The 72089-nt window shown below is 38.2% G+C and overlaps 2 protein-coding genes, 2 long non-coding RNA genes, 1 other non-coding gene and 1 pseudogene across 8 annotated transcripts in view; 3 read left to right on the top strand and 3 right to left on the bottom strand.

Moving 5' to 3' along the window:
- Nucleotides 1-1611: 1611 nt before the first annotated feature.
- On the bottom strand, nt 1612-2960 carry LOC108674608. The gene is made up of 3 exons (XR_001931051.2): nt 2608-2960; nt 2227-2350; nt 1612-1932 (listed from the first exon to the last, which is right to left on the bottom strand). It is a non-coding gene; the product is annotated as an uncharacterized LOC108674608 (long non-coding RNA).
- A 119-nt stretch (nt 2961-3079) lies between these two features.
- On the bottom strand, nt 3080-4531 carry LOC125177918. The gene is made up of 3 exons (XR_007156717.1): nt 4444-4531; nt 4073-4195; nt 3080-3279 (listed from the first exon to the last, which is right to left on the bottom strand). It is a non-coding gene; the product is annotated as an uncharacterized LOC125177918 (long non-coding RNA).
- Nucleotides 4532-7529: 2998 nt separating this feature from the next.
- On the top strand, nt 7530-16424 carry LOC108674610 (annotated as a pseudogene).
- Nucleotides 16425-21033: 4609 nt separating this feature from the next.
- On the top strand, nt 21034-68812 carry LOC108674604. 4 transcript variants are annotated; one of them, XM_018162568.2, is made up of 7 exons: nt 21034-21311; nt 58881-59032; nt 59576-59704; nt 60650-60731; nt 61402-61628; nt 64558-67242; nt 67502-68812. In XM_018162568.2, the coding sequence occupies exons 2-7, from the start codon at nt 58886-58888 to the stop codon at nt 67697-67699; spliced, it is 3468 nt and encodes a 1155-aa protein (XP_018018057.1). In that variant the 5' UTR covers nt 21034-21311; nt 58881-58885; the 3' UTR covers nt 67700-68812. The 4 variants fall into 4 exon arrangements, with proteins under 4 accessions (XP_018018057.1, XP_047736514.1, XP_047736525.1 ...); XM_047880558.1 differs by having other exon boundaries at nt 61402-61730; XM_047880569.1 differs by lacking the exons at nt 21034-21311; nt 58881-59032; nt 59576-59704 and adding an exon at nt 59780-59802 and having other exon boundaries at nt 61402-61730.
- Nucleotides 58070-58176, top strand: LOC125177920. The gene has a single exon (XR_007156719.1). It is a non-coding gene; the product is annotated as a U6 spliceosomal RNA (small nuclear RNA).
- Nucleotides 68813-72021: 3209 nt separating the features above from the next.
- LOC108674603 (serine-rich adhesin for platelets) overlaps nt 72022-72089 on the bottom strand; it is a 29857-nt gene continuing 29789 nt past the window's right edge. The window contains exon 11 of the mRNA XM_047880552.1: nt 72022-72089. This exon is cut by the window's right edge and continues 190 nt beyond it. The gene's annotated coding sequence lies outside the window, so the exon portion shown is untranslated.

Below are 72089 nucleotides of genomic sequence, written 5' to 3'. Positions count from 1 at the left end.
TCCGTTTCCCAAATGTAGCGTTCATCGGCGCCTGGGTAGCGATCTATGAGCCCAAATCCAGCGGCACAATACATAAATCGCCCATCATAACTACCAAAACGTCACTCGTGCCAATCGATGTCTCGCCTGACACTACCAACATAAGGCTCAGTACTGTGCTGGACGCAGTGACTCCCGCCGAGCCGGTCAAAACCTTCCTGATGGAGGTGCGCGCGGAAGACGTGCTGCTCAATGGCGTCGGTTTACCAACGGCATGCACAGCAATCATGTGCGATTCTCTCCACAAAACCACGACCGACAACAGGTGCCCTGCAATCTCCGGAGGCCGCAGCAGCAGACGCTGCTTAGTGTGCAGCGTGTCAATAAGGGGTTATCCAGTGTCTCAATGCGAGTACAGCAGCAAGAAGTTGGCACAATTGCTCATCTCGAAGGCTGTATTGCAGGTAAATAAGATATGTGAGCAGCAATATGTAAGAAACGATGCCTAACTACACTCAAAACGATTGTAACGATTTCAAAAGGAAGGGTTACATTAATATTTGAGCTGCATAATGTAGGACACGATGCCTTTCTACACTAAAAACGATTATAATGATTGGCAGAGTTCCGACTATGCACTCATGTTTCAAATAAGATAACGTTTAATTAATGAGTTGCATGTAATATTGACTTGAAATGTCTTCCAGGCCGAAGAGGTTGATATCGACGAACTAAGAGAAAAGGTTCGGGCGCTGTGGGGTACACTGGCAAACAATAATGTGAGTATCATTTGCGGTGGGTGGTATAAGCTTTCGGTTGTTCCTTCGGATGTGCCAGGGGATGCACCCAGCCACCACAGGAATATTCACCTCACTCTTCTTCGCCCCAAAACGTTCCCACCAGCGCTTGGGTTGATATCACTAAAAGAGAACCAAGATTCCCTGCGTCGCACGGAGCCTCCGAAAGCCACATTAAGCTCGGACATATTCCAAAGAAATATGCCGAGTTTCATGACAGCAACCAATGTCGAGGAGCTTCCAATTCCAAGCGATGATGAAGCGCGACCAGGAGCCAGCGGCTCACACCCACCAAAGAAAGCCCGAAGAGATGCCGCAAAACGAAGCATTCTGTTAGCTGAGTTCAAGGGACGTCGTAACGAAAACGTGGACTATGTGGGTGAAAGCGATAACAACTCGCATGAAGATCCAGAGACAAGCGGCGACGAGGGTGCAGAACGGGATTTGCCTGGGTTATAATTATCATGCCTTGATTTAATTGATTCCATAACCATACCTTTGTCTAGTTATTTTTGCGCGTTCAACTCACATACGTATTATTGCTTGTTATTTACCAACCTTATGATATTTTGGGGACCTTTTTTCAATGCCAATTTATTTGGTGCTATCATCCTCAACTATCTCGCCAATGATTTGCTTTCATGAAATTTGATACTTAATTCTGGAATACATAAACGTTTTGAATTAGCAACGAGGATATATGATTTGATTATTGATTCTGCAATACTTAAACGGTTTAAACTAAAATATCAAACGATAAAAATTCAAAGGAAATAAAGTAAGAGTTCGTGCATAGTCGTACTTTACTTAACCTTCTTTATACATTTATATACTTGGCTTCGTCTCATAAGTATTTCCGAGATTAACAATATGTTCACGCTATTCGAGAAATTCGTGAAGCAGCGAAAGCATTCTTATCCTACAGAGTATCAATAAAATTAAAAATTGCTACATAAAGTTACACTATTCTGTCCAAGAGCAGGCCTCAAGCAATGGTTCAAGATAATTCGGTTAATCGCACAAAAAGAATGTCTCCATTTATAGAAAGAGACTTGGTTGTTTGTGTTAATGCTGCTGCTACGGTTCGTGCGGTCCCTGTTCTTCTTTCCTCATCAATGCCGCGACGGATCCAGCTATGCCCACAGCCAAGGTAACCCTGAAATAGCGTTAGCTTTTAATGATGAGCACAGTAACGTGACGAAGAATAAATTCAGTTCCATATAAATGACACAGTAATGACTTATGATGTCACAGTAGCTGAATTCTGAAATAAACTCCGCAACTTGTTGGCATATTTCATCTGATCAGAAATGAAAATTTAAGCAAGCGAAATTTTAGTTTAGTGTGTCATTCGAGTTCAGAGGTCGAAAGCTGAAATAGAGCAAGCTTTTGCTGTAACAGCAGCTGGTTGGAACGCGGTGAATATAGCCTAAAGGTATTAAGTACTCACAGAAAGTCGCGAATCTTCTCCCGCAAGCTTCCATGCCTCCAACGTAGAAAATATTTCCTGAGCAGACCGCGGGTGTTCGGCAGACGATGCGAGAGGGCCCATTATGGCGCAAATACTTCGAAATCTGCAAACAAAAAGGGTCTTGCTTAAGTGTGCCAGAAGTAAATTGAATCGAAAAGATGGTTTAAAGTTTGAACCCGAAAAAAGATAAGATGAATATGAGGCAAGGTGCATATAACAATTGTAAAACCTTAGGATATAAATGCATTGATTCAAGCTAGCACTGAATATACATGTACGCCGCCGAATGGAACGCAATAAATAAAACTGAGATTGTGATTATTAAAACAGGAATAGCAATAATATGAAATAATGACTTACTTCGATTACATTCAAATATCATTGACGGCGAGCAACTTCTGACACAGCCTCGTGACGCAGCGTGACCACTAGGCGAGAGGCCGGCATCGTAGCAACGACGTCGCACAGGATCCTCTCACGCACGACAGGCTTTCAGACCACGGCCAAGCAAGCCTCACGCCATCTTCGGTTCGGCAGACGATGGGAGAGGGCCCATTATGGCGCAAATAACTCGAAATCTGCAAATGAAAAGGGTCTTGCTTAAGTGTGCCAGAAATAAATTGAATCGAAAATATGGTTCAAAGTTTGAAGCCGCAAAAAGATAAGGTGAAGATGAGACAAGGTGCAAATAACAATTGTAAACCTCAACATATAAATACATATGATTCAAGTTAGCACTGAATATAGCTGTACGCAGCCGAATGGAACGCAATAAATAAAACTGAGATCGTGATTATTGAAACAGGAATAGCAATAATATGAAATGATGACGTACCTCGATTAGATTTAAGTATCATTGACGGCGAGCAACTTCTGACACGGCCTCGTGACGCAGCGTATCCACTAGGCGAGAGGACGGCAGCGTAGCAACGAGGTGGCATAAGATACTCCCACGACAGGCTTTCAGACCACGGCCAAGAAAACCTCCAAATTGGAGTTGTCCACGGTCTCCACGGCCAAGTTGGGGTGACACTTTGGAAATGAAAACTTAAACTCTCAACAAATAAATAAACAGAAAGACACCAATTACGATTATTTGAGAAATAACTCACAGCAAACTGCACGCGTGTGCAGCAAGAGCTTCATAAACGATCAAACAAAAAAAAAAGAAACAGGGTGAACCTATAAAAATTACATAAATGATAGGAAACAAAAATGTTATTCTACAGTGTTAAAAACGAATTAAAGTATTTATAAAACTATAAAAGAGTACCTGATGTTCAAAATATAGGAATCAGAGTTCAAGTAAAGACTCATGACACGCCATAACTAAGGTGAAAAAAATCGCAGCGCAGCAGTGACGATAATGAACACGCACCTGCACAGGTAGATGAGACTGTGACGATAGTTGAGCAAATAATATGTCACGATTGATATCATTTGGTGAAACTCAATTCAGGTGAAATAAAAAATAACAAACTATAACAACACACCACGATAGCTAAACAGGACTAAATATTGAAGAGTACTATGGTTGTCTGAATGTGGTATCGAATAAGATCGTACATGAAAACTCTACCGTAAATTTTACGTTCGCAAATCGTTCAACGAACCCTTCACCAAAAAGTGAACAAAAACATGAAAAGGCGAGTCCTGTCAATAAAGAATTACTACGTCACATTATAAGAAAACGGCCATCTTAATTTCATGCACATGTTCTTCAAGTTAAAAAACAGGGGAAACGACTGGCTTAAAAAGTGATGCTGATGCTGTGCGACCACGAGGCCAGTGAAAAAAGCAGCTGTTAGATTAAATAAGCACTTACTGCGAGCTACGCTCATAAGATCTTCTGACGACAAGCCTGCAGACAACGGCGAATGAAACCTCACGCATCCTTCGTTGAATTTCAGACCGGGTGTTCGTCCGAGAATTCGAGAAACGCCAACAACTCCACACATGAAAAGATTATCTTGTTGAAATGTTTGGGTATTGAATTCAGTTTCAACAGACTATAGCCGATATAAAATAACCAAGGAACCTATGAACATCAAGAAATCTTAAAACGAAAGTTAGAAACGCTTATCCTAAACAACAATGATAGATGTAGTAATTGCAATAAAAAGAAATACTCACTGCTTAGAGGAATTGGAATTGAATAAAAAAGGAATTGGACAAAAAATATGTACCAAAACTTACATCGTAAAATATAGGAATGGAACTGACGGTAAGCACCACGACAGGTCTTAAGTGAGCAGCAAGCAATGCACAGCAACGACAGTGCCCGCACCTGTACAACAAACCGAATTTTTACGATGCTTGAGATACAAATATATGAAGAGAATAAAGATAGAGAGACCCTGAAACAGCGTGGGCATGCATTGAAGAAAGAGGAAGTTTCAGTAATAATATCTAAGAAGNCTCACTGCTTAAAGTACACGATACACCATCCTACAAAATGGGAGAATAATAATGACCAAGACTTACTTCGTAAAATAAAGGAATGGGAGCTGACGCTAGGTACCACGACACCTCAAAACTCAGCAGCAAAAAATGCGCAGCAACGATGGTGACAGCAATGTCCGCACCTGGAGAAAAAGATAAAAATTTGGCAAATCTGAAGCTGCAGATATGTGGCAAGAAGATACCTCGGCAAAGAAGTAATCACTTTGGTTTTGAAAATATTGCATATCCGACACATAATTAATCATTGCAAATTAAACAGAAAACATGGAATAGGAGCGTGAGACGCATAAAACGATAAAAAATCATAATGGAATGTACTTACTCTTTGAAATCATGATGAAGTACTCAGACGCCAAGACTTCCACTAAAGTGAAGAAGTCTGCTCCCCGAAGGACAGGCATTCTTGAAATTTCAACGAAACTTCAGTGAGTTTTTTTTTTCCCGAAAGACTGCACGCCCAACTTCGAGTGCTTCACGAGACGTTGATTGCAAACCTTGGCGGGCTCTCCACGATTCGACAAAATCAAGCTTGGCAGTGTTGTCACGGTTTTACTAAAAATATATATATATATATTATGAAGTAGTTTCGTAATGCTGGGAAGTAGAAGAGCCGGCTGATTTTCACGTTCCCAAAAAACGGTCAACCGATCTGCACGTAGCTCAAGTTCGGAGCTTCCGACCCATACACGAATCAGCTCTAAGTTATATCCGCCTGTCGCCGACGCCCGCCCGCGGCACGACGGTCTGATGTTCTGCCCAGTGTTGCCAGGTTTTTTTTCTGCGAGAATGCCAGATTGCCTAGCTCAAAACACCAGAAAAATACCATAAATTCTATTTTTCAACAGCAGACTATTACCTCAAAATTTAGTGAAATTATTCGTCAGAAACGTTGGTAACAAAGGCGAAAAATTCTTTCTTATGTACTGTGCATTTATCGGGCTTGACGATAATTAGCCAAATTGAGCACGTTTTATTTTTTCTCTCTGTTTAGAGGGAAAGACAGGACGTCTCGGACAAATTTACTGCCGGACCCGCGGCCGGTCTCGCGGCCGCCGGACTCCAAACATAGAAAAAACTTAGCCATTCAACGAAAACCTCGCAGGTTAGGTCCAGTTAGGAACAAGTTCCATTAAAAACTGAAAAAACCTAGAAAAACCCATAAAAACACCAAGAAAACCTTCCGGCCGCGAGACCGGCCGCGAGACCGGCCGCGGGTCCGGCCGTGAACTTGTCCGAGACCTCGTGCAGTCTTACACAGTATCGCACTTCTTCCGCTTCGCTCAACATAAGCAAGCCACGGGGAAACAGGTCATCCTCCTTTTGCTTATTTTCGTACATGCTTGCATAATGCATTTATCTAACATTCTGTTTCATAACTTGTGGATGAGCAGATAGCTTTTGGTCCGAATAACGGACTCCAGTACCTTAGTTGAAATTTTATTTCGTTGCTTTTTTCACATATAGGCGACTTGCGAAAACACTTGCACCACGAAATGACGAATGCATTAGAGACAGGTCAAAGTAGACAAGTGATACAGTAGGCAGCCAGTTCCATGNGAATACGCTTGGTACAGCATTCTATAAATTCCCTGCGCTTTCGCCCGCGCAGCAGCCAGGAACACATCACGTCGCAAGCTGTTGAATGCATTCGCCATGTCAACCTTGAAAAACACTCTCCGGTCCGAGGCACGCCCGAGGTACGCACGGGCTGCATGAGCCGCAGCCTCGCACCCACCCCTGGTGGAGAACCCCAATTGGACCGGCTGAAGTGCTTCTCCTATTAACGGAGACAATGGCCATGCTCCAACCTTGGTAGAACGAAGAAACGTTGGTAACAAAGGCGAAAAATTCTTTCTTATGTACTGTGCATTTATCGGGCTTGACGATAATTAGCCAAATTGAACACGTTTTATTTTTTCCCTCTGTGTAGAGGGAAAGACAGGGCAGTCGTACACTGTATCGCACTTCTTCCGCTTCGCTCAACATGAGCAAGCCACGGGGAAACAGGTCATCTTCCTTCTGCTTATTTTCGTACATGCTTGCATAATGAATTTATCTAACATTCCGTTTGATCACTTGTTGTGGCTGAGCAGATAGCTTTTGGTCCGAATAACGGACTCCAGTACCTTAGTTGAAATTTTATTTCGTTGCTTTTTTCACATATAGGCGACTTGCGAAAACACTTGCACCACGAAATGACGAATGCATTAGAGACAGGTCAAAGTAGACAAGTGATACAGTAGGCAGCCAGTTCCATGAATGGATGATGATTTTCAAGATCAGTGAAATATTGAATGGCGCCCCATAATTCAAGTGGCACTCTTGACTCTAGAATTCAAAACCACCAAACAAAAATGGTGGAGCTTGCGTGGCAGAGCGTTCGACAACCTCACTCGTCCTAGGCCATATCATCACTGATCAGTAATCAATCAAGGATCATTACTCTCGTGCGTATATTGTACTAAGCACGTTTGTTAAATGTTAACAATTAGATTGGGGTTATTTCATCAAGCGGTAAACTTCGGGTCCAAAAATGGCGAGAAAGCTCCAGTTGCGCCGTTCTGAAGGTAATCTATATAATCCACACCTACGCTGGAGGAAGTTCAAACTTCAGAGGTGGAACTTAATGCAGTAAATTTGCAGTAAGCCAAAAAATACCAGATTTAGGCAAATATACCACATCTAAAATATTCATACCAGACACATTCTGAAAATACCAGATTTGTGAAATTTGGTATGGAAATATACCATCTGGCAACGCTGACTTCTGCAGGTCTGCGTGTTCCGCAGTTTCCAACTTTTCATTCACATAATTCAGAGTAAAACTAAAACATTTCGACGGCCGGTGCCGGATAGTTTAGGTACTTGCCTTGTTCGGTTTTGGTTCTTCAAAATTTTCAACTATTTATACATCGTATTGAAAGATATCGTTAATATTGTTTTGAAATAGAGTACTGTTTTTTTAAACGATATTTCTTCCTGCCATGGCAACATACGGTATTCACGTACAGTCAATAACAAAGTTGTATTTACAAGTGTCTGCTGGAATACTTCGAAGTGATGTCTTCCCAAATTACGTTGGTAAGATCGTAACTCAAAATAAAGTCTAATACAAATCTGAAGTTCAAATATGTAATCTGAATTGCAATTTTTATTTTTAAGGGTGAAGTTTCATCAAAGATTGCTTTATTTATTTGCTTCTACTTGTTTTTTTTATCAATACTGACTACCGAGTTATACCAACCGACTTGTGTTCTCACTGTTTTGTAGGTACCGTATATCAAAATTCAAAATAGGCTAGCACGCTAGCTACCTAGGTATTAGCCTATATACCGGTACCTATAATCTTTCATTCTTTGTAATGGTATTGTTTAGTGCCTGTTGATGGCCATTGGCCAAGATTGTGAATGTAAAACTTTGTAATCTAATTTAAGTAATTTTGCAGCTCAATCAAGCAGTTTTATTAAAATAAGAATGGCAGCCTATTGAACTTGGTAGCTCCAATGAAAGTGGTGCAGGTGCTGGTGGAATTGTGATTTGTGAGAACTGGGATAGGCCTAGCTGGTTTAGAAGGTAGATATTTCTATACCTGCTATTTAAATATTTATTTGGTAGGTACATAGTGACAAACCACAGAATTTTTAGAATCAGTTCATTTTTAATTTCCTCATTTACTCATGATTTAAACCAGTTTCATATGTAGGATAATGCAGCCTGCAGGTATCCAGGATACTTTACTGGTCTACATATAGGACTCAAAAATGAACTTGAGGGAGAGTCTAAAAAACTCTCTGCTTTGCCACTATGGGTAGGTAATACTTTAGAGTTTAGAATTTAGATTGAGTGCATTCAAAAAAGGGGTGTTTTTTTAATTATATGTTTTTTGTGGTGTAGATAAAGAATCTAAAATCTGTTTTTGGCGGTCAGCATCAGAAAACCAATTTTTTTCCCCAAGGCTCTAATTTGTAAAAAAAATCAGGCAAAAATCAGCAAAATGGGCAAAAAAACCTAACCAACCTAACTGTGGTTGGAATGTTGTGGTTGCCTGCAATGTTGTGGTTGCCTGCAATGTTGTGGTTGTCTGCAATGTTATTTATTATAGATGTATGTGTCACCCCTTACCCGCAATAATTATGATGCATGTACATCTGTGCCATTCATCATGCTGACAGTGTGGAATTCTAGAGGGATAATAAATTAACCAGTACACATAGCATATTGGAAAGCAGGACCTGAAAGCTTGGAAAGGCCAGGAACTTTACACTTTCAGTCAATTATTTACATATGCTATCCATTTCCAGAATTCCATTTGTGATTGGTTTGTTATTTTAGCCACTTTCAGCTTTGATTGGATAATGGAATTGTAATATTATCTGCTTTCTAGCTGTGATTGGTTGATGGAAATGCTTTCAAGCTGTGATTGGCTGATGGGGATGCTTTCAAGCTGTGATTGGTTGTGCTTATAAGCCCCGCCCCCAAGTATGGTATATGTACTACAGTACTGGTTAACTAAATACTTAACTGAAACTTGATCATCGCAAACACTAGATATCCAAATAATTCTATTACAAACCTAATGTACTCCAGGACTCCTAGTATCCTACTCCAAACCTAATGTATTTATAGTCAGTCTCCTGGCAGGCTGGCAGAGCACTGTATCCAAGGAAAGCTTTTCACCTTGGGTGGAAAGCTTTTTTATAAGTGAACTTCCATTCTTAGAATTCCAGCCTGATCATGCATCAACCAACATAGGCTACATCATTAGTATAGCCACCTGAACCCTGCATTGAATGATTAGAGAATTTGGAGCATATACCCAATCCTATCAAGGCCAAACCAATTCAACCCAACCCAACTAAACCTCACCAAATTCATCCCAACAGGCAACAGAATGAACCCAACTGAATTCAATCCCACCCAACTTGAATCAATCCAACCTGATTCAACCCAACTCAATCCAAACCAATCTCAAGGTTGGATTAGGTTGGGCATTAGCCATTAGAACAACTCAGAATGCTCTAGTTTGTATCAGAATGCATGAGATTGCATTGAATTTGAAATGCATCAGGTTGCACTAAATCGCATTAGGTGGCATTCCAATGCATTATGTTGCATTAGAATACATTAAATTGCATTGCAATGCATTGGATTGCATAAGAATTCACTAGATTGCATTAGAGCACATTAGATTGCATTAGAATACAATAGATTGTGTTAGAATATAATAGATTGCATTAGAACTCACTAGATTGCCTTTGAACACAATAAATTTTATTAGAACACATTAGCATGCCATAAATTGCATTAAAATGCAGTAGGTCGCATCAAATCACAATAGATCATATTAGAATGCATAAGATTGTATTAGAACACATGAGATTGCATTAGAACACATTAGATTGCATTAGAACATATTAGATTGCATTAGAACATATTAGATTGCATTAGAATGCAGTAGCTAGAACCTAATAGAGCAATCATCTACGTTTGACAGATTATGCTTGGCACTTGGCACTGAGATAAGTTTTTCAGTATTAGTAATGGGCATGCCAGATGTAGGGGTTTTTACAACCGAGTGATACAACCAATCAAACACGCTGAATACACAGACAGTGACTGCAGTGTTGATTGATCAGTACATAGTATATGGATGCTAATTTCTGGTCAAGATGGCTAATGGAGAGCTGGGAAAGAAGGCAATATCTTGAGCTAAAAGGCTTTACTTTACAGCCTAGTAATCAACATTGCCATCAACATGTGTATCTTTAGATTGTGTCAATTGCTTCCATTTGACAATTGCAGCAATTGTATGTGCTGTATCAAACATAGCACATTGGCCATATTGACCATTATGAGCATGTGTCCATGGCGCTCATCATGCACTGCCAATATCAATTGAAATGCGCATATGCCCGTGCCAATCATCGCACATCAGCCATATTTAATGTAATGTGTGCATGTTATGTCTATCATTGTGCATTGATCAAATTGACTTTGAATCACAATCTATGGAGAAGCATAATTGGCAAATGCTGTCTGCTTAGATTGTACCTTGATGTCTTTAAGTCAATTCAAATGGCATCCTCAACCTATGTTGGGCCATGCTTTACAGCCTGGTTTATAAGTAGATCACTTGTGAGATTTCATTTTTGTTTGGAGTCTGTGGTGTCTAATTTATATTTGATATTGTAGTAGCCCAATATTTATTTGTGAATTCTAAATTTTTTAGTGCAGCTTGTTTTCATAGCTTGTTTACTGCCAGTAGCTCTTATTTCCAGTCAAACTTGATTTTCATAATGGCAAAATTTCAATGTTTTAAAGAACAATAATAAATTCAATGGTCAACTTATGGGAAGCTTGAAGATTTGAGTCAAATAAAGAAAATAATTAGTGTTAATCAGTTTTGTATCCTTGATGACTAATTATTATATCAAGATCTTTTGGAATCAAATCAACACAGAAGAGTTTTAACTTGTTGTAAACACTGGAATTGTGAGCTGAGGTTGGGTAGATCCTGCATAGCAATTCAAGATTCAACACCACTAAACAATCATGAAAACTATCACTAAACATACCTGCATTATCATACATTAGATCTTGGTTTGATTTTTGAGTAGATTAGTAAATTAAAAATAAACTGATTCTAAAAAATTTTTGTTTTGTCACCATTTTGTCTAAATTGGTCACAATGTGCACAATTATTGCTTATTACATATATTGATTGTAATGTCCTATGTCTGTGCCATGTGTCAGCATATCAATTGTAATGCACATACCTCTCTGCCAATCATGCTCATTGGCCATATTGATAGTAATACCATCAAATGGTGTAATAAGGGATGGATGGGGCAATAAGGGACAATCTTCCAACATTTTGTAGAAATCTTGTAGCAGCTAAACTAATTGAAATATTGCAAAACTAAAAATCTTGGCCTTAATTTCGACATTTTTCCTATCTATTTAGCATAAAGCAAGTTAAGAAATCATACCTACATTTACTACCTCTAAAAAATCCCTGAAAAAGTGGGAAAAGTGAGATTTTGGAAAAATACCTCTGCTAAGGTCTGAAGCAAAAATTTTTTGCTGTATTGAAAAATTTTACGTGCATAAAAGTAGCACAATTTGTTGGCTTAAAAACGTGATTGATGGAATTTGCGTAGCTCATTCCCCCCAAAAATGGCGACCATTTCCACATGACAGGGCAATAAGGGACACCCCTTATTACTCAGTCTTGAGGAAATGGCTGCCATTGATGGTAAGCATATAACCCAGTTGCCGTCAATGCCACTTATGTTGCCACATCACATATGTTGCCAGCCTTCCATAGGAACAATATTTTTTCAAATAATAGGTACTGTTTTGTGTACAATTACCAATCAAAAAGACTTCTTGGATATTATGTGGTAATTGAACAATACAAATCACAATTCTGACTGGTATAATAGTTTTTATGAGCAAGTGGCAAGTTAAGTGTAGTTGCAACCGAGTGACAATCTGTCATTGACAGTAGTTTAGATAAGTTGCAGAATATAGAAATACAGACTGTCAATTACTCTGTGCACTCTAAAATAGCTTGTTGCTTACTGTGAATTTGCAAATGCTGCAGTTGACTTGCCAGTTGTCACAGCCATGTAATACCAGAATTTCTACTTTCTGAGCCATACTTAGAGCTTTCCAGCCATCATGTTACTTTTTGCATCCTGCTACACACTATTAAAACTGACATTATATATTACTACACCTATGTATATAACATATGTATTATTGTTTATGTTTGACTTTTTTTCAGATGTATTTTATTTTATTATCAAGTGGATGGTTGAAAAATGGCTTGATGTACAATTAATTTAATATTTTGAATTAAATCTTTTTTCCTATAGCTAAATGATAATTACTGGTCCTAACTTCATGGCATGCATCACATATGGAGAAATGCCTGTTAGTGTGCTTCACATGCTTCCCTTGTTCTCTCAGTTTTCTGACAAATTAATTGCGGATGCCTTCAATGTTCCCAAAGTTCCTAGTAAAAATAAATGTCATCAAAACCATCAACTTCAAGATCTTTTGAAGGTGTTAGGCTAGTTCTGAAAGTGTCGAGTTGATACATATGTTCCAAGCTACCATTTTGGAAAATTGCAGCCTGAAAAATTCTTTTGTTGTTTAAGCAACTTTTATGAACAGAATAAGCATTACCACTTTTATTCTATGTAATTTATTTTATGTTACATTTTCATTGTACATTATTGCCTTTTTCAGGAGTTAGAAGTTGCCATGTTCTGGCCTTTCATCATGTGAGGAAGAAACTTCCTGAAAAAGATGAAAACTACCAAAAAATTATAACCAAAAAAAGGGATGAAACACCACCAATATATCCTTGTCTTGAAGAGAGGTTACAAGGTTTGTTCCTTTGTCTATGCTATTTTTCTATCTTACAATTTGCAGGCTTTCTTATTGAGCAATTTGAAATTTATTACATGAAATAAAAAACTGGAAAGATAAGTGCAATAAAATTCATTATTATCAGTAGTTGACATGGTATGTTCTTTACAGAATTAAATTCAGAATTACGAGACCCAGAACTTTACAAAAAAATTAACATTGGGTTCAGTCGTCTTGAGAAAGAAACTGCCAAAGAAAAGAAAAAAAGGCAGCTGGCTGTGCTGTCTGCACTCAAGCACAACAAGGAACTTATTGCTCTTGCTTTTGATAAAAAGTGTGAGTATTTCAGATTTTTATTTATTTTTCATTGGGTATGACTTGAAAAATTAGCAGGAGTTTCTCTCCTTGCAAAAAAAAATTCTATTTTCCATAGGTATGTACAATTAAGCAAGTGTCAAATTTATGATATCCATCAAAATAATCAAAAGGATCCAATGTTGCTCATTCCCGTGTCTATGTAGTTGTCGATTACAATAATTTATACCTACTGTTTTAAATTCATTGCTAAAAAAATTTCATTATATTGGTATGGTTGGTCAAAGTTACATATATTACCTGAAAAGAGTGACTATGAATCTATCCATAACTTTGCTTCTAATCAGTCATGTGCAAAGCATGATTTGTTTGCTCAATTATCACAAGGTTTTTGTGAGTCTGATGAAAGGTTGGGTGTTTAAATCTTGAACTATTTATATTAACAATCTTGTCAAGTATGGAATAATTGATGAGCAATGAATGTTGTGCGATAATTATATCGTTATTTTCAAGTGGAAATTGACATTGGGGCTGTGCAACGTGAATGGCTTCATGATGAAGGTCCTCAGCACATCAGACATCTGGCCATCAATGCCGGCATATTCCGTGATCTCTTTGGACCGTATGCATTCTTTGATGCTCTTGTGCCATTGTCTATCACCTACAACTATGATGAGGACACCGTGACTCCTGTGTACCGCGGGAACATAATCAAACCTAATGAGGTCCACCTAAAAATATGCATTTTGTTTAAATATTTGACATTTCTTTCTGATATCAGGGTAAATGTATCATTTCTATGACATTTACTATGAGATCAGAATTAGGATGCTTAAATTTGGTTTTAAATATTTCCTGTGAAAACTTTTTTGCTGTACATGTATAAGATATAAAATAATTTTATATACTTACTGTAAAAGTCGCAAATAAAATATTTTTCAAGCACTAAATGAATTTGTCAACAAATTTATTCACGTCCTAGGCTCGGACTGTTCCAAATGTAAGCTATACAAGCCCTCCTGATGCTCTCTGGACGCTCCAGCTTACCAACCCTGACGGCGACCTCTACAAGCCTGACTCAGAGTGCCTACACTGGCTTGTGTAAGTCTGGGTTTCTGATTTTTTCTATACCTAGTCATGGATTTTCAATTTGCTTCAGCCTGGAATGAGGGATAAACAGAGACCTCTTCGTGTGGCCTCAACATACATGCATAATTTCTTGATGAACTATGACTTTTTAGCTACACCAAAATAATAGCACTATCGAATCTTCCACCATCTACCTCTTTGTTATAACCTGAATCTATTTAGATGGGCTCTAAGAAACTTTATGATAATATATGTGGATGCTTTCTCTTCTCATCCACAGAACCAATATATGAAAATATATATACGCGGACGTTTTCTCATCCACAGAACCTATATATGAAAATATATATACGTGTACGTTTTTTTATCCACAGAACCAATAAATGAAAATATATATACGGTATGTGTGTATGCTTTCTCTTCTCCTCCACAGAACCAATATTCATGGGAACGACTTGAGCAGTGGGACTGAGGTGGTACCTTACTTACCACCCGTCCCACCTCACGGAGCCTTGGTACCGACAGTTTGAGGAGACACTCACTCCTGCCAGCGTATGTTGGTACAACACCGACTGGGACCTCTCACTCGACCACTACTATCAGAACATTCTTGGTGAGCCTCTATAACTGGATTTCTCTTTGGAATTTTCTTTTTATACTGTGTGAAATCATAGTGTGATTATTACAAGTGTATGAAAGGGAACGAAATGAACTAAAGTTGTGATTGAACATGTATTAACGATGGTTTTAGTTCAAGCTTTATTTTTGAGATCTGATGCTACTTTCGTTTGATATGGATCGTAGGAAAACTAGATCTAAATAGGAGAAAAATTAAAATTAAAGCTTAATCTCTTCTTTTTGACATCTCGTAAAACATGAATTATTGGTACCGTTATATCGCGGTTTTTGTATGCATCATAATCTTTCTGCCAACGAGAGTACGCCACAGTCAAACGCTATAATTGCATTTTTGGTCTTTTCCTAATCTGAGCATCGTCTTTGAATATTTTGTTACATCAATAGGGATTATTATACTGACCGAGACAGAAATCGAGATGATTGGCTTATGGTTCTCATTTTGAATTTTTTCAGGAATGAAGATTCCTGTTTATGAATATGAATTTCCAGCTCCGTTCGTCAAAGAAGAAGTCACTCATCCTGACGATAAGAATTTCATGATGTAAGTATTGAATTTACAGTCCTCAGAACGTCTTGAAATCATACTCCTACATGAACAACTATTCGCTCTTTCCGTTAAACCTAAGGTTTGGCCTCGTCTTCATTTATCGTACTACTGTATGAAAAAATATTTATTGCATAGTCTTCTTGAAATAATATGCGGTCACTTGCATTTGTTAAGTATAAACTTGTTTCAAGAACCGTTTTTCCATGATCAGCTGCCATGCATCTTTTGCTGAAATTTGAACACCTTAATTTTTTCTCAACAGATACATGGACATTCGTCGTGATCCCAAAGAGCGATCAGAACAACTCCTGCTCAAACGGCTGAAATCTCTACATCCATTCAAGAAAGAGACCCCGCGCCTGCCATTCCCGAGCGCTCATCCCATTCGACTAGACATTCCTTCATGGCGCCGGCAAGAAATAAAGAAGGAGCGCGATGCGTGGGGCGAATACCGTGAACTTTACCGCAACGACTACAAAGTCGACGCTGGTGAAGACATGGACTTGCTCGAGGAGGCAGCGGCTGTCGAGACTGAAAGGAATCACGCGCTGAGGCTTGGTTCTCAGTGGCAAAAACTTAACGTGGGCAAAAGGAAGATGAAGTTGATGGCTGAAAAAGCTGCCGCTGCGGAGCAGGAGGAAGGGGAGGAGAAAACTGCCGCAGGCGAAGTGTAGCTAAGATGTAATTGAGAACTAAGCAGAATTTTTTGTGTCGATGGATATGTAATTAAATGGAGTGAATTTCGTCTCCAATTTCTATTATCCTCAATTGATGTTTCAGGTAAATCTGAGAAATGGCTAATAACGACTTGAGCGACGTGAATTTTTGCCATCTTAAGTAAAGTAGTTTTTATATTAAAATAGAAATGCGCAACTTTTACCATTGGAAACGGATGAAAAGATTTTTCATTCTAATTAAATATGCCTTTAAAAATTACCTTAAAAAAACTTCTAAAGAGGCCGGTATCTCCGATTTTACACATGTACAATGAATTTCTTATTTCAGTTTTGAATAATAAAAAAATATATTTAAATTATTTTTTTCTGTCAATTAATATGCATTGTCTCCGACTTTGCGTAAGTGTGCGAAATTTCAGATCGATTGGACAGGTAGAAGTGTGTTTAATTTCGATTATAAGATTTGTATCAGACTGAAAAACAACAAGAAGTGAAGTTGAAAAGAAGTGTGGTAAAAAAAAGACTCATTTTTTCTACATGTCGGGCAATGTTTCATTCCAACACCGAGTCTACGTAAAACTATTAGTTTGTCAAGTCTCAATGAAGAACTAATAATTAAGTTATAGACAAAAGTTTTGATCTGCCCATAACAATTTCTATTCAAGCTTTTGCGTAATTAAATGCTCAGGATTACTCATTCACACTGATTCATTTATATAAATGAAAGCAGTGACTAGTGACTTCATCATTAGTGAACAGTTAGCCACAACTGACACCTGTGCAGCGTTCACGTGGTGAGCTTCAGAGGTCGATGGCTAGTGTCATGTGTCGAAGACTTCAATATTTCACGCCAAGGCATATCCTGTCCGTGCACGAGCCGAGCCACGGCTTCAACCGCGTGTTGCTGATGCTCTAAAAAATGCTTTAGTGCAACCTGAAAGTGGATGTTGAAATTTTGTTGATAATAAATGTTTGCGAGAAAGCAATAATAGTTTGAACATCAATGTTTGTCTGAGGAATTGTTCTTCGTTAAGAATGTTTTGTATCTCACTTAGCGTTTCAAGTAGCCCAAGTTAATCGTCAAGTACGAACTCTCTAACGCAGTAGATGTCAATGACCTTGGTTAATGACCTTGTTTTTTGATTTGATGACGTCATAATATTAATAAAAAAAATAATATTTTTGTGAGCTAGAAAAAAGTATGAATGTTGTCGACGCACACTACCCCATGGTTGAACTATTACTATTAGATACATATATAGTTCAACCATGCACTACCCTAGATTGAATGTTAAAGATTTGCAATCCTTAATAAATGAATGCTTTTAACAAAAGATATCACACGATTTTTGGCAATAACTTATAATTTCTTAGCATAGCATGGAGATAATTTAATGGCATTAATTAATGTTTTCATCCAACAACAAAGTGAAATGCGTAGATTAGTGCCTATTAGGTTTTGAAATATTGCAACGCTGCTTAAAATACACTGCTTTATATTTATGAAAATTTCATCACTAGAAATTTCATTAAGGTAAACAAAAGCTTCCAATGCAATTTAAAAAAAAGATCCCGTTTTTTCCTCAGTTCTGGCCAGCCAGTAACTGCTCCCTGCAGTTCAGCTGGCACAAGTCACATGGCCGAACCGCGGCCAGAATATATTAGCTGCGGGGGCCAACAGCCCACAACTCAATATCTGCTGAACGTTGTACGACTCACCGTACACTCGTAAAAATAAGTGACTTATTGTCCAAAAAGCGATGCACTTTTTCTGTCCTTGTCTGGGTCATCCTGGCCCGACGAAAGGGCGTATCAGTACTACGACCGCCCTATGTTCGCGCAGTGGGTAAAAAAATATAACTCAGTACTCATTGCAGTGAGTGACAGAGAGCACATTTTCTCGTCGACGAAAACTTGAGGTCACGGACGGACGGACGGACAGACAGACGGACATGGTGAGCACAATATTGCATTTTTTCAAGAAATGAGAAAATGCGCTAAAAAGGGTCATTATTTGGACAATATGATCCATTCATTTTCCTAAGTGTAGCAAAAAAAAATGTCTTTACCTAAATAACTTCTTCACTAGTTAAGTCAAGTTGCGGTCTCCACCTAAGCCATAATTATGCAAAAACGCGAGCTTCGATTTCATAGACAAATACCAACTTGACCTCGAGAAAGACTTGTGTTTGCCGCATGAAATGTTTTTCGTGAGTAATGTGTATTTCACGTAGCGTTTCTAGTAGCCCCAAGTCAAACGTTAATTACGAACTGATTTCTAACGCTTTCGATGTCAATGCCCTCGCTGGATCCTTCAAAGAATGTATAGTGTGAGTAGCCTGTTCATAGTTGTAACATAAAACTGCCACTTAAATCAGTAAACAGCAATTTTTCCACATTTCATTCAATGAATTTATATTATAATGGATTCATTCAATGCCGGAAGGATTAATATCATATTAAACAATGTTTTATTGGTTAATTATAGCCGGTCACAAAAGCGTAATTTTGTTATAGTTTGTGAAATATAGCTGTTGTCAATTATATGAATAAATAAAATTCAACTATATTGTTCGTCGATACATCTTGCTGAGTAAATGAATACAATTGTTCCATCACTATCTTCTATTTTCTTACTATAAAAATCTAACTCAACAGAAAACAACAACAAAGAAATAAAACTCAACGGAAATCACTATCAGTCCGACATCCATTGCACAAACTGATGAGCATGGGCATTGAACGGATGCCACATGACGTCCTACCGCGGCAAAAAAATTCCTCGATTGTGGAGGCATAAGATTTAATTTAGAGAAAATATTATCGTTAAGATGTTGCTTAAATATTTGAGGTGAATTGTCACCTGTTTCGCAGAATCGAAATTCGCGGCAATTAGATTCTACACTGCACCAGCCCGACGCAACTAGTAACAGAGACAAGTCTCAATAATTTTAGAATATACCAAATAGATGACGACAATTTTGTATGACAATTTATTTTATTATAACTATATTATAGACTCATTTCCTGAAGGCAGATACCGGCTAAAATGGCCGGTAAATCAGTAATCGATTTACTCTAAATGACTCTCAGCAAATAACTAATATTTGGATGCTAAAAATTAGCAAAGAGAAGCAAATTTTTACCCAAATACTCGTACAAATTCTCAGCGTCTCTAATACAGAAATAAGTATTGATCCATCGCTACCCAGAGAGAATATATCCCAGATGATGATGGAGACCCTATCTATGGGGATTTATAAGAGGTTTAATTTTTCATGCAAATCAAGATGCTGACGTTGAACAGCATTGCTATAATTATTCTTGATTCAATTTGTTTTCATTAAACAAGTGAGAATATTATGCAAGGTGGAGGTTTGGAACATGGTTGAACCATGGTCTGGAAAGTCAACGTTCACTATTCATGTTATATTTCGCTCCGTAGGCAAACATACAGGAAGGTAAAGTTATTTGTTTATGCGATTCATTGGTTTATTGTATATTGGATTTTAACTAGAATGTGACCAGGTGAACATGGCAAAATCAACCAAATCAATGACATTAGCAGGAACAGTTTGGAGCAAGGTAAAAATAGGAAGTGTTTTGCAAATTTTTTGCAGCTTTCGGAATTGTTTTTTAAATGTGTTGTTTTTGCAACAGATGTTAGCAGTGAAACGAATACAGTTTATCAAAAATAATGTGATTGCAACGAAAACGTATTGTTTCAAACATTCATTCATTCTTTACTAAAAACAGTTTTCATTTTAATCAAATAGGTTTAAATGAATTTTATTCAGTTTATTACTTAATTATAACTGATGAAAATGTAACCCATTGAAAAAAGAAGGTAAGAAGTCTGCTGATATCTTTCTACCAAGTGCACAAATGCACAAATGAGCTCCTAACATAAGTCTCTATATTGTTATATCAATATTTTTCACATTTGCAAGCGACGAGTCCCTGCAAAAAAATCTGTTGCAGAACATGACGTGCAATGACGGTAAATACTCGAAATTCCGTACAAAGTACATGCACGTAATTCTGAATTTACATTATTCTGCAAAACCGTCATAATATTATTCTGCGAGTTGTTTCGAGGAGAGGAAATATCAAACTTACCGAAATATCTTCACTTTGGTACAATCAAGTTAAAGGTAAGTAAATTAATTTTAAATGAAAATTTCCTTTATAGTTTCTATGTAGCGGCAGAAACTATTTATCAGAAAACAAGCAGCCTAGTCTTTTTATTGACGAAGTTTTTCGTAACGCTATGCTCAAGTTGTTACCCGCTCGAGCTCAGACGGTGGCGGACTGTTGATCAAGCCGGTTGTGTGTGCACCAGCTCTTTGATGTGCTGACATGACTGTTCTACAGTACCACCCATGGCAAAGTGTAACAGCCGGAAGATTTGTTTTAGTTGTGTTAAATTGTAGGTTGTGCACGGTAGCCTATGTAATTGATGCGCATTTGTCGTAAAAATTTTCTGACTTTAAATGGTATCCCCTTCAAGTTTAGTATAAACCATCACCACCCTTTTGCACTGTGAATGATCCTATAATTTTTGGGTATCGGAGCCTTTGGATTTTGGAATAAGAACGTTTCTATTTACTTTTAGGTACTTGAATTGCGGGTATGTAAATCTGGCATTCATTTATTGAGAATTTTCTCTTGTTACAGAGTGTGGAACTATCATTAGCTAGGTAGTTAATATTTATTAGGGTTTTATGTAAATTCGTTAAATTCCATACGTACTGCATTATTTTCCCACCTATCTTTAGCCTTTAAAAATCTGACATGAAAAATTAGTAAATATCCTGATTGCGGAGCAAATTATGGTAAACTGAAAAGTGACCTCTACCACGTGCTGCACTACGGTAGTGCACTTTCAGTTTGCTTCCAAACAATCATGTTTCGAGAGTCACCGATCCCCGCAGAGAAGCACGGCACAGCTTAAGGTGAGAACTGAGAACTACTCTAATTATCATTGTATGTTAAACTATCATTGGGTTTCGTTTCTTGTAAAAATCGTGTATATATTCATACTTTTGTTTTTGTACTGTTCAGTTGAAAGAGAATTACGGCACAACTTTTCTTGCAATCGCATCACCCGTTTACTTACTTCGTAAAATTATTGTCTTCTTTTTGTCGTCGTACCGAGACTAAATTTAAACGTGTTACCTACTCGAGCGTTTTTTAGCAACTCGTATCCTAACTTTTACGCCCCTTCTCCCTATCTCCATATACCTGGAAAATAAAAGGAGCTTTAGATCGCTTTCTAAGAGTCTCGAGACAAATGAAGCGTGAGAAATTGTTGAACTTGGCTATGTTGAATATAAATAAATTGTCGAATTGTGCAGACCAAGAATTGAATGCAGACTGCACGTTCCAGCCATTCCTCGGCTATGTAGATCTGGTCATCACAAATGGAAATGATTTCTGAACGCCTGAAAAAGTTGTCAATCCCCTGAAGAGATTGAATTTCGAGCTTTATTGTTGCATGCGGTGCAATGAAGAAAATCGTTTATATTCACGCTTGTGGACGAAATTATCAATGCATGAAGTTTCGTTAGGATTGCGGTCGCTGAATAGCGACCGATAAGGATGGCGATCTTCCCAGAATTGATGGTACAATTACGGGATAGGAAAGATGTTTCAATGGCTGCTCAGCAAATGGACGATATAAAGTTAGAGGACAGAATTGCAATCGATTAGTTTACAAGTAGTCTTAAGAGTTCCTGTTAGCACAAAATTCCAAATATGGAATCGAAATTCCAAAATTTACGTGGAATCCAAATTTCGGATTCCATATATGAAAACCAAGACAGCCATCAACGCAGACGATGCTAAAAGAAGATATCATTCGCTTGATTAAGCACATTGATTCCAAGATTAGATGCAGATTAGGCTAACTGCAATTTCAACGCCTAAGCATTCAAATAATATTTCGGTAAAAATACATCTACATGTTTTTTCAATACATTACAAAAGTAAGTTATTGATCGGCCAAGAAATGACAGTATCATGTAGAATTTTTTTCCTATACTATCGATGCGCTGCGTGCATAGTGTGGAAAAATTTAAAAAAGTTCCAGGTCGGCATTAGCGTACTGGAAGTAGGCAACCTAGTACAGAAACTTTCAAAACAATGATTGATTATGTGAAGAAGATTTCTTGACAAGCACAGAGACCCGGTCTCCGAAGTCGTGCTCGCCTAGTCTCCTGTGGCGCAACACCTGTTATAATTAGACTGCGACTGGACACCTAACTCGCCGAGGCTTCCCACTGATGTCCAATAACCTGCTTTCTTATTCAATTAGGTTGAGGGACGCGAAGAATGTCACCTCAGGGGCTCAAGTTTCTCTAAGTTAGTGTTTGAGGATGCATGCTAAATAACTGCTTTTTTACTAGTTAGTATTATTCCATGATGACTAATAATTACCAACGAACCACTTTGGGCTTGAAGATGATTTCGTGCGTTTGGATGTTGTTTTTAGGTGCTGTGCAGAATACGGGCCAGCTCATTGCGTAGCTGATGGAATTCCCCGTCATTTTTGTTATGATTTATTTCTGTGTTTGATTTAATTAATTCGGCTTATGAAAAGTTCGTTCCCGCGGCCACGGCCGCAGGTTGCGGATCCATGATCTACAGGAGTACGTGATGTTCATGGTGAAGTATCCTCTCCTGTTCCGTTACGCTTACCGTGACCACGCACGCACTGGCGGTCGTCGAGCATCCGCTGTCCTATAACAAAAACTGCATGAAAATATTAAAGAAAGTAAAAACTGCGAACCTGAATGAAATGGGGCACAAAAAGTCCCTTGAAAATATATTGCGGCAATGAAATTGGGACGGTTGATGCAGTGGTTTGATAATCGCAGATTTTGCTCTGAGACGTATTGGGAATTCTGACCGAGCGTAGGTTTCTTGCAACATTTTTACTTTCTTTGATCGTAGGTGATATGGCCTATGAGGTTAGTAAGCCGTGTTCGTGATTTAGTATATTTATGATACAAAGACTGCAAAACATGATAATCAGAAGCTAATAAAAACGATAGAAAAAAAATCGTGGATAGTATTTTAGGATGCTTCAGCCAAGTCGTGAATTCTGGTGTTTGAAACTTGTCACCTAAAATGATTTGTTTCCGACTTATTTGAAGGGTTTAAGAAGAATTTGCTAAATTTTACATAATCGATGCGTTTTCCACTATATCAAATTTATTCAACGATCATCGTTAAATGGCTTTCGATTACCAAACAGCTTGGTGCGGGAAATATAACATCCAAACAACAGTCCGTGTTTCCGTTACAGTATAAGGCACCAACGGACGAACGATCGTCTTCTGTTCTCAAATAAAATCTACCATGTGAATATCGGTAGTTACGGTAGATTATTATTCACGCGTGCCTTTGAAGCAAGAATCGAGTCTCATACTTAGTCATGGACGGAGGACTCGCATTTAAACATAACTTATTTATATATCTGGGATCCGATAGTTCTAATAAGTGCGACGTGCCGACGTCCGAATTTTCGAATCTTTATATTTTCTGCACAAGTCAATTTTGACGAGCTTACAGAGTGACTCGACTTTTTTACGTGCGTATTTGACGTTAATATGGGTAACTCATTTTGCGACTGAATCATTTTGCTTTCAGTGCTGTATAATTTTTAGGTATCAACCTGATGATGACGGAACTTCTGTAACAACTTCCTGCCCATCTTAGTATTTTGTTTCTTGTTTAAATTAATTGAATTAAAGTTATCGACGTAAAAATTCTGTTCAAGATCCAACCTTCTGCTCATATTGGAATTTTTTTACTTGCGTTTATTAATTCAAAGCAAGCTTAGAAAAATTCTGTCCACTTTCCAACTTACTGCCAATCTTGGCCTTTCTTCATTTCTCACGTATCTTGATGACATACTGTAATACTTGAGAAATGTTAATAATAATATAAGTTCCGGATGGAAGCTACCGGACGATCATCGTTTGACCAACCGTACTTCGGTCCGTCAAGTCATCACACAAGAGAAGGTGTGAGGAAGGATGCAGCGATCTGAAGCTGTGCTCCGTAACGAGACTTACGGTCTGAAGTGACCGCGTGTCAGTCACGCCTGCCTCACAATATGCTCAAGCACTGCATCAGAATTACGTGTTTTCTCGGATCCAAGAGAGTTCATGATGTGATTTGGGTCAAAATTAAACATTTTTAACGAATATAGACAGGGATCAAGCAGTCCTGGCTTCTTAGCGAAATTTCACATTTATGGAAAAATGCCCTATTGTGCTCCTCATGCCTGTCCGTCTGTCTGTCCGTCCGTGACTTCACGTTTTCGTCGACAAGAAAATGCGCTCTCTGTCACTCATTGCAGTGAGTACCGAGTTATATTTTTTTTTCTAATGAACTTTTCGAACACTTTGTTATTTAATTTAAAATAGAGTTCCTGTTATGAATGAGATAATTGAATGTGTTTCTCAATTTTAACTTATTGGGAAATTTTAGTTGCAAAAATACATATTATGCAAACTAGAAGTCTTGGGAAGCTACGTAACCGAGAAGTCAACCCCCGCAAGCGGAAGCAGCTCAGGCCCGGCAACTGCCGCGCGGCCGCATTTTCTCAGGGCGCTGAGCTATCCGGCCGGCGGGTTCTCATGCACTCCAGCCATCCAGCGCTGAAGCTTCCTTTGCTCCGACGCGTAATAACTAATAACATAACATAGTGATGTCGGCGCTGAAGTGTAGGCCTGATGTGGCCTGTCGCCGATTCTTTTCCTTTTCGTGCCTTGTTCACAGAAGATCTAAAAAGCGTGTCATTTGACCGGATCTTTTCATGACTGACGATAGTTTGAAATAGCGCTACTAGACTTCCACCGGGTTCGATATTTCAACTATCGAACCCGATATCTAACCTTTCAAATCTGAACATATATTTTTCCATAGCTGCGCGGCGTTTGCGACGTTATAATCTGTGCTCGTTGCAACATATTACAAGGCGTTCGTTTTTTAGACGTTGTCTTTCAAATATATTTATATCCTGAGGACATTGCTGAAATAAAAAAAATGTGAATACCTTTATGCATACATAATAACCTTGAAGTATAAATTCGGAAATTTGTCGATACCACCAGTTCGTGGCTCACATTCATGTAGAATTCGTAGATAATTTGAAATAAATGTAGCTACAATGGACATAAAACCTCTATATTTTCTGTTTTTAATTTTGATCTTGTCAGCTACTGCGCGCTTATGTATGAAGTTTGCTAATAATCTAGACTGAAATTAACATGCAAGTATGAGAATTTCTCAAATCAGAGCAAGAGAAAGCGACTTTCATCGAAATGAATTATTACGTGAGTTTTGTGCGAACTGTAGAACCTGCGTACAGGCGAAAGGAATTAATGAACATCTTGTTGTGTTCTCAAAGGCACGCGTGGCTGAAATTCATCGTCTCACGATCACGTCTCAGGCCCACGCATCGTTTTGCTTTTATTGCATCTCTTCGTTACGGTGCTTGCACTGCTGCGGTCCTGACGGAATTGCTGCTGGTGGTGATGGTGCCTTCTTGTGTTTGCTAGTGCTGGTGTTTCTGCTTTTGCTAGTGCTACTGTTGATGGTGTCTGGTGCTGCTGTTGCTGCTGGCGATTGGTGCTACGATGGTCGCCACTGCGCTATTGGTGTTTATTTTGTCGCTGTTTTATTATGCTTCTATTGCGCTGTACTCGTGCCAATAATAATTTTGTTATTTTCAAGATTTATTGCATGACTTTTCAATGCTTTCCGTTCATTTTTTGGTCCGCTAATGACTCATTATATGTAAGACTTATCTTTAACTTCACTTCTTGTTTGTTTGTTTGTCTGTCTGCTACAAATCTTATAATCGATATTTAACACACTTCTACCTCTCCAATCGATCTGAAATTTTGCACACTTGTGTAAAGTTGTAAAAAATGCATGAATCAATTAACAGAATAAATAATTTCGAAAATTAAAAAAATTAATATTAAAAAGTAAAAAAAAAATAATTTTGTCTGCTGCATAACTTATAATCGATATTTAAGAAACTTGTACCTGTCCGATCGATCTGAAATTTTGCAAACTTGCGTACAGTCGGAGACAATTCATGTATCAATTGACAGAATAAATAATTTTTATAAATTAAAAATTTTTTTTAGTTCTAAAAATAGAAAAAAAATGATTTTTTAATATATCATAATAAAATTAGAAATTCATTGTACATGTTTAGCATCGGAGACACTGGATTCTTTTGAAGTGTTGTTTTTAAAAAGTACTGCGAGATCTGTGTCACCGGGTGGCATTCTGTACATTTGATCTCTGCGACATTCGGTGCTTGTATAATTGCATAGCTAATTGTTGATGGTGGGAGCAGTGTGACTGATAGTAGCAATTGTATAATTGATAGTGACACCGAATCTGTTGATGGTACTCTTGATGTAATTAATGAGGTTGTTGTTTTAAAGTGGATCATAGCTCGGCATGTACGGAAGAGTCTCGGTTCTACCTCAGGTGGTTCGGATTTTTAAGACTTCTTGAGCTGATGTTGTGTGATGAGGATTTGCTTGAAAGATTGCTGCTTAGAATGTTCTCGTGTTGGGTTTGATCATTTTTATACTTTTTGTGAGAATAAACAACAAATGTTTCTCAGTTATAGTGAGCGGTTTTTAACGTTTTTATTTTGAAATAGTTTGCTCTGACGATTCACTTAGTTTTGCCGATATGTCTGCAAAATTCGCTTATACGTTTTAGTCTCATAAGCTTCTAATAATACAAAATACATTGATACAGCAGTAATTACCGACCATGCCACAGGGTAATGAATCACGAGCGGATTTTCTAACCTTGCTTCAGTGAGCGGAACTCGCCGTTCTGAAAATTTCCTAAAAGTCAGCACCGCTCGGACAAGAGAGAAAAAAACGTCAAAAACTGTGAAACACTCGATAGTTTCGCAAAAAAATAACTCGCCTAGGCGCGGAAATCTGTCGGCTTTGATCGTAACGCCTGGCATGACGAGCTTTAATTGAGCATCGTGACTGAGTGAAGTGTTCTAGTCCGAACCCCGTTTCAATTTTTATAGCTCAAGATAACATTCCAGGTTTTTTTTATCAGTAGACTTGTGGTTTCTAGCCTATGCGAATACATTTAAGACTCCATGTTCATGTACATAATGGCTTTGGGTTTTTACTTTTTCACTTTGATCGGAAGCATGTCGCCTATAGAGCTGAATTGACGCCAAAGTAGATTCATCGCGATAATTAGTTTACTACGATTGTCAATAACCAACACCATGTCCCGCTTGAGACCTACGTGTAATATCAAAATGTACTCATTAAACTTTCTCGGAGAAGCCAAAGTATTTTTATAGCATTTTCACATCACTTGAAATAACGTAAAATTTACTTGTGTGTAATTGCTTTGGAGATAATAAAGCTCATGTGTATATTATTGGAATCTTCGATTGCCAATAACCAACACCATGTCCCGCTTGAGACCTACGTGTAATATCAAAATGTACTCATGATACTTCTTCGGAGAAGCCAAAGTATTTTTATAGCCTTTTTTCATCACTTGAAATTTACTTACGCGTTATTGCTTTGGAGATAATTAAGCTCATGTGTATATTGTTGGAATCTTCGCGGCAAAATTGACCTAGATATAAAACCTTGCCCGCGGGTGCTAGGCTGCAAATGACAGCTCCCCATGATCTACGTCATTATTCCATTAGAACACAAGATGTCCTCGTGGCCGTGAAAAAACACGTTAATTGAGCGAATAACGACCGCGACAGCGGAAACCGCCGGTGACAACGAGCGTGTGCCGAAGGGCCGAATTGTTCACGGTTCTTAGATTCTTTTGCGTCGATGCACGTTTTTAGTATTTTTGACAATTATGATGAATGTAATTTCGAATCCTGCATGATCATTTGAAAGAAAATCGTATTAATTTTCTAGCCCATTAATTTACTTGCATTTATTTATTTATTTCCTAAATTTTATTTATTTACTTGTGTTTCCATTTATTTACTTGTGTTTCCTAAATTTGCAAGCTACGAAATTTTTTTAATCGAATATTTTATATATTGAATGCACTCCTCTAACCCGTTAACGCATTATTATTTGTATATTTGGTTGCAAGTCGGCTTACAAAATACCTGTGCAATGTTGCCTGTATGAGAACGAACGATACGGATTATGCAGCGAGAACAATGTAATCTCCTTGCATGCATATTATAATATAATATTATTATATTATAATATAGCTGAAGCTATATCTTTAGACTTCTCCCCAGCGTCTTCTGGCGGCTTCGACGAAAGCGTTGAAAATTCATTACACAGAAATATTCCTCATCACATTTGGAAAGTTATGTCGAATTTGTGATACACTTGTGAGCTAAATTTTACCGTGAACATGGAGAATTTTAACGTTACTCTGCACCTCTCTATATGTACGGCATCTCAGTTCTTGGAGCTTTGTATTGCCTCATTTAAGTCTCAATTCAATCTCACGTTTATAGAAAATGTTTATTATTGACATAATCTTGTTCAGACTTGACAAATCTTTGTCGTTAGATTTAGTAGTCCAAGTTGTCATGCCGATGAGCGAATTATACGGCTCATATAAAATGTTTGTGCAGGTTTTTACCTCATCGTTACCGACAAATGTAATAAACTTGAAGCATTGACCAAAAGTATCTAAAGAATCGAGTGACTCTCAGTATTTCCCCGCTGCCATAAATATATTATGATATGTACCATCATTTAATGAAGCGTACAAATCAGTTGAATCAAGAGCCAATACCTTTCAATATGATTCTCCTTTCCTTGTTGAAATTAAACTACAGAGACTATAAACTCTTCGATCGACGGACACCAGGAACTGTTCTATATACTCGATCGAAGACCGTCTCAATGTATTGAAGCGCGAAGAATAAAAACTCGATAAGAATCTCATTCAAAGAGTATGGAAGACCGCTTGAGCAACAAGAGCGCAATCAGGCATCCTTGTATTTACAGTATGACACGCGCTGCATGCTAACTGTTGTGACCGTTTGTTGCCGATTCTTTTGACCGTTCGTCGCCTTTACTAATCAAGAGAAGCTTTGGTCCATTGGAAACAATAGCGCGAGAAGCGATTTATTGTGGTGTGTTGCCTGAGTTCATGGTTAACGCTCAGCTGTTATGAGATGCCAGCAACTGAACCTTTTATATCCAATGCACACTAAACGGTTGTTCGGTCAGCTGCCTGGGAAATACTGGAAATACTTGTGTGTTTCAGGAAGAAGAAAAGGTTAAACGCGAATAAAAGAGGGTAAAATTTCTGTGAATTTTCATTATCACCGCCGTAAATGCATAGATCAATTATATTATTTACTGTAAAATCAATATTATTGTTGTAAACCGGCTAATTAAAATAAACCAAATCTTTTTCAATATCAAAACAAAACGGTCCGCAAGAGCTATTGTAGTTCCATTGGAAATTGGCAAAAAAATAATTTTCTTCCCACTTCATGTCGTGTAACCACAATGAGGAATTGAACTCGTTGCTCATGTTGTTGTGAGCATCGTAAGTGTCGTTTCCGGTCAGCTGCTGCTAAATTATGTCCTAAATGCTTAACAATAATTAGGCCGATCACTATATTATGCAAGAGATGGTGGGTGATCCAGATTTGACTCTAAAATTATGGATGAAATGTACTTAGTATTAATTAATTATTATTAATGATAATTAATATCTTTAGTTCTTGGATGAAATGTACTTATGAGTGCCAATTAATTGATTATGACATGAAAGATAATGCCTTTAACACCATTTTTTAGCACGTATCAATCTTACCTTGCACAACATCGTCATGCGTGTCACGTCAGCATTTCGTTCGTACGTCAGCATTTCGTGAGCGCGGTCTACCCGCTTGCGCGACCATTGTTTCTTATTGATAATATACTGGCACTGCGAACCTGTGCCTTATTCATGCATCGATCTTAACCTATGTTTGGAGGTAAATTTATATTTGTTGCTCTGAAATTTTATTATGTTAGCATTATATTCTAACGACTAATGATTCGGTGAAACTATGCAAGAATCGTTCGTTGTACTTTGTAATTTTAGCTTTGGCAGGTTCAATTGTTAGATAATTTTTGACTCCCTTGAAGAGTCAATTTTCGTACCGTACTTTCTTTCTAAGTTGGCTTGATTTGAAAAGCGAAAGACTAAGGAAGTCGTCAACTTTTTTACGCACATTCACAGAACTCCCAGTTGAGTTTTAATGCGCGTTTTACATCCGTTTTAGTTTCCAAATTCTACTCATGACGCAAGTATTGCCATGATCGCACGTTCAACATGTGAATATTTTTCGACGTGTTGCAAAGTTGGGAAGTTGTCGCAACATCGTGCTATGTGGTGGCGCTGCTTATCACGCTGGCACACACACCTGTACGAGAATGTCGGTGTCACTTCCGTCGTTTTATTTAACCATCAGTAAACGCGTAGAGTTTCGCCTTCATCTTTCCTGGGAGCTGCCGAGCTCGCTTGTCTTGAGTAATCTTATAACTTCAACTCGTAACTCTCAGGCTTTATTTCGCCGTTGAACGTCGGGAAAGTGATTATCCCTGGCCAGTCATTTTCTGCAATTCACTTTTCTCACCTTAAAGACTTGGCTACGATCAAGATTTAGCTTGAAGATTCCACTGGAGGCTATGGGTAAACATGCATATATAAAAAATAATTTTTAACATGTTGATTTCACTTAAGGCATAATTGATATAATTGAAATTCGTAGAATTTTTCTGGTCTGAATTCGACTATACAACTGTTATTGAATCATTATTCCAGTAGACCTCAGAACCCTGATTTATTATAACATAAGTCTTTCTCCAAAGCCTCACCGGTGCCGGACGTATGGGTGATTTATCTCCCTCGTAACACAATTATTACATTTACTGTTGTACGATTTTTTTTAAAATGTATTTTTTCACTCACTGTATTTCTATCTGCGATTGCTACGGCTGCCGCCATGTGCAATACCGTTGCAGCAATGGGATTGTTCAGTCTATTGTGCCCGTCCGTTGAGGATGATTGCTTTCTTTCGGTTCATCTCACGCGCAAAATTAATATAAAATTAAACATTCCTGCGTTTTATGCAATGAATATTGCGAGACAATGCTCACAATAGAATGCCAGTGCTGCATATGAATTACTTCAGAGCACACCTTGACTTTGCACTGTGCTGCAATGTTTATATACGTAAAGTAGTTAGTGCGTTATGCTGTAATATTGTTGGGGCAGAGACTCACGTCGAAAATCTGTTCGTTGCATCCTGCAGAGCTGTTCATATTTACTATGAAAAACTGTTACAGAAGGATGGTGCAGTAGTGTAATCAGATTGTTCTAAGTTGCCGCACTGTGGCTGTGCAGAGCTGCTACAAAAAGATTGTACATTCCTACTGCACTCAGATTGTGCTAAGTTGCTGCACTGTAGCTGTGCAGAGCTGCTACAAAATGATTGTACATTCCTACTGCGCTCAAATTGTGCTAAGTTGCTGCACTGTAGCTGTGCAGAGCTGCTACAAAATGATTGTACATTCCTACTGCGCTCAGATTGTGCTAAGTTGCTGCACTGTAGCTGTACACATCACTGCTACACACTGAGTGCACAGCGGTGTGTTCTGACCGTTACATCACGGCACGCTCTACAGAGAGCAGTTCTGCTGGATCACATTAGAGTTGTGGTCAGTAAATTGCAGCAGGTCTCGCTTGGAGGTTCACACGAGCCCTCACAAGCACGTAGAAGCAAACAGGCTAACGTACGCAGCCAAATAATTCATCACGATGATGGCGCTCCCTTGAGAATTACCGTTTATAATATTTCTAATCAAAATGACCATATTAATTACAATGAATTAGTTTTCATACTATAATAAAAGTACTCAACAATTCTTTATATTACATGTAAATGCATACATAATACTGATCTATTACTGTTTGATATTTTTTATTATTGATTACTGTTTTGAAGATATCTTACTTCAACCGTTTTAGCAGGTGATATTAGATAAAGGCTCGTTCGGTGATTCGGTTCGCTTTTATTTATGCATGTTAGTTCGGTGATGTCAATATGCAAAAATAAAACAGATAATTTCTAGTTTTCCTAGGAGAATGTACGCAGTTTTTGATGCAAAAATAACGCAAGCTCATTTTATTGTTGTACCTCGGCACTGCGCACCAGTCAGCCGTTAAATGTAGCGTTACAACTTCTTATTTAATTAAGAATTAAACTGAGAAAAGTGTGCTGTCACGCTTCTCATTTTATCGTATGTATGTTCTGTTGTATTATGCGAAGTGTGCAACTTATGGTTTATGGTGGAGAAGGGTGTGAAAGTGCTTGTTTAATTAGGTAACGTGACGTGTTTGATGAGGATGTCTAAAATGGGATGTGAGCATCTCGTTGTATAGACACTAATGTAAATCTTGATAAAATTTTTAGTGAGATCGTTAAAGTTAATACGAGAAGTTATATAAATGAAAGTAACTTCTATCGTTATGTTCTCTACTATTCTGTGTATTTAGATTTGCATCATATTTTATCACTAATTGCTCGTTTGTTTCGATGTTGCGATTAATCTAATGAATTGGAGTTCTTCGATCTAATGAATTGGAGTCCTTAAATATAGTGAATTGAAGTTCTTAAATCTAATGAATTGGAGTCCTTAAATATAGTGAATTGAAGTTCTTAAATCTGGTGAATTGGAGTCCTTAAATATAGTGAATTGGAGTCCTTAAATATAGTGAATTGGAGTCCTTAAATATAGTGAATTGGAGTCCTTAAATCTGGTGAATTGGAGTCCTTAAATATAGAGAATTGGAGTCCTTAAATATAGTGAATTGGAGTCCTTAAATATAGTGAATTGGAGTCCTTAAATATAGTGAATTGGAGTCCTTTCAATATGTAAAAATAAAAGACAATTTCCAATTCTCCTAGGAGAATGTACTCAGTTTTCGATGCAAGAATAACGCAGCTCATTTATTGTTGTACCTCGGCACTGCGCACCAGTCGGCCGTTAAATGTAGCGTTACAACTTCATACTTAATTAAGAATTAAACTGAGAAAAGTGTGCTGTCACGCTTCTCATTTTATCGTATGTATGTTCTGTTGTATTATGCGAAGTGTGCAACTTATGGTGGAGAAGGGTGTGAAAGTGCTTGTTTAATTAGGTAACGTGACGCGTTTGACGAGGATGTATTAAACGGGTTGTGAGCATCTCGTTTTATCGACATTAATGTAAATCTTTATGTTAGTTTGAGTGAGAACTTTTAAGTTATTACGAAAAGTTATATAAACGAAAGTAACTGTCTATCGTCATGTTCCCTATATTCTATAGTGTATTTAGATTTGTTTCATATTTATCACTAATTGCTCAAGTAGATTCCGATTAATATACCACTGAATTGGAGTCCTTTAAAATACTAAACTGATTCAAATAATTTACTGAATTTGAGTTGAATTTACTTCATAAGACGCGAGAGCTATCAGCGATCCGCTTGATCTACTGGACTTGATCTAAGTCATGCTAGATTTTTCAGCGTCACGCTACGTTTTTGGGCAGTGTGAAAGTATAACATTTATTCCCTTCCATAATATCCTCAGTGACAACAGTATCTCTCACCTCTGCCCACTGATGCGCTGCAAACAACTTTATGATCTCGGTCGATTTAGAAGGCAGTATATTTACTGCATCTATGATACCATTAATTGTCATATTTGTGACTGTCCCTTTTCCACGCTCGATGATAGGAAATATACATAGAAATAGTTTGCTTTCAGCCGAGCAAAGTGTCGTTATAGTTATTGAAAAACTGGAAAAGTATGAATGGTTTGTTCTTGATTTGCTATCGTGAAAGTAAAAGTATTTTGATTGATTCCTGAAATGTTGTTCTTCGAAATTAACGATTTGCTTAGCGTACGAAGCTCCCATTTGTAGGATCGCCATCGATACGCCTGATTTTACACATTTTATCAATAACTACTATTGTTTTACCATTTCATATTGTTAATTTTATATTTTCCTTATTCTGACTAGGTATATTTTTTCCAGTCACGTCATATTCACTGTTACAAAAATTTAACCGTATACATTTGCAAATTTTTACTCAGAATCATTCTTGCTTCATATTTGGCATCTTCTGTATTGCATCGCTTGCTGTTCTCTGACGATAAGAACTGCGTCTCAATTGTCGATCATCTTTCCCTTTCTAATTGAGTCTTTGGTACGTTTTTGCTCTGATTCTGGCGTAAAAAAACGTTCATGTTGCGTTCGTGCGGACGTCACGCCAGCGACGCGTACTTTCCTCGCTACATTCAGCGCTCTGCGTCTTGCGCTGTGTCTGTCTTCGTTCGATGTAACGTTTAACGTATTGTTAAGACATGCTTGTATTTAAAGGAATTGAAAGAATTGTCTCCTAATAATTTCATGATTCCGAAGCATATTACCTTTTTATTAACTTATTGACGTAGCTGATAAATTCAACATATTAGGCAAAGTGTCCTGTATGAGCCTTCCTATTTAACCATTAGACTGACTGATTGAGAGCCATCACATATAAGTTTTTTCCTTCATCTTTTTATATAATTGTCGCCAATTTTGCATAACGACCGAACCGCAACCAAAAAGTATAAACCGGGCTGTTTTTCAATACTCTTTGTATCGTGGGCGAGCAAATGACAATAAAACAATTCTGAGACGTGAGCACGGTCGTCAACATTCCATTTTTGGAGAACAAACTGGTGTATATTATATATACATGATTGTTCATTCCCACTGTCAAAGCGACAGTGTCGACACAGGCGAGAAAGAAGCGTCCCTTTCAAAACTGGCGGGGAACAAGTCACGATTCCGATCACCTGTTCATACGGAACCGGTCGTGATGGAGATGCGTTCCCTGGCCACACCACTTCAATTACAGTTCAGTACCGCGTGCTTTAATGATGCCAAAACTTGTGATTTACGACTTTCTGATCGGTATAGAGATTAATATTCCCCTGTATGTCAGGCTGTTAGGGTACGGCACTGCATGATCTGCTCGGTCAAAACTTTACGCAACGCCGGTTCAATATTGTTGGAATTAGTCAATTTTGGCCACGATCGCCAGATGTTTGGTAAATTTTCTTAAAATGCTCGCTGGTATAACATGACTACCTTGACCGATCGAGCAAAGGCACAATCTTGCAACTAATGCAAACGTTTAAATGCATTACTTGTAATAATCCTGTCAACTTTCACTCGTGCAATGAATTTCTCCCTGGATTTATGTCACAAATTGGCATTACTAGTAGTTTTTCTATCCCTGTTTTGCAAATTTGTAATAAAATATTACAGTCAGATACAGAACTGAAATTGAACCGACGATTCAAGATGCGCATTTCTTTTTATATCCCATCGAAAACAATTCCTTTTGTAAACGAATTGTTTGATCCGTTGCATGTAAATTCACTACTCAACGAGGACTTGCCAATATTAACTGAGAACTCCCAAGGCACGTTCTTATCTTAACGGAATCTTGCTGTTTCCGTTTTATGTCAAGCGCCGCGTCCGCAATTCTCTTTGGCCTTTGACTCCCGCCGGATTAATCCAGCAATGTATTTATGTGCCCTGATTACGAGCGCAAACTGCTCAACTGTTTGATGCTACCGGAAAAAAGTGACTGAACCGAAACCTGTCGTCAACAATCGTACGAGTCTCGTATCATGCAAGAGGTATTGACTATACAAACCGATACCTATCGTAAATAATCGTACGAGTCTCGTATCATGCAAGAGGCATTAACTATACGAACCGAGACTTCTCGTAAATAATGGCACGAGTCTCGGTATCATGCGAACGGCATTGACTACAAACCAAGACATGTCGTCAATAATCGTACGAGTCTCGTATCATGCAAGAGGCATTGACTATACAAACCGAGACCTATCATAAATAATAACACGTAGACTCGATCGCATCATGTAAGTTTATTCCTAGAGTTTAATAGGATTTTAATTTCTGTTCGAGCGACTAGCTCGAATCATGGAAGTGACAGTTTGCCGTAAAGTAAAAGTGGGTGCCCGGTTCAACGGAAGACATGAGGTTTGTGTCGGTTGAAACTTTTCAACGGTAAGTGCTTCTATGTGCATGTCAACAATTAGCTCGTTCAGAGCAGGAAGAGAGTCTTCTTGTTATACAAACCGAGACATATCGAAAATAATGGCACGAGTCTCGTATCATGCATGAGGCATTGACTATATAGTACTATACAAACCGAGACCTATCGTGCATGACACGAATCTCGTATTATGCAATAGGCATTGACTAAACAAACCGAGACCTATCGGAAATAATGACACGAGTCTCGTATCGTGCAAGGTGCAGCGATTATACAAAGTTACTGATAATGTGTGAATTTACATGTCGTAAATAATAACAGCTGACTCAATCGCATCATGCAAGTTTATTCCTAGAGTTGAATAGGATTTCAATTTCTGTTCGAGCGACTAGATCTAATCATGGAAGTGACTGTTTGCAGTAAAGTAAAAGTGTGTGCCTGGTTCAACGGAAGACACGAGGTTTGTGTCGGTTGAAACTTTTCAACAGTAAGTGCTTCTATGTACCTGTCAACAATTAGCTCGTTCAGAGCAGGAAGAGAGTCTTCTTGGTTTACCGTCGTGTCTAGGCAAGGAACAATTAGAATTTCTCGCTGCACTCGCTCAATTATTTATGTAGAACGTTAATTGGATGTGTCTCAGTCATCCAAATCGTCCGAACTTTCAGTTTCAACGATGGATAAGCTTCTACTTACACATCATGAAACAACTTAGGCAAAACAATTCAAGTAGTGTCTCGTATTAGAATTTATCATCATTTTACTTTTTAGGCAAAATACAATCGTTGTCCAACACCTGACTTTTTCGTGAATTATTATTGATAGTTATTTTTAATTTAAAATGAAATAATGAATTAAAGTGTAGAAGTTTCAAAACATTGGGTTTGATAGCCTGTATTTGCACGTTTTAGATTCGGTACAAGGCTTGAATTTTTCGAGCTATTCGAGGCCGAAAGAAACTACCTATAATAGCGGCGCAGCGCCTGCACCTCCGTGCAAATCGTGCACACGAACGATCGAATTCTACAACAATCTCGATTGTTATGCCAATCATGTAGCAATTGTTTTGTATAGTTTCAAGGGAAGCAAACCTTGTCGATAATAATACTAATGGAGCCATTGAATGTGGCAAGCCAGATTGGCAGATTGCCGGTATAGTACGTTGGGGTTTCCACATTTTCGTTACAAAAGTTTTGCCTAGTTCTACACTTCGTTGGTTGTAAAAAATTGTTTTCTGCACTCTATATATTGGAATAATTTCAGATGATAGCGGCTGATTGGTAATAACAGTGACAGTAATAAAGATACAAGCAAGAAGAGCAGTAACAAGAAAAAACCTCTAAAATGATTAACTTCAATAAAAACAAACAATAAAACTTTAACATGAGAAACGTAACACAAGTTACCGAGTGTGAAGAAGTGCTGACAGCGCCTGAAATGTCCGCAACAACAACAAGAGCCGCAGCTGTCGCAGGAGCAACAACAGAAGCAGTAACAAAAGAAAACAACCGAAGAAAGCCCAGTGGCTTAAGCTAGGATCTCTCGTTCGACGTGAGTGGAAGAATTTGGAAGACTTGTCACACTGGAAAAAGTAACTGTGTTGCTGAAAAATTCCCGCATGCATTGGAAGGTGCCTCAGTCATACATGCATGCAAGCAAACAAGTTTGCCCTAAAGTTTAGGGCCAAAATCATCATGTGTCACAGCCTGGCAGAAGCGCGGCACAAATGCACAAAAAACATCCTTTTGTTTCACTCCAATTATTTTAAGTTCAATTATTTGAATTACTTCAGAGATGCGTAGGTACTAATCTTGGTGCTGAAAAACATGAAATGAACTTTCTAGCTTAATTTATGCCTTCGTCCTCCATTGACCGACACGTGTATCGAGTTTTTAATTTTGAAACTTGAGACTTTGTCATGCGGGCGCCTTGTTCGACTACCATTAAAATAAAAGATTTCTTAACTTGCGTCGATATGTTCAATCTAACATGCATTGTTGCAGAAGACAGCTTGATATCGAGACTTTGCTATCTGTCTTTTAATATCGTTGTTGTATTGCTCATTCAGCAAAAATAGGTCAGTCGTGAGCTTTGGATATCGTGAAGTTCGAGGTCGTTCGAGGGCTTCTCGACGAGTCCATTACCGCGTCTCTCTCCGATCTTGCCTTGATGACTTCATCGTCCTACGAGACTTAATTATTATCACGTGCAGATGCTCTAATTGCGATCAAATTTTAAGCAGTTAAACCTGCGATATTGATTTTATATGAAACATCTCCTTATAATTCACCTGTTCATGGTTGATTTCTGACCCTTGACCTTGTAATAAGCAATTATAAAGTTAGCCTAGCCTGACGTAGTTTTTTAGCTGCATTATTGATAGTTTGTTTCGATTATCAATTATTCATTAAAATTTTTGGCTTCTTCTTCCGACTCAATGAGCCTGACATCATTTCATTTGGAGTTACGGTTTTTTAATTTTTAAAAAAAATTTTTACGGTTTTTTTAATTTTAATTCCTTTTTTAAGTCCAATCCCACACATTTGAAAACGCTTGGATGTAAAGCTCTTTGAAGTTACCCTGTGAAACTTACGTCAATTGAATAAGCTGAAATTTATCTCACACACTCGCCCGCCCCGCGGCGTAATAAAAACCCCGCGTTTTCACTAGATGAACCACCAAACTTCGATAACGCGTCTGCCTGCAATGGTATGCGCAACTATCAACAACTTCTAGCTTTCCACACTCGCTAATGGCGCTCGTATCTTCATTATTATAAGAAAATGCGCTCTCTGTCACTCACTGCATTGAGTACTGAGTTATATTTTTTCACAAATATGCCTCTTCAACCTGGGCACTCGAACGTTGTCTCCGATTGCTGTGAGCCGAAATAGAAAGTGGCAGCGCCTTACGTCCAGGCTTCAGCGATTTCCAAGCGTAACTGCAGCTAAAAGAGTTGTTGCTGTCGGGCGAAATGCTTCGGTTGAACGACGCTTGTTGCTTTCGTTTGGAATTGTGATGGGCTTGGGTGCGTAGTGTTGCATATTGCGGTGGGTCTCTATGAATAGTTGACATTTTCTTGGGTGCTATTCCCTATGCCTGTTTGCCGTCAAATTAACTTCTAGTATTATACAGTTTTATGACTGATCCATTCACTTGGTCAGGCCTGTCCTAAGTGTCCTTAATTTCGAGATAAGTTGTCGCCTAAGGTGGCTAATTTCCGTCGTTCCACAATAAGTCTCAACGAATAAAATATTCATGAGTGATGATGAGCACGAGTTAGTAGTTTATCTGCTTTATCAATATTCGTTCATTGAAATTCATTCATTTCTTCATTCGTTCATTAAACATTTAGTACTCTGCGAAATAATTTCGAAGTGTGTTCAATGCTTGCTATATTAAACAAGATACAACATCTTGACTTATACGTATGCTTGATATACGAAGCAAAGCATCACGGTCATCACGATAGTTTAAACTTTAAATCAAGTTAGCCGTGGCTACATGCTTCTCCTTGACACCAAGCAAACTCGTGAATAGCGAGCATTTGTGGCACACAAAGCTCATCTTTCCAATTGGTGTCATTATCGCCAACTTCTGTTGATGTCGTCCTTGTATCTTTTGTTCCTCAGTGAAGGTTGGCCAAACCATGAGCATTAAGCAGTCTCCGCTTATCTGGAGTGATGCGTGTCTCTTGACGTGATTAGATCGAACGCCCTTGTTCCCGATGAGATCTCCACCATCCAGAGCAAGAGATGCTGATCAGGTCGCTGAAATTTGCGAACGTTTTCTCGTAATTTTTCTAGTCGTTTCCCCGTATATTTTTGAAGGTAATGATTGAATGTTGTTACGAACAAATTACCGTCATGTCTATCATTCAAACTTTGTATATCAAATCGGTAGTTTTTATAGAGGACTTGATGGAACAAAATTTTTGTTAAAAATCAGTGCTCGTCAATCTTTAAATTTTTTTTTAGAAGTCCTTTGATAGAACAAAATTTTTGTTTAAAATCAGGTCTCGTCCACCTTTTTAACAAATCTTTTTTTGGAAAGTCTTTCCACATGTAGAAGACGCCCAAGTCATAATTTTCATATTTTTATTATATTCTTTAATTGGTTAATGACGTTTCCTTTACCCTCACGTGTTTACATTAACACTCTAAGAAGGTTTCTTTGTCTTCTGAGTGCTTGACCATAAATGACGCCAAAGAAAATAGACGCGTTTGAGTTTTGTATAAGCCCTCTGTCGACATCGAGAGACATCATTTGAAAGACACAACTCGTCTCTGTAGAGACAACCTGTAATTACTAGTAAAGGTCGAGTTCGTTTTTTGGCATCGGGTTACATTCGAACGAGATGATATAGTCTGGATTGTTAAAGTTGGGAGGCGCGCGCGTGGGCGATCTATTATCTTAATTAAGTATTAATTTCATCTTAAGGATTAAATTAAAAGCCCAAGGGATAAATCTTACTACAAAATGTATTTTTACGATTAAGTTTCTGTACGTAAGCTTTTTACCGTGAAAACTATGTCATTTGAAAGCCACTCGCAATAACACGATTTATTATATCCGCCAGAATGCACGAGTTTTGCACCGATTAATTATCATGTCTTTGATTTAAATCAATTCCAGGGATTATGTCGTTTTATGTTCGTCAAAATATCGTTGTCTCGAGCTGAGCTTCACCCTCGCCATCCTCCTCCACGGTTGGAGACCATACGCGGTTATTAACTGTCGTCAAGGCCGCGTCCTCATCATTCTCTTGATTGTTTCCCATATTTAATTATTGCGGTGAAATTATAATTAGTTACCGAAGGAAAATAATTGATGTTTGTGAAATTTTAACTCATTTTGATTGCTTTTGGTAGGTTAAAATCAATAGCCGCTAGGACTTTTACTAATAAATTTTTTAGAGAATTTATTATTTTTGGTAGTTTATGTAACGTCTAGGAAATTTTTGAGCGAAATAATTTCTAATCTAATTTTAATTTTTCTTTTACTCTGCATTAAACGCAAATTTTTATGAACCAGCAGAAATATTTATGAACAATAATTTTGATTCGGGAAACCTTCAAATCGACTCATTAAACCGTAGCTGCTAACGAGAGGTAAGTCTACTGCGCTATTAGCACTGGGATAATTATCTGTTATGCGTTGAGGTTCCTTAAATTGACCGTCTATTTGATTCCATCTCAATGTTAAGTATCTGTTCTAATTTTGATTATTATACCTTGTCCACTTTTAGTGTTTACAAATAAAAGAATGTATTCGGCTGTTAAACTTATCGATCCTCAACTTGGATATCAATGTCTCGAAACGTTTTTTCTATGTATGGTATTTGGCGGTTTAGATGCTGGGTTACCATATTGGATAGCCTATATGTATGCACTAGACCCCCATTCACTCAGCCAGCTGCATGGCTGCAAGGGATCTACAGAGCAGTTCACACGCATATTATTTTTCATCGTGTAGCTCTGCGAACGAACGGAGAAGACAATTTTGTTTCTGCGGGACCTCACCTCTCATCATTTTCTCCGGGACTTTTTGCATCCTTTCTCTAACCTTGGTTGTGCAGTTGCCCCTCTCTCGCCCGCAGATGTTCAGCGCCCATAGGCCACAACAGGCGTTTATCAACGTCGCATGCATTGTTCACATCCACTGCTGGATGAAGCGGCCTTCTTGAAGTGGATGAAGCTGGATGAAGCGTCCCTCTTGAAGTGGATGAAGCTGGATGAAGCGTCTCTCTTGAAGTAGATGAAGCTGAATGAAGCGTCCCTCTTGAAGTGGATGAAGCTGGATGAAGCGTCCTCCGAATCCATGCATCTACATATATACGCGGCGTTAAAAATTTCGAAGAAAAAAAATGCTATGGAAGGCACATTGAATATAAATTGCCTAGTGTTGTAGTGATTTGCTAGTTGAATAGAAGATCGAGAAAATTCCCGTATGGTCAATAGACTAAGAATTTCGAGGTTTTCCTGTTGTTTATAGTAAATTATTTCAAATTTTTAATCTCATAATCGCGTTTTCTTTGCCTTTTAGGCCAGAAATGCCTAAGGCTGAGGCTGCATTGCACAACAACAAGGCATGTGTCAACTGGTGAAGCCAGCCGTTTAAGGGAGAATGTTTTGCTAAAGCAGAGGTAATTTAACTGAATGGTTGAGGACTTCAATGATTTGGAATAAAATTTAACGATGTTTGGCGCGCAAGGCCACCAAGTTTCCCTTTGGGTTTTAACATCATCTGCGACTTCTTGACCAACAACAAGGATTTTAATCGTACGTAATTTATCACAGATGCTAGGGTTAGAGTTCAGCTTGGCAAGAATTGATGAGACGTTGCGTAGCACAGATGCAGATGTGACTACTAATTCCTTTCGTACTATAAACGTAGTGATCGCTAAATGTCTCCAACGATCAAAACTTTTTTAGTCCAATTACCTTTCACAGAAATTTGCTTTTGTTTTCAGATATATACTATCAAGTCTACAGAAACAGATGCTATTCTTTGGCGTTTCTACACCTGTTTTCACATTTTGGTTCATAGTTTTCATATACACATCAGGAAAATTATTCTTCTACCCGTATGGTGTGCAAGGTTAATCTGATAGCGTATTGTCAACTACAGTAAATTTATTTCTCGCTTGAACTTCTGCTGTTCGATATCGAGCAATGTCTCACACGGAGCATAGGTCATAAATTAAGCGTGTCCATGTGACGTAACGATGTGCTGTGTCTCAAGAATAGGAGTTGAAGATGCTGTATAAGGGCAATAAAGACTCGGTGGTCTAGCTATAGGTGTCACTCAGGCTATTCGGTTCTCACACTCGACGGGATTAACATTCGTTTTTAGACCCTGGCGCTGGTATTGGACCTTGAAAGAGTTTGTAAATCTGGTCACCGACGTTGTAGTGGGTTATAAAGCGTGCATGAGAAAATTATCAGTATACCTCTCTAAATATGGGCTATTAATCCTAAAATATATCTATTGCTATAGGTGCTTAAGTGATTATTCGATTTGATCTGTTAACATCTGAACAATTTTGATTCCCTGCAAATTGGAATATAATGCATTCTCTGGTCATTATTCGTTCGCGTTCCAATTAGATATTCGTATACTTGGCTTTACTGTATGCACGAATAATGTATTTTATGAGTCATGGGGATGTAAAACTAATTTTCCAGTACCACGCTGGTAATACCCCTAGCGCGTTTCAAGAAAGCCTAAGTATCGCTTACAAAGCTGCGTGTCGGTGATTCCTCGCAATAACAAGCAATAGAGCGGCCATGGCCAGCGCATACAGCGATGTTCACAGGGTCGCCTACAAGAGGTCACGTCACTTGATCATCTGGCTATCGCTTACCTGAGTGCCGTACACCTGTTGCGTGCTCACCCCCATACAGGAATGAATTGAACCAATCGGTGTTTGCCTGGCTTTTTTTAATATTTATTGCCCAATCGTGTCGTGAATTACTCAACTGTCACTGTTGTTTGTTTGCGAAGGCTAATAAAAATGAAGTAAATCGCAGGTAAGTCTGCTCAATGGATAGTCTATGCGCCCCAAATCCAAAGCCACATGCCAATTGCCAACCTTTGTCTTTTAACTGCTTTAAGTTTACCAGACTCCATTTCATATTTCTTATCTCACTAAATTACGTATCGCTAAGTATTACTAAGTATCAAGACAAAGTAAAACTCTTGAGTATTAAGTTCAGTTATCCATCTTTCACCGATATTAGAAACCCATCGGGGTAAGTTCATCGTACATAAACTTATTTCTGAACGCTCCATTTTTGCGTGGCTATTGTTCACAAAGCTTCACTAATCGTTGTTGATGCACCGTATTAAAAGGCCCGAATGTTTAATTTAAATAAATATACTGTGTTCGTGGTTATTAAAATATTTACTCTTGTAAGCATTCACCTCCGATCGATGCATATTTGTAAATCAAGCAGCATTGTGAGCAGTATTTTAAAGTTCTGTTGAATTTCACACTCAATAATGGTCATCTATAACTTCTATTGCAGAATCTCCGTACTATTCTTATTATATTATTATTATATTATTATTATCTTATACCTATCTCATTCAAAATCAACTCGGCCAGAGGAGGTTTGACTCCCGTATTTTGTATGCACTGTTATTCGAGACTGCCCTGTATTTATGTTCTCACTTTGATTGCGGATTCACGGCTAGGAAATCGTTTTGAATGTGCTTCTATTAAGTGTGATTACGAGCAAATTACGGTCATAATTACTGATTTGCTACTCTTTTTGACAGCCCCTCGTTCCTTGCTAAGTGTTTTAAGGGCTAATTTGCTAGGCAGCGTTCGAGTAAAAGGCGGCCGACCGCAGTCATTTGTTATACATCGATAATTCGCCTAAGATTTTTAATGGAAAGCTAGTTTGGTTCATTGGATGCGCATAGGAAGCTTGGATCTCTCAGCGATCCCACGTTAAAGTATGTGTGATTATATTTGATAGGGCGTATTTATAAATATAGCTGAGCTTATTTGTGGGTGAAAGTAACATAAATATAATTTGGTCAGAATATCATTCCGTATTAATGTCTCTTGAATGCAGCAAAATAGTAAATGTAAGCCGAGTGAACTTGATTTAGTAGAGAATTCCATTAACAGTTAACAATTTGTTTCAATGTTCAGTATAGAGGTGCACTGTACGCATCTGTATATAATTATTTTTTTTTTACAAAACGGCCACCGAGGCCGTAAAAGGCTTTAATGTGGAGATGGAACGAAAGCTCCTTGCGTTTCACGCTCTAAAAATCCAGAGACTGAACTTAAGTGCTTCACACAGACTCAACATATTGTATATGCAACTACGGTTCTAATTGTTTCATAACAAAGTCTCGCAAAACACCTACATATAATTTGCTGGGATTTTCTGAAATTATTGAGACCTCATGAAACATCTTATAGGAAGTGTATTTTTCAAGTTCAAATCTTGTGTAGAAATGGTCTATATATAAATTGAACTGAAAAATTGCACATTGACTTGTCATCCGGTAGAACACTCATCCGTTATCTTATCGTAAGCCTTAGCTCTCGATTAACTATGCATCAGGCCAGATTTGCTGCAAACCAATGCCTGAAAGTGACGGAGTTTAAATTAAATTGTAATTACAATATCATCTATAATGTATGGAAATAGTTAATCTGTAATATATTGAAAATTGTCCCGCAGACTTCTCGGTTGAGGAAGGATTCCTGCTAAATCTACAAGTGCTCGTCGTCTGCTCACCAGCGCGGGACGAGATAGTTCCTAATTAGCAGTACAATTATTTATTTATTTTATTGCTTATAAATAAGTAGGGTATGTTGTCGGTAATCCTTCAAGTTCTTTTCGGTAATGACACTAATTTGGTGGTTAGAAAAGCACTACAAAGGCAATTTGACCTATCAAAGAATGACGAGAAGTTTGAGAGGGAGAACATTATGCCAGTTGCTAGCACCTATATAATAGACCTTCTTCGTGGATTATTTGAGCTTTACTTTCAGCAATTGATTTGTATAATGAATTTATTTCATTTACTCCTATATACATCATATATATTTCTTGATAAGAAATAATGCCTGTAACTCAGTTTTCAATGCGTTTCATATTGAAAAATTACTCCAGAATTATCCCATAATTGACTTTGTAGTAATAATTTAAAACTTAGTCAGGTGATTAAAAAAGCCAAAGCTTTGCATCTAAAGCACCTTCCGTCTCTCGATTGAAATTTAAGCTAAGCAGCGGGTGGCTGCAAATAAACAACTTCACGAGAGACGAAACGATGAGCAGTAGGAACGGTTCCTTCAAAGGCTTGTCTCTGAATGAATTACGGCAGACTATACAACAAAGTAACAACGAAATTCACAAACTTGAGAAATGGTGGCTATAGTTGAACCACAGGGGTCTGAAACTAAACGATGTAAGGCTACGAATGATCAACATTAGACTCAAACTTGATGCAGCGGAAGGCATGAAACAAAAGAGCGAAAGGCTGCGTATCGTGGAAGTCATCAAATCGGTACTCATTCTCTCACGTCACGAAACCCGCAAGTGCTTTCTTCCATCAAGCCGAAGCGACGTGCGTCCCGGTGAATGGATAGTGAAGATCATTGAAGTTTTTGCCCCTAAAAGTCCGGAAAAAACCATCAACCAGGCTTCGCTGATGGGTCCTAGCAGTTCACCTACTGTCTCGTGTCTTAAGTATTGGCAAATGCATTCGTCAGTTTGGGTTAGCTTCTGTGCGTTTTTCCTAGCTATCAGCGAATATAGTTTGAAAATTTTTTTTATTCGTGCCGTGACTGCTAATAACTTTTATTTCGAGTTAATCCGCTACTAAATTCCAGTAATTTAAGCCTTAAGAATTTATTGAGCTTACGTTATAAAAAAACTTTTGGCAATGATATCTACTGAAAAGTCTTCCAGCTAGTAAATGCGTGCGATAGAGAATACATTTGTGAGCAATAAAAGTTACGTGCCTTCTCATAATTTTCCAATAATTTTAAAAGTAATAGATAATTTTTATTTTCAGGTACGATCTCCGAAATACCGAGTATCTGAAAGACCTAGATTGTATCAAAAAGTCTTAATTGTATAAAAATAATGAATTTGTTTCATTATTTCTTAATTGTTATTTCTAATTTGAAATTAATTCCGTCGCCACCCTACCGTATCAATGCTCCTAAAATTAGCTTCTTTACGAAAAAACATCCGTGTATTCTAAAGCATTAAACCATTTGCATGTCTAGTTGATATTCTAAGGGCCCGGGAGTTAGAACAGATAAAAGGGTTTCCAAGTAATGACTGGGAACCACACAAAAGACTTTCCCTGAACACACACGCCTCGGTTGGCATTGCTCTTACATTGGAGTTTGTGTGCGCATTCCTTCAAACGCCTTCGGTAACGACTGCACGCGCATGCGCAATCGACTGACGTAATGCCAGAGGGTGCAGTGCAATCTTGAGGTTTTTGAGAGCGAAATGTATGTGATCCTTGGCTGTTCTTATTGAACATCGACAAATCATTGCGGTAGCAGCAAGGATTTCAATGGTTTTATCCATAACTCCAAGGGCGTAGAACAAAATTAAAAGTTTACTGAGTCAAGATCTACTAGTATATGGTAGGCTTGGGGACAAAGTAAAATGACAATAGATGTTTAAATTATTCGTTTTGACCAAGTATTCTTATAAATTTATAAATGTTACTATTCTAACAATATCCATTCAAATAATTGAGCAATTGGATAAATTGAATTCGTAAATTTTGTGACTTGAGCTGTACTACTTGAATGTACAGTCTGCCGTAGCATATATTCCATACTAATTGGTGTATCAATTCATTTATTTGAATACAATTTCTGAGGTACAGAACATGTAAAATTGTCGATATTTGTTAAAGTTTGTTCAGTTGGAGTCTGGCGCCGTAAATATCTAGGGACTATCAGGGCGCGTGTTCACGATGCCTATCATATGTCGGGAGATTAATTGGGTTGGATATGCTATTTTTAGTTGGAGAATGTTAAAAGGCATTACTAAACTTGGACGAATGAGGTGGAACAAAATAGAAATTAAATTTAAATGTATTTATTTATAGAGTAAATTCGATAAACGAATACATATTTTTTGCATTTTGTAATCGGAGGCAAATGTTTGACTCATCTTCTAGGAGAAATGTCAATTTAAAAGGGACTTTCTTCCATTATAATTCCTACAATTCTATCTAGAATTCCTCCAATTCTACATAATACTGTTAACCAAAATCTCTTTGTGAGAATAAAGAAATGTAAATCGAAGAAAGAACCGTAGAAACCTACATTTAACAAAACTCCAATTTGATTTTCGGGCATAAGTATGAAAAAATATGTATGACAATTTTAAAAATGGAATTTAAAATTTTGATCCAATTCTTAATCATCCGTTTTGAAATGCCTTTTAATTAATTTTATTCTTATGGTGTAATTCTACAATTGCAGGAATAACTGATCCCGAGCAACGCCGTGTTAACCTTCTATAGTAACTTAATATAGAGTTGAGGAGCACATCATTAACTTCTAAATTAGAAAAACTCTGAGCACAATAAGCGCTTAGGTTCGGTCGTAGAGCGGCTACTGCTCCCGTCTGCATTGCTGCCGCTTCCGGTCCTACGGAGTACAGCAGAGACTGTAGATCAGTGGTTCCCAACCTTTTACAGGCCGGCGCCCTCCTTGGCTCCCCAGTGAATTCCTAGCGCCCCCCCCACAGGCATATAAAATTCACATAGCGCCCCCCCCCCACGGATACACAAAAAACCCAGATTTTGAATACTTTCAAAAATTTACACTAGAAACCCAGGAGAGGCTCCAAAAACCCAGATTTGAGTGAGAAAACCCATTGTTGGGAGCCGTGTGCTGCACGTGTTGTGTACAAATCGTCACACAAACTTTCGAACTTCTGACTTCGACTTCGGACTGCTGCCCGTTTGTAGTATTTGCAAAAGAAAACAGTAGGAATCCGGTGAGGAGGATATTCTTTGCAAGGTTAAGAAATACAGGGTTTAAGTGAAGCTCAGTGGCAAAATAAAAAAGTAATTTTTATAGGCAATTAATAAGTGTTTAGAATTATATGCGAAACGGAACAATAGGAATTAGATAAGTAGAAAATTCCATACAAGGGTCAAAGATACGTTGTTTGAGAGTCATCGAAAAGTGTTAAGGCAATGAAAAGCACAGAAAACAATGGTTTTCACGAAAATACCGTTTGCAAACGCAGTTGATGCTTCGTGAATGCACGCAGCGTTTGTACAACACTTCTCTTTAACTTCACTTCTTGTTGTTTGTTTGTTTTTCTGCTACAAATCTTACAATATAATCGATATTTAACACACTTCTACCTCTCCAATCGATCTGAAATTTTGCATACTTGTGTAAAGTCGGAGACAATGCATGAATCAATTGACCGAATAAGCAACTAAAAAAATTAATATTAAAAAAAATAGAGAATACTTTTTTTAATGTTGAAATGAAAAATTCATTGTACATGTGTAACATCGGAAACACTGGCCTCTTTAGAAGTGTTGTATTTAAAAAGTAATTTTTAAACGCACATAATTTGATCATAAACTGAGTGGATGAAGAGAACGAATAACAAATTGGTGATATCATAGGACATTTAAAGTGTAAGGGCTAAAATCAATATTTTTGTACCATTGCGTACAAAATAAAACAAATTTATGAAACCTAAATGATTAATTATATATGATTTATTCATAATTTACACGTTTTTTAGATTTAATGTCGTGTAATATATTATTTAATGCTACTCTTTTTATCTACGGGGATTTGTTACCAATTGATGTTCAGTCATTTGTATCCCAACATTCATCATTCTTATTTATCATTTAAATCCCCGGTACTTGAAACAACAAGTCGGCCATCTAGCATGATCAGAAGTCCGGGCATGCATGAGCAAGTACGCACTACACGCATCCGTTCACAGCATTGTGTTGCAGCGGCGCAATGAAACAAGCAAGCTTCTTAACTCTTTACTCATTCAATTTTATGGCATTTTTCCTGCATTGTTCTTAGGATTCCTAAATTAGAACATTAAATGTAAATGGTACCGGCGCTCGGAATAAAAATAGTTGAAGTAGGATCAGGGAAACGACGACTTTGGTTTAATCATATGCCTATGCCTCAGTCTTACGACACCTAGCGAAAAACACAGAGACGCGGTAAGAAGGCGAAGAAAATTTTTTTCACTCGTATATAACTTCGAATGAGTTGTTTTCAAGCCTGCTCCATCGTATATCCCTGCAAGCGACATCTTGCAGCAGACCGTTCTCTCAATGATTCACCTCTCGTAATTTATTACGACGCCATAGGTCTTTCATCTACCTCTGAGCTACTCTTCGGCAGATCTTTCTCCCCCATCTTATTTAGCTGGTGTGACTTGCTTAGCGTCTATACTTACCTGGCCTCTGCCTCCAAGCGACTCAATTCGGCCTAAGGCTTACTTTACTGAGAGGCCTCTTCTCGAATGCCGTCAGGGAAGAAACTTTGAAGAGAGTACTGTAATATTCAATCAATAAATTTTATGCCTGAATGTATATTAGCCGTCGTTGATTGAATTTGTCCTCCATCATATTTCCTGCCGTGCATGGTTAAACGATGTTTTACTTCGAGATGAAAATGATGTAACGGGAAATTCATCACCGGAAAGCTGGAGTTAATCAGTGAGCTAACGATGAGAATAATCTGTAGTCACCGCCATTTTTTCAGAATATCGACTTCATCTACGAAATTCTCAGATTTTTTCATTGAACACAGATGATCAGAAATGTCTTTATTTGGTGGCATCACTACTTAAACCAATTGAAGTTTCGTCACAAATTTGTTGCAAGCTTTCAATTGCATGACTAATTTCACCCTATGGACAGGTAGGTGACCTCTGTCCGAGTGACGAAGCTTGCCTCTTGCATCTCGATTTTAATTTTATCAGATTAAGTAAAATTCTGTGTTGTGACATAGCATGCGCAACCTTGAGTCTCGGATTTCGATATACTTGTTCGATTGAATACAATGATTACCCGGCAACATAAGAATCGTGTGTGACGTCGTATGCAAATGGTACCCTGCATAGGCAAATCACTTTGAAGTAACGTTTATTATACGTCGTTTCAAAGTTATTTGCCTGGAGTGGTAACTTCTTGGGTCAAGCGAGCCTCTTGCCCCTCGGGCCGAATTCCACAGGCTTCTGGCCTGGCAATGGAAACGACCTTCAATATGATGGACGCAAATTCCAGACCTGCGGTCCGTAAGCAATCGCCTTGAATTGCCTCCTGTCGGCCGCAAAAAATGTTTGGACACTCAGAAGGTGCGTCCTGATTGCGCATGAACAATGCTTCGAAAAATTATTTTCCGATGAAAGCTGGTGGAAGCCGTCTGTATGCTACTATTTATGACGATGACGATTCTGTTATAGAAATATAAAATTGCTACGTGAGAAGTTGGGAGTAGTTTTTCGTGCTGAAGTGCTTGGCTTCAGCAGTGTGAGTTCTTCGACTTTTACATACGTTTTATTTTCAAATTTTAGCCTGAATTGTAATTAGCTTATCATGAGATACAAATTTGTTTGCATGTATTAAATAAAGTTATAAGACAGTATTTCTTTTTTAAGATGAGAGGCTGATTTATGTGGTTTTGAACTTTAACTTGGTTGTTTATTGGTCATTCTCCACGAATCTTGTGTTAATAATCGATCACATACATGCACAGTTGCACACCTCACTTGATTGGTTGACAACGTGTACAATATCCACTAGTTATATCTTGGTTTGGTTTAAAAAAATATCTCACTAGGTTTGGGATGTTTTTTTTTTCAATTTGGACAAACTTGCTTGTTTTGACGTATCTTCTAAAAACATATATTAGTTTGAAATCAAATGGTGATGTATGATGAAGTATATATTTCAAGAATGCAGACGCTTCTTTTTAAAGATTTCAATTACAATAACTCTAAGGATACTCAGCAGATGTCACTCGTAAACCCTTCAGTTAGCTGGATTCTCGACAAATTCTCGTTATCCCAGCAACATTTGAGAAGGTCAATCGACTGGCCAAAGCCACCTGGAGTTTCTTGCACCGCTACGTCTTTTGAAAGCTGCTAATGACTCAGTTCGTTACCTCTCCCAGGCTGACACTCGTGAGTGATGGACTCTTGAGGATCTTGAGAGCCTCTGATTCTTCTTGGCACTTCCATTGTCTTAGCCTTATGGAGGTTCTACGCCTCTGTGAACTTGAGATCTTCAATAAAATTGTTCATTAGGTCTTCGAGTGTGAAATTTTTTATTTAAATTGGGATTGTAATATTACTCTTGGACGCGACGTGATTTGCTGTTTCTCGTCAAAATAGGGAGTTTAAGAGTATACATACTAATAAAGCTATAGAGAGCAAATTTTCAAGGTAAAAATTTATACCATTCAATCGTGAATGCATTAGTAGGAAAATAGTTACGAATTATGAGTGTTTTTTGTTTTTTAAGCTAGCTGCTTGAAGTTTTTTGTTGTATCACAGTGTCTCATATTTAGTTATGAAGACTAATAGATTAACTAAATTAAATGACAGTTTCAGTGCGTAGTTCTCAATTTTATTTTGCGGTATTAATTTACTTTAAATTGAGTGCAGCCAATAATGTAATCTTGGAAAATTTGAGCTAATACAATCGATTTCGAGTGTTGGATATTTTTTTTTTAATTCGAACAAACTTGCTTGTTTTGGCTTGCATTCTAAAAACGTATATTAATTTTAAATGAAATTGTGGTGAATGATGAAGAATATATTTCTAGAATGCATCAGAAACCTTTTGAATAAGGAAGTAAAGTTTCATTTTTTTACAATTGCGTCTTGTACACAGTCTCTGTGTAAACTAATCAATATGATATAGTCCTTGTATCATGAATATTGCCTACAGTACGGTATACTGACTCGTGAACCTCTGAACGTGTTCTTCTTTTGAAAATTTGGCTCTTCAAAAGCAGGTACGGAAATAAAAGCTTCCCTATTCGGGATTGCAACTCCTTTCCGCCACTGTGTTTTGCTCCTAACGGTATGAAATATTTCCTTCAACGTAATTTCACGGAAAATCATCGAAAAATGAGACGTCCTCTGGTTTTCTGCGACAACAAAATATATTTCTAGAGGGAAGAAAGCTATGGCTGCCATCTATTGGGCGGACAGAGATATTCGACGGCGATTCCGCAGAACGCAAACTGCTGTCGGAAACAATAAAGCATTTATCCGAGCTGCTCCCACGTCACGGATGTGACATTCAATGAACTTTTCTTGAGTGCAACGAACACTGGACTTTTGGTGACATATGGTTTGCAGGTCCTCGTTTATGGTCTTTAACTTCGCATTGCAAGCCTAACGATGTCTTTTAACTTGGCAGGTTTAACGATGTCGTTAACTCCATTACTGTACTGTCACGAGTGGACACTTTAAAACGTGTGACTGCCAACACACTTTTCAATGACATGTCGACATGACACTTTTTAACAATGTTTTTTTTTTTCAACACAGCAACTCAGCGTATGTTCCAACAGCGTTCACATGATAAGAAAAATATTATAAAGTTTAATTAAATATTCCTGAGATCCGGTAAATAATATAAAACCTCAATTCTATATGAATTTCTATCGATAAAACCTCCTGAAACTTCTAATATATTGAAATACACAACCGGAAAAGGAAAACTGTAACGTCTTGGCTCATCGGATATGACGCCCATGCATCGTGCTCGCATATGACTGCACGATATCCACATGCAACTTGTGCGCTAAATGCACAAGTTGCCGTCTATACGTTATTTGCCCTCTGTACGTGTGTTTAAATTCAAAGGATCGGTATAACACAACTTTTCTTCATGCTGCGCTTGTACGACTGTAATAGACGCTAATTTATTGCGCTGGATGAGAATGGCTGCCATTAACTGAACTATTTAACTCAAGGTATGCGCACATCAAGGATGATAGATAGAGGCAAACGATTAGCTCTCAGTACGTGTGTATGAAGTTTTTAAAAGGACTGATGGGTTGTTTACGCGGAGTTTCTGACCGGTTGAGTAAAATTCTTTTTTTTTTTGGGCTGAGAGTTATAAATCACGAATAATTTTTTTCTTTTATTTTCACCTCGCAATTCGTATACATATTACATCTATTCAAGGAAAAACATTGCTCTTATGCTGCGTTTAGAATTATGTTTGCTATATCAGTGCAGATTTTCAACAGTCAACATTTTGTTGAAACTACCATTATTGGAAAAAGTGATTCTAGTCACCTCACATTTAAAACTCCGCTCATTAGTTTTATTATTATGAAATAAGCACTAATCAACTTGGTTGATGCTCTGTTTCAAGTTTTACACGGCATCGAGACGTTTGTTTGATGATAAAGTGTTCCGGGTTAGCTGACGACATTACAATCATGTTGTTACTGTTGCCAACATTTTCTCGGAGTTAAATTCACCAGCGATACGATTGTTTTAAGCTGAACTTAAAGGATCGGGTCTCTAGGTCTAACGCGCATATAATTTAAGAAGCGATTTTCGTTAAAACTATTCATGAGTTGAAAATATACATGAAGTCGGAATGACCAAATAGTCCATGGACTTGTAAAAATGAGGTAAAACTTTACATTTTTATGCCATTTGCCAGTTTGTGGAGAGAAATCTAGACGGCTTATAATAAGCACATATTCTTATCTAAGTGCTACTTAGTTTGTATCCATAACAGAATTTAGTTCGAATCCGAAGTGAGACCGTTCGCTATTTACAAAACTCGTTCTTATCACGAACCTGCTGTCGAAATCATGCAGTGACTAATGAGCGGAGTTTATTCGCACCTTGATTTGTTTAAACATGTAAATTTCAGCGTGGTCACCGTATGTATGTTAATTGATGATCTGGTCCTGGAGTCCGTTTTCTGGATCATCGGTTCACAATTATTCTGTGTTCTTTGAGGAAGGTTCTGTTTCGATGCACAAGCCCGGAATATCATTGAAAAATCGACAATGATTATTAATGTGGTTGAGCGGAGTTTATTCGCACCTTGATTTGTTTAAACATGTAAATTTCAGCGTGGTCACCGTATGTATGCTAATTGATGATCTGGGGACATACTTTCAAAATTCGCTAAGTGAACGTAAGTACTTACGCTTTATTTTCGTGTCTTTTATTGGTGGATTTTGCTTGAAAGGCCGTCAATGATTGGCTGATGAACTTACGGTCTCTTAACTTTTTCTGAAAGTATCTATAGGCCCTGGTCCTGGAGTCCTCTTTTGTGGATCATTGGTTCACAATTATTCTGTGTTCTTTGAGGAAGGTTCTGTTTCGATGCACAAGCCCGGAATATCATTGAAAAATCGACAATGATTATTAATGTGGTGAATTATCTGCTTTTTATGGCCCATAGGTGTTATCATCTGAGTCTATTTTTTATCAGTGAGTGCCAGTGCAAATTTCGCTAATTTATGATTTTTTTGTGAAATTTGAATTTTTAATTTCATTTATTTTCTTGCAGTTAAAAATTTAGTCTTACGCTATTTCTTTTGAACCTATTTATAGATTGCAAACAGTATTCTCGAAATTAGGATTAAGATGATGAGACACTCGTGTACTCAATCGCTGAGTCCCGTTCCTCAGAACGGGAGAAGAATTGAGATCGGTTTCGATCACTGTCATTTAGATGGCGATCAGTGGCGGCTATAAAATCACACGCGCAGGCATATCGGACATCAAATTCTACATGCCGTTGATCAAGCGATATAATGATACGCTGCAGCAGGTATACCGTGTCGGTACCGTACATATGGTCACGTTTTTTCCAGAGGGAGAATGCACATCCCACTTCACATCGTGAGAAGTTCTTTCTGCGAGTGCTGGATGCAGCTAATGGTCGATGTTTGTTCACATCTCTGCGGACGTGGTTGGTTAAACTCGAGCGGTTTCTCGTACGAAATAGCAGCAGCAATCTCAATACTTATTTAGTCGGTATTTTTCTCGAACTTGGTAGTGGTATTATTTTTATTATTATGATTGTCAAAATGATCTCAGCAGGACGATTTGTTTCAGATAATCTCTTGTGGTGGAATAGTTTCTCTCGATTTATTGACCAAACGTCGTCGTGTCATCACATCGGGGTGTGGTCACTGGTCATGTATTTAATAATAAATACTATTATCGATACCTAATTGTAACAGAATGTACAGTAAGTACCTGTCAGGTATCCATTTCCAGAATTATGTGTGCTTGAGACTGTTTTTGACATCTGCTTGGCGACCGCCAACTTCTCGATCACAGCCCGCGAACTACAAATGTTATGATAGTCACGTCTCGGGATTTTTCGTTTTCCTTTATTCTTGTATTAAATAATTTCCTGACTATCTATCAATAAATCCGGCCAATGAAAGCAAGAACTCTTCGCTCTATATATCTGCATTTCCACAATACCCATACTTGTGATGTGAATTGACAAGACTTCGTTTTTTCATTGCGGTTTCGTCGTCCATCTGTCAGTGCTTCAGTAGTATCAGTCACACGTACTGTTACAGTGAACACACCGTATAGTTCTTGCTAATTGTCCGCAGCTGGCGTTGCTCTTAATGTTTTCTTCAACAACTAAGCTGAACCGTACCTGTGTGGTTATCCATGTACCGTTAACGCGCATGAGCTGTCCATGTTTTTTGTTGCCGATGAGTGCCTTCCTCATTATGGTTCATGTGATTTTCTGTAGCCAGGAATATCGGGTACTGACCTCTTTCGGTTTCGCACAAATTTCAGTTTCTGTTAGATTTTTTTAGTAAAATTTGTTTAAATTGTACGGAAAATTTTAACACGATTAAATCGGTACATGTCTTGCAAAACTCCATAATTTTATTTGTGTGATTATTAAGTTTTTACCTTTTTATCCTACTTACTGCATCGGTAAGAGAATACCTCCTTTTCAGCGTCATTCATTCTTCATTAAAAAGAAAATAAAAAAAATAACAAATTCATGTTATTACTTATTTACCACGAATTTCTTTGTATTCGTCAGAGAATACTTGGCACGTGCTCACCTTTTACGATAATACGCAGAGATGCCCGGGCCGAAGCGGACGAGCGTTTCCGCTGGCCACTCGTGACGTCACTCGCGTTTTTCCGGTGCTTCTTGAAACTAGGGACCTGGTGACAGTTGGTGCAATACTGCTGTTGGTGACGCTTCAGATGCTTTTAACTTGTCAAATATGAAAAAAATGAGATGTGGTGTACCTAATTAATCATACTGTCATTCGTATTTCTTGATCCGTTATAAACGCTTCAAATTCTGATAGACTTACAGATGGCACTTCAGTCGTCACGCGTGATTGTTGCTATAAACCCTTTATAGGTGACATCTATGAGACTGAGATAGGATGAACTACTTTTAGTAGTGATTCGTTATGCATTGATTATGTTTTTGCACTTTCGTTTATGATAATTCAAGCGTAAAAATTGTGGGCATAAAGTGCGGTTCAATTTTTTGCTAACTTCAAAAACTAAATATGTATGCATCAACTTAGTTTTCCAAGTTTTATTTTGATCGATAGAGCATTGAACAGTTGTGACATCAACTTTCAGGCTTTCCAGATGCTCTAGTGTGATATAAATATCTAGATTGCATAACTCTTATTATAAGCAATCCATTCGTTCCTGAACTACTATCTTAACAAAAATAACTTCATTAGGTATTGTTTTGCATAAAAACATCATTTTCCTACAAAATGTAATCCGGTGTACCTTATATTTGGCTGTAATTTCTAATTTTGCTGTCGATGGGCTAGAAAATTACCTCGATATTTTGAAGAAAAGTCGTTAGTTTCTAGACTTTTGGACTGGTCTCAGGACTGTACTACGCCTATACGTTAACTTAACAAGCTCGTTTGGAAGCATTTGCATCTAATCTCGTCTTAATTGCCAAGTGAGTATTTGTTAATTTGTTACACTTGCAATGCGTTCCTATTTGTGAATAACTAATAAAAGTGATTATTTTTGTATCGCTCATAGTTGTGCCTGTTTCAAATGCACATAAACTAAAAAAAGTGCAAATTAGAGAAGATCAGCATGGCCCCTGCGTAATGATAACTCGCAAAATCGCGATTCGTTACGCATTTTTAGAGCATTCTATCATTTATGGAAAAAATTCACTATTGTGCCCGCCATGTCCGTCTGTCCATCCGTCCGTCCGTCTGTCTGTCCGTCTGTGACTTCACGTTTTCGTCGATGACAAAATGCGCTCTGTCACTCACTGCAGTGAGTACTGAGTTATATTTTTTCCGTCTCGGTCTGGACGAGCGGTTAATATTGCCAAGATTAGAGCAACGAGCTCCAGGTTCCAGCCCGCAGGTTGTTGCGAAAATTTTGGTCGAAATCGGCAGGTGGCTCAGTGGTTAAAAATCGGCCGAAGGCCAGAATGGCTTAATTAGTAGTGCATCATATTTTATTAAATTACATTAGATAAAGAAATTAGACGCAATTCGTTGCACCAAGCAACTTCGACGCGTGCGGATGCATAACTTCATAATTTCAATTTATATGTTTATATGCACCTGCTCCATGTATCCTCCGTGAAATTTATGCATTTCAACGTGTAACCAACTTGTCAAATAACATGTTTAAACGTGTAGCCAACGTGTAAAATAACACGCTTCAACGTGTAGCCAACGTGTAAAATAACACGCTTCAACGTGTAGCCAACGTGTAAAATAACATGTTTCAGCGTGTAACCAACGTGTAAAATAACACGTTTCAACGTGTAGCCTACGCGTAAAATAACATTTTTGAACGTGTAACCAACGTGTAAAAAACTTGTTTTAACAGTGGCGATGTTGTGGAGGGTTGGGGCGTGGTTGGTGGGTGGGGGCGGAGGCGCGCTGCTGGTGGCTGGCGCCACGCAGGCCGCTGTGGGTGCCTACTGCCTCGCCACGACGCCTCTCTTCAGGACCGCCTCCAACATCTGGACCGGATGTCTTGTGAGTCCCAAGAATATATGGTAGAGATTGAATTATAAATAAATAAATAAATGGTAGACATTGAATTCTTATTTCAAAAGCTGTCAGAAATGGTTCTTGCAAATAGTTCTTGCAAATCGAAATAGTAAACTCTAATAGTCTCCTAAACATCACGGGATGTCTTGTGAGTCCCCAGATTCTATGGTAGAGATTGAATTATAAATAAATAAATAAATGGTAGAGATTGAATTCTTATTTCAAAAGCTGTCAGATAGTTTTCGCAAATGTTCTACTTAACTGTATGACAGATTTTCCTCTAAAGAGGTGTGTTGGGAGAAACACAAGTCTTTGTGCAAGTGAACCACAAAGTGAAAAGTGTAGTTGTTGAGGGTAGATTCCTGATGTGTAAATAGAACCTAATCGCTTGGGAAGAATATGAGACAAAGAAAAAACTAGTAACATTAAATAATTCAGTGTTTAGCCTAATTATTTACACTATTATAGTATCTTTATCTTCCAAATTTCATAATATATTTTAATGTCAAGTAACGATGTTATTTGCAGGGGATGCTGGCCGCGCTTCTGCTGCTCTATTGCTCGTGGCAGCGACAGACCAACAGGAAAGCTCGACTCATTCTTACAGTCGCCCTTATAGTCCTCACGGTCAATGTCATCAACATGGTCATTGTGCAGGTAACGAAACACTGTGATATATGCTATTAACATGGTTACTGAAAATGTAATGATTATTAATGATCATGATCAATGTCATCAACATGGTCATTGTGCAGGTAATGAAACTTGATGATATATGCTATTAATATGGTTACTGAAAAGGTAATGATTTTTAATGATCATGATCAATGTCATTAACACGTGTAGTTATTGAGCAAATAACGGTAAGTTATGATGAGTAGGCGTCCGCCACTGGAGAGATATATTTTCAGCTAATTCCTCATTATATTTTTTAATTGAATGCAAGAAAATCGTGCTGCGACGGTGTTAAAAACCTTTGACGCGTTGCTAAAAAGTTTTTTTTCTTCAATTTCCCGAAAGTTACAAAAATATGCTGAGATTCATAAATTAATAAATCCCAAGCGTCGAATATGCAACCAAGCATTTTGAAATCAATTTTTAAACGGAAATTTTATCGTAGTAACGCTTTTAGTTCTGATCATCGTAAAATGTTTAATTGATAAATTTTTATGTTCTGTGGATCGTTTATTCTTTACGCAGGTTTTAATCTGTTCCGTGTTATTTTAGTTTACTCATTTGATTGTGCATGTGTTATTTAAATTTTTTAACTGACAATGGAGCTGGTCTACGAAACATTTTCACGAAGATATAATAAAGTTACTTGGCAATTTCTCTGATCTCAAATTGTTGGTGAAGTTACGTCTAAGCAATATTATTGTTTAAAAACTTGAATACAATTGAATTGCCCTGCGACTGTTTCTATAACATTTTTTCAGGTCGCTGAGATTGGTTTATTTCTGTAGCTTAAATACAATTGAATTGCACTACGACTGTTTCTATATTATTTTCAGGTTTCTGAGACGGGTTTATTTCTGTATTATTTCTTCAACTTAAATACAATTAAATTGCCCTGTGACTGTTTCTATAACATTTTTTTTTCAGGTCGCTGAGACGGGTTTCTTTCTATCAGAAGAAGACAGAGTCTACATCGTAGCCATGGCACTGGAGCCGCAGCTCAAACTGGGTGAGCGAGAGCAGCTCTCATAACATAACATAGTGATGTCGGCGCTGAAGCGTAGGCTTGATCTGGCCTGTCGCCACATCCTTTCCTTTTCCTTTTCGTGCCTTGTTCACAGAAGATCTAAAATCGTGTCATTTGACCGTATCTTTTCATGACTGACGATAGTTTGAAGTAGCTACTAGACTTCCACCGGGTTCGATAAGGAGCTAGGCATTTCAAATCTGAACATATATTTTTCCATAGCTTTATCTAGTCTGTTCTTGAACGCGTTCATGAACATCACATTCATGACTTGAATGTGATCATAAATCTAAATTACTTGTAATGTTTATATATGTGATAAGTGAAAATGTCACAATCACTTTCTCTGTAAAGTATGTTTTCGTTATTTCTTGCTAACTTTTGCAGATTGAGCTTTTAATTTCCATGCAAACTTGTAAACAGACTTGAATTTTATTGCTTTTCGATGAGAGACAATGACCGATGTTATAATTATTTCTCTTTTCAACCTCTAAGTAATCATTTCGATACACATTTTACCCCTACTTTGTATAATGCTGCTAAATAACTCTTCTCCTCCTAAAATAATAACTCCTAAATCAATTGCCTGCCTGAATTTTAGAGCTTTAATTATTAGCACAATTTATTACTCATACAATAATTTAACTTTCAGCTGTGTGGCTGAGCACGGGAGCCACATGTGTGGCGTTGGTGGCAAGCTTCATTGTAGCTCAAGTTGTGTTTTGTTTGAGCATCAGAAGTCCTGTTCACCTAAAGGGCCATTTTTCACTCGCATCCCGGTACAACATAAGCTCCTTCAACTCGGCTCCTAAGGATAACTTCTCTGAAGAACTTTCTCAGTCGCGCGAAGACGATGAAACCGTCCCTAGAAATCGACAGGTAGTTCTGCCGAGGCTAGGACTTGACGGAAAATCGAGGTTCTTTCCACCAAGTCGCCTACGAGCTACTCAAGACTACAACTCTTCGTCAATGCTTTCGCCTGTAGGGAGAGACAGGCTTCTGTCGTCTGCAAATTCATCTCATCCTGTTGTTGATGCATGCGATGATGTTTCTAGAAGCAGTAATGTTTTGATGCATGACTCTGTTCCTCAAACTGATATCTCTAAACCTCTAACTAACTCGCACTTATGTTGTGCACGGAACACACACATTTCTCATCCCCATTTCACCGGACCTGTTGACCATAGCACTGCACAAAATGAGCGATCGCGCATTGGTAGCAATAGTAGCACCATATCGTCTTTTCTTCGTTATGGTGACTCGCACTGCAATCACTTGGACGATAAGCAGGATGTTCATGTTAATAATGATTATATTTTACCCGAATTAGGCAATTCCGCTGGCTATGTTTCAGATACAAATAATTTGGTCGCTCAAGTCGACGGCAGGACCATTCCTGTCAACAATTTGAACGAAATTCGCAGGCTGTCTGAGGACATATACGATCTACCATATTTTGGCCCTTACTTAACAGAGGGAGAAACAAACAACAAAAGGCAACCTGAAAAATCGGCTTTTGAAATTAATCAGCTGAACCAATGCAGAACTGCTGAGAAAGACCCTAACCTTGTCACTATTAACTCGCACAAACTTGAAAGTGCGTATGACGGTGACGAGGACGACGTTTTCGACTCTGAAAGAGCCAAGCGTTCCAGGGAATTGTTGAAGTTTGATGAAGAAGTTGTTTTCCGTGACAAGAGCCAACGAGCGTACAATACCATAGCTGGTCGAGAAGACGGATATAGACGCAAGAGCTTGAAAGAAAAATTTTCGCTTAAAATGAGAAGAAAGTCTAACTCTAGCAAACGACGCAAAACAGCTGCGAAGGAAGATTCCATCAATGGAGAGTTTAGCACCGGTGCCATCAAACGAAGCACCCTTGACAGAAGAACTATATCTCGACTGCCTAACAATGAAGTACTAAGTTTTTACAATGTCCCCAAAATCAGTTATCCAAGTTATCGACCAAGAGGGATAATGCCAGAAGAGAGCGTTCCTTACTTCTTACGTAACCACCCAGACTCGTGGAATTTCATCTTGCCTGATGAATCAGACAGAGAAAGAGAGTCTACAAACGACGAACTCTCCGAGTCGCAGGGAGAATACATTGTTGCTAGCAATGACGAGCTTGTTGATGATTTCTATGCTCCTCACCTAATGAGTAGATATTCAACTTTCAGACCAAACAGATCTTCAAAGCCTGATCCTCGTTCCTCGGTAGTTTACTCGAAGCAGATTGATATTCCTCAACATGAGGGGATGGAACTGATCTTAAAAACCCCCTCTTTCCGCTCAAACACGATGCGGCCCTCAACTAGAAAGTCCTACATTGAATGTGTGGAGAGTCCTTCGTTTGAAACCATAACGGGAAATCAACAAAAAAGTTCTTACTACGCCATGTCGCTAGGAAGAAATCGGCTTGGTGCTAGACTGGACAGTGTTGGCGGTGTGTCACGTGTTTCTTCGTTTCGTCAAGATGATGATGCCTTTGAATCAGAGGAGGTTGAGACGCCACGATCTGCCGTTGAAAGTGAGACTCCAGGTGACGGCAAAAGAAGCTCTCTTGTGAAAGACTACGTCGAGTATCTCGAATCTGCGCGATTTTGCCCCGCTTTGAATATGCCTGATGGCCACTCTACAAACATTATTTATGGTAATTCATGCAAAAAATCAATGTCCAAATCTCCAGTTCAATCAATCCCTGAAGTTAGTGAGGAACTTCAATCGACTCAACCGAGCAACGAATACTCTATCGGAGATGGAAATGGCACACCTCCTTGCGTAAATTTCTCCGAACTATTCAACATTGATCAAAAAAACTTAACAAGCCGTGTCAATCTTTCATCTAAATTGAAAACACGGGAATCGTCTGATAATATTCAGGGTGATGATACTATTTATTTGCTATCTAGTGACAGTGGCGATGTTAACTCCACTCCGCATCATCATGAGTCGTTCTATAATGTCAAACTTGCCCAAGTTCATGGCAATGGGTCAACAGCTCGCGAGACTGAGTTTTCTGGCCCCAACACCAATCCTCAACAACGCTCGTCCGCCACTCAAGATTTAAAAATGAACGCATGTCCCAGTGACGGCTATGTTTCAGATGGGTCTATGAGTGTTGCTTGTTCTGCTGCCAGTGAAGGTAGGGCTTCGAGAAGCGGCTGGAAATCGTCGAGGTCATCCTTGGCAATTCGCCAAACTTTGCCGCCCCCGCCCCCGCCACCGTTCTATGAAAACCAATAGTCCAAATATTGCATTAAAATGTGCTTCTTCTATTCATTTATTCAATGTTGATTAGTTACTTGTCATATTATTCTAAAGAAAGACTTTTTCTGGTATGGAAGATTTCGGAGACATTAATATTTTATTCATTTGCAAAATTTTATGTTCTTATGCGTACTGGAGCAAAATCTTCCAAAACATTCATGCCCCGCTTAACAATTATTCGTTCTTCATCTTTTTAAGTCGACCTTACTTGTTTTACCTTGAATACTCGACCTGAGGGTGTTTTCACGGTTCTTTCTTAATGCCGCATGCCATCGTCTACCTAGACTCTGGGACTTTCTGGTCGAACTTCGGAAGAAGATAATGGTTAGTGACTGCAACAATAGTTTAGATTACCCTGAAGTTTGTTAATACTATTTCGCTGACACTGAATTACTCAGTTGTTGTTACGTGCGTAATTCTCTTGTAATCCTATTGACTATTGAGAATATTTTCTGTTAAAATATTCTTTCATGACAGTTGTTGGATTGATCATAAAGCCAAATTTTTTGCTGAGGTAGTAATCAGTTATTTGTTACAGGACTTCGACACCTTGACTACCCTCGAGAACAGCCTACCCAGCACCTTGAATCCCAAGCAGCCTGCGGCATGGGTGTTTTCTACTGATGATGATTCGTCCCTCTATCCCATGGGCTTAGAGCATCCGTTCCCCGGTCGAAAGCCTCCAGTTCGACATTCTTCCTTCGCAATGCCTCGTTATGCGAAAGTTCACCAACGACCCAAACGATCTCAGAGTTTTGCACAGCAAAGAGACTTGAATATTGAAAACATTTTAAATGGTAACTACAGAAAATCTTATCCCGTTGCCATGCCTGCGCTTCCCAGGCCTAAGCTCATCATTCCATCCATCGGCCAGTATTCCAAACCATCAAAACCAGTTGCAAGATCAAACTCATTGCAAACAACTAAATCAGAAATGACGAGAAACGAGTTCACATTGAGTCATAAGTTCCAAGGATGTTCACTTGATGAACTGGATAGCTCTTCGGTGCTGGAAGTCGGCAGTCTTGCAAGCGGCAAGTCTTCCGAGCCCAGTCTTGTGGATGCCCTCGTTGATCTGCCTAGTAAATGCGTCCATGCCTGTCAGCAGTTGTCAAGGCCTGTGTCACGTGACAATAACGAGTCGAGCGAAGCTGAAAGTCGCGTCAAAATGTACAGTGTGTATAGCTTTTCGTCTCCTACACTAAATTCGATGGAGACTTTGGAGAAGATGTCTATATCATCCTCGTCCTCAGATTCTCCAAAAGCCAACATTCCGGAGCCTGATTACGCTAAACCTCGATCCTTGTATTACAATCAAAGTCTGATTAATTACACAATTCATTCTCCGAGGTTTGAATATCAAGTGAGTGACCGAAGCGAATATTCATCTGCTAACAATTCATTTGTTCCTAACGTGGGACAGGGTATCAGTACACAAGAATCCCGTTCCTTCTTGCCTCGACTGACGTCAGTTAGAACAGAATCCAACGGTAACTCAGCCATTGGAGTTAATGCGGAAAACTTTTACGCAATGAACGATAAAAATTACAAATATCACGAAGAACCGAACGAGCTTGAAGCAAATACTTATGCAAGCCCAAGACAAGAAATAACTGACAACTACAATGGTTTCAAATACCATAAAGAAAAATCTACTCCCAAGTTCACGACCCCTAGTAGATACCATGATATTCGAGTAACACATTTCGATTCCACTCCTTTACCGGTGATAGAAGAAAATGACAAATTATCTACCGATGAGAGTTCTTCTCAAACAGACCCGAAAGATAACTACGAGCCTGCGAGACCTGGAGTCGTGACACCTGTACCCCTTATCAAACCCTCTGTTCCAACGACACCCAAACCAAAGACCATTACCATCACAAAAAATGGGATAACGAAACCTCCAAGATATTCCGTTTTACAGAAGAAAATAATGAATCAAAAATTGAACAAGAATGAAGAGCCTGAAACTGAGAGTAAAGTGTTAAATACAGCAAGAACTTACGGGAAAAACTATTCAACGGACGGTAGATCATTCAATTCTTCTGGAACAAATTATGATCGAGAATTGCAAGATACAAACAAGAGGTCCAGAAGCCATTATGAAGTGGCTCACCAGGAGGCTATTGGTGAGTCTGACCAGTTACTGGGAAGAATTCCAAGCGGAGAAATCAGGAGAAATAAAATAGTTCTACGAGTCCCATCTTTTAGGACCGCTGGATGCCAAACTGAAACTTACAAACCCATTCGCAGACGAGCTTCGTGTGCCCAAACGAATTTAAGCGTGGCTCCGAAGAACAAAAGTTATGCTTCTTCCGGGTACATGACTATCGGTGTTGGCGCGGGCCGTCTCGTTAACTCCGCCAATCGCTCTGCATCGCAGCCTCAGCTAAGCTCATCATCGTCTTCGGGATATTCATCCCCTGAAGTGAGCAGCAAGGAACCGTCACCTCACCACTCTGGTCCCCCATCACCATCGGAAAAAACATCTCTCAAAACCGAGAAACCAAGACGAAGCAAATCTAACGTAACTGTTATTGAAATTAACAAGTCTGAGAATACTACTCTAATATCAACTGTGGCCGCTGCTCCTCCTAGACCTCCGAAACCCGTTCGCTTACGTCATTCTGCTGCTGCCGATTTTTCCTGCCAGAATTTTATCTTACCAATGCAAAAAAGAGAGACATACAGGACTCCTGTAAACGAGATGTTCGGATTTTCAGCATTTTCTGATAATATTTTCTCTCTCACTGAAGCCGTGAACCCCATTATAATACAACCTCCTCGGCATCTCCGGACTTTGAACTCCAGACCTCAAGCATTAAACCGGTCTAGCAGCGTCGGAGTGGGCACTCCTAGGATTATAGACGTTCATCCCAAACGCTTGGCAGATAACGATGAACCTGTAAGTCGAGCTGAGGTTTTCGCTGAAGAAGGACGCACTTCGGTCTTGCCAAGAGACAGGGGTCTGCTGGCTGGACAATTTAACCAACGCCTTCGCAGCAGATCCCCATCCGAGAGCTCCTCTGAAGGCCCCAGTAGCAATCGATGGACTGACGACCTGGACTGGGAGATTGGCACCCGCTGGAGGGAAGAGCGGGAGAAGGAACTTGTCAGCAAATGGTCTAACGACACTGGCGGCCGTGCGACGGCTGCGTATCTTGCCTCTCTGGAACTTCTTGCTTCACATTATAGGCACCAAGCGCTGTTAAACGCTAAGGTAAAACTTGTTATGTTTGATTTAAATGGAAGCGCGTCTTGGAATTTTTTTTTTTATAAAATGAGAGTGAAGTTCGAATGTCAGGAAATTGTTTCCTTTTGAAGGAGGTTAGATAGAATAAATACAAAACGGATATTCCACAATATTCCAACCTTTCATAGAAATTCTTCAATTTGCGAACATAAAAATATGACGCAAATATAATTTACCGTCAACGCATTCAATAGAGTGACCGTAACCGGAACCTTTTCTCTTCCAGCAACTTCAAAAACAAAAAGAGCTGTTGGCAAGACAGCAGCGCCAACAACAACAACAAGATGAAGAGAGCAATGAGAGTAAGTCATCCATGTCGGAGGAGGTATGCTCATCTCCCCGAGAAGGGGCGCCGTGGCGAGCCACAATCGAGCAGTTGAGGGGAAGTTCTTTATCAGATTCGAGGACGACCTGGCGATCCTAGCAAGCATAACTCAACAGGTTTGTATTTTAATGGACGCCAGGGTTTTTATAACACAACTGCATAGACTATTTTGCATTCTTCCCGTTTTGTGAAAAGATTTTCAACTTGCGTTGTTGCAGTAAATACATTAGATATTTCACAAATAAACAGTAGATATACAGTAGATAAAATGATTCAGCCTAATATCTGAAAACCAAGATTCTTCCATGACATGCTTTTATTATGCATGAAATGCTATTTTATTATGAAAATTATTCCAAACGGTGGGTTTTTATCTGCTCCATTTTGCTCAATGTAAGAAAAGATCAAAATACAATTATATTGTCTTTTTATACATGTTGAATATCTGGTTGTTTCTGGTAAAGTGATGTAAATAAATAGTTGTCTCTTGAAAAGGCCTTCTGAGTTGACGAGTTGGCCGGGTTCAGCTTTTCTACCTACATAGTTTCGTATATTTTTTCTATCTAGTGATAATGAATATTGATAGATTCAATTTTGATCAGAGACATTTATATTGCTGAATATTGGATAGGATATTACTATAGAAATTCATAGAAGAGTTATCAAAAAAGTTTATATTCTCGTCTCGGGGATTCAACATCACCCAAGTCTGTCAAAACTTGTCAACCGTTGAGCTTCTCACGCCCTGTACGTAGCCTGGATTTTGTATAGTCTTGTACCTGAATGTTTCAAACTTCATTCCAAAGACAATGTTAATTAACACTGAGTGCAACTGAGGGTTGTATTTCAGCTATAGCTTCTCGCCGAGGTTTGTACCTACTACCAAAGAGACAAATTTAAATTAACTGTGCCTGCAAATTTTGTGTTGAAGGAGATGGTCTCCATGGAATAGGAACTTTTATGATGCCTTTAAGTTCGATATGAAATAGTTTTTATACCCTTGCATGTTTTTATTTAGGTTTAAATGTTCAAGAGATGTTTTTAGAAGCGTTTTTTAAATGTTGCTCGAGAGCATCCAATGAACTCAGTTACATGAAGCAGAATTTTATAAAAAAAAAGAATAGCACACGTTAATTTCCGCAATATTGCCTTTCAAATATATAATCACGTTGTAAATTATTTGTGTATGTTCTAAAGAAATCTTAGACTGTGCGTCATTTATTTTTAACCATCTATGAATTAATTTTGCGCTCTGGTCAACAATATTTCAAAGGAGCCGAAATCTTCATATATATGAACAGTATTACGCGGTATGAAAATTCTTTGGAAAAACGCTACACGCTCTTTCTTTTATTTTTATTTCTGTTCGAATTACTTGTTCTCTGCTTTCTGATGAAGCAGGAGTATTCCTAATTAACAGTTGCCTGTATGAGAATCATCGATCAATTTGACTCTTATACCCAGCACTAAAAAAAATTGCAGGAGCAGTAAATAAAACTGTGTTCAATGGGCAGATCTCTTCTAGTTTACATAAATGGGACCATCAGCGTTAGCAACAATCACGACCAACTTAAACAATAACAGAATTGGATGAAATGCTAGAAAAACGCACAATAACAGTTTGGACAACACAAGACGGCCTCGCAGGAAGGAAATTCGGGTCTCTCCACTTCATCTTGAAGAAATAATAACTCGATATAAATAATTAATAGTCAAAGTAAATAATTACAAAGATTGCTATTGATCACAGTGGCGTCACCTTTTTTCATCACGGTCCAGATGCTGTAATTCTGTAATAACATGACAGTCTTGTAACGTTATTCACGTTATTCCAGCCAAGTTCCTTCTCTAAGATCACGATTTAAAGCTCTGGATGAAATTCTAAAGGTTCTTCTGATAATTCAACTATGAATAAAGACCAATAGCTGTAACACAATGAACGAACCTCGAAAAGCAATTATAGAAATAACCCGATGCTTAACGAAGATTCACGTCAAAAATAATAAATCTCAATAAAACGTTTCTTTCTAATCATAACAAACAATTTACATTGAACATTATGCATGCCACAAGCAAATGATACAATATTGAATGAAAAATCATAGTCACTTCGAATTAGTATGCTCCATAGACCGAACAGGACGAACAAATAAACATGTTCCATAACTCATATTAAGATGTGACTAATAACAGACACGAAGATGGGCTTGTAATGATTGGTTTGTTGCACTTTATGGTCACTCCTAAGAAAAAGTCTGTTAAAACAAAAAGTAAATCAGCATTTCCCACGTGTGCTGAACACGGGGCCGAGTAGAGATGCTAATACCATGAATTATTTTCCATAATGTGAATTATTTCCATAATGCGGACGACGCTGCATGCCGCGAACATGAGCTTGACACCATAACACAGGCTAGCATAAACTCACCCTCGACACAGTTCAAGGATAACCTTAGACGATTCTACAGTGAACAGTAGAAATTGTTCTTTTTATTATATTATATTCTTGAGCGATTATAATTAGAAAACTCAAAATACAAACTATTTGCAAAATAACGATCAACTAAATTCAAAATACAACCTAAATCTTTATGTACAGCCATAACCTGTGGTATATGTTGCCACATATACACATAATATATATATGTATATATATATATAACATTTATAAAGATATATATAGTCTATGCAAAAACAGAATAACTAATATTCGCTAGTGAAAGAAGATCGATTGCAATGAAACAAAAAGTGTGTCCAACATCAAAAGGACTTTCGTTCTTACGTCATTCCCCATCCTTCGTTTGCAGCAACGAATTACAAGTTCAAGTGATAAAAGACGTCAAAAAATGACGCAGTCCGTTTCAAAAATTCGAAGTCTCTGTAGCATTTACTATCACTTCTAACTCGGCTAAATTCTAAACTAATATCAATACTCATTTGATGAAACATCATTGGCATTCTTAGCATTAGGTTCAAGTGCTTTACCACGGATCACGCTTACCACTTCTTCATGTACCAGCGATACTAAACAATAAAAAATATAACTCAAACATTCCATTTCAAGCATTTAATGAACACTTTCTTCTTTTTGCAACAAGCTTATTGTTCAATTGAACTCATAGTTCATTACATTATAAATGAACCCACAGTACGTTGGTTTAAAATAAATACGAATGAATTGAAATATTGCAGCCAAACTATGCTACTAAAAAATCTATTGTAATAAGTAATTGCACTGCATGGTTAAACTCGTAAAATTATTGATAGACCAAAAAGAACCAACAGATCAACACCAAATGCTGTATTCGCTCGAAATTCATAGAACAGCAGCGAATCAAAAAAATTTCTACAAAGAGCCTTGGAACTAAGAAGAATTTGCAATTTTCAGGGGAAACTCAAGAAAAATGAAAGCCTCATATAATGCATACAGTGAAATAATCATAGAAACATTAGGTAGAATGTGAAGCCGCTACTCCGGCACGTATCTTAGTTACGACCACAACGTAGGATTATCTCGGCAGCAGCAGCACCAAGTCGCTGTCACGTGAGAACGATTGTCGAACAAGGAAGGTATTAGACGACGTAACCCGGGTTCGTGTACTGGGAAATGTTACAGCAATCCCCATCATCTGGTCACCATCACAGATCCTCAGATGCAACTAAGATTGCTGACTAATAGGCACCAAATACTAACTCGCTAAGACTGGTCTCTTATACACATCTAGATGTGTATAAGAGACAGGTGTTGGCGGTGTGTCACGTGTTTCTTCGTTTCGTCAAGATGATGATGCCTTTGAATCAGAGGAGGTTGAGACGCCACGATCTGCCGTTGAAAGTGAGACTCCAGGTGACGGCAAAAGAAGCTCTCTTGTGAAAGACTACGTCGAGTATCTCGAATCTGCGCGATTTTGCCCCGCTTTGAATATGCCTGATGGCCACTCTACAAACATTATTTATGGTAATTCATGCAAAAAATCAATGTCCAAATCTCCAGTTCAATCAATCCCTGAAGTTAGTGAGGAACTTCAATCGACTCAACCGAGCAACGAATACTCTATCGGAGATGGAAATGGCACACCTCCTTGCGTAAATTTCTCCGAACTATTCAACATTGATCAAAAAAACTTAACAAGCCGTGTCAATCTTTCATCTAAATTGAAAACACGGGAATCGTCTGATAATATTCAGGGTGATGATACTATTTATTTGCTATCTAGTGACAGTGGCGATGTTAACTCCACTCCGCATCATCATGAGTCGTTCTCTTATACACATCTAGATGTGTATAAGAGACAGGTATTATCTCTCAGTCTCGGGCATAACAACCCTTAGAGGGCTAACTTCCCTTAGTTTTAGAACCACTGATCTCGAGCAACAGCTGTCTCTTATACACATCTAGATGTGTATAAGAGACAGGTGTAGTGGTATCCCGTCCACTGTGGTGGTGAGGGTCTAAGTCTTCATGATGTTTGAGGACTGGAGAGTGTAG

Source organism: Hyalella azteca, unplaced genomic scaffold, assembly GCF_000764305.2.
Source record: "Hyalella azteca isolate HAZT.00-mixed unplaced genomic scaffold, Hazt_2.0.2 contig654, whole genome shotgun sequence".
Taxonomy (NCBI): domain Eukaryota; kingdom Metazoa; phylum Arthropoda; class Malacostraca; order Amphipoda; family Hyalellidae; genus Hyalella; species Hyalella azteca.
This window is presented reverse-complemented; position numbering and strand designations above follow the sequence as displayed.

Excerpts from the sequence above, each read along its gene's own strand:
- LOC108674604 (XM_047880558.1), top strand. The coding sequence starts at position 58,886 with ATGTTGTGGAGGGTTGGGGCGTGGTTGGTGGGTGGGGGCGGAGGCGCG. Across the intron at positions 59,033-59,575 it reads ACATCTGGACCGGATGTCTT|GGGATGCTGGCCGCGCTTCT; the intron begins GTGAGTCCCAAG and ends TGTTATTTGCAG. Across the intron at positions 59,705-60,649 it reads TCAACATGGTCATTGTGCAG|GTCGCTGAGACGGGTTTCTT; the intron begins GTAACGAAACAC and ends TTTTTTTTTCAG.